The 69,275-nt window shown below is 40.4% G+C and overlaps 1 protein-coding gene and 1 long non-coding RNA gene across 2 annotated transcripts; both read left to right on the forward strand.

Annotated features, from left to right (window-relative positions):
* Positions 1–10,042: 10,042 nt before the first annotated feature.
* Positions 10,043–20,735, forward strand: LOC130549717 (uncharacterized). The gene is made up of 3 exons (XM_057327017.1): positions 10,043–11,103; positions 11,861–11,907; positions 20,622–20,735. Exons 1-2 carry the CDS (start codon positions 10,143–10,145, stop codon positions 11,890–11,892), a joined length of 993 nt encoding a protein of 330 aa, XP_057183000.1. The 5' UTR covers positions 10,043–10,142; the 3' UTR covers positions 11,893–11,907; positions 20,622–20,735.
* A 27,999-nt stretch (positions 20,736–48,734) lies between these two features.
* On the forward strand, positions 48,735–58,205 carry LOC130549718 (uncharacterized). The gene is made up of 3 exons (XR_008962249.1): positions 48,735–48,898; positions 54,738–54,813; positions 58,178–58,205. It is a non-coding gene; the product is annotated as an uncharacterized LOC130549718 (long non-coding RNA).
* Positions 58,206–69,275: the final 11,070 nt, after the last annotated feature.

Raw genomic sequence — 69,275 nt, forward strand, 5'->3', positions numbered from 1 at the left:
ATACGTCACACATGGAAACATGCAAGGCAGACACGTGTTATATTTTGGACAATCAGCACAGCCGTCTAGCAGAAAATCATTAAGCTTCGCAGACCTCACAGCAAGGTGAGAGTGATTCGAAAGCATACAGAGCTCTCTGCTCTCACAGTGCTTCAATGTCATACACCAATGGGTCTGTGCTGCGCTGAATGATGTCGAACACACCTCTTGTTTTAGACGCCAGACAAGATCATGATCCTTGCGATTCTGTTGAAAAGTGGATTGAGGACTCCTTCAAAATCGATCGCGATTTAAGATCATCAGATCGCTCACCCCTAATGTATACAGAGACAGAGGCCACATACACATGGGTCATTTATAGTTTTTTTTTTCAAACAAGCATGACCTTACATAAAACCCTAAATACTTATTTATTAGCAGGGCCGTCTTTTGGGCAGTGCAACTGGTGCGAGCGCACCAGGCCCCGCCCTTTAGGCCCCCCCGCGGCAAGGGGAAATGTTAAAAATATTAATAATAATAATTTAAAAAATGTAAAAATCTTCAATTGATTTTAGTGTTTAATTGTTTTTTTTTGAAGCATGAGTATTCTAAATAATTATCAGAGCTATGTAAGTTATACTGTTTTTTTCACACTGCTTTGCACAGCAGAGTAGAATGAGTACCTGTACTGTGTTGAAAGAGTGAGCTGCAAATGTGTCTGCTCCTTCACAGAAACGAGTAAGAGTATGTGTGATCTAAAACATCTACTCCGTATTTAGTTCTCTAATGCAGGATATTTTTACTCGCTATCACAAATCGGTATTGTTGCTTGCGCGTTTTCAAGAGAACCCATAAGAGGCAAGATCGCATGAAAAGCACAACGCATATCGGTGACTGCACATTATTTTAAACCGGGCTTTCCTGTATGGTGGAATATTGATTCAGGCACAGACTGGCGACTGATTTGGCAGCACTTGGAGTGTGCGCGCAATGCGCGGCTGAACCACAGCTGCCACAGACGTCTCAGTCATGCGCACCATGCGTTCGCATGGCTTCCAAAGCTGTGTACAACCATCACAAAAATCGCAAGTTTACATTATGTTATGTTATTATCACGTTTTCCCTTCACATATAAACGAACATGTAATAAATTAAGAGACCATTCCAAATGTTCCTTTAATCAGCATTTTGTTTTATGGCCATTCCAGTCCAGTGTCTGTTGAATTTCAACAAAATCATGCCTCAGGTGTGAAAAGTCATCTAACAGCAACGTGAAAAACTGACATCATGACAAGAAACATCAAAAACTTATCACATACATTTTTGTCCTAAATACATGTATAAATAGTATTGTTGTATTGCCTAAAAGTGAAGTGTTTGAGGTCTGTAAAATACAGAGCATCTCTTCTGTTATTTGACCTGTTTCTCAGGTACACATACCTAGGCTATAAATAGTAAATTCTGAAAAAATTAAAATTATTTTGAAATGGTCTGCTCCATATATTTTGTTATCATAATCATATACTTTATAATGCACACATTCATATATATTGTTAAACAATAAATCTATGCTAGAAGAAAATATATGAATGGAAGGCAGGTTAATCACGCTATGATTTGAAAGCATAATTGTGTAGTGATCTTCACACAGGGCACCTATTGTTTAGTATGCTGCACACAGGATGTTAAAGGTCGATAAAGTGAAACGAATGCCGGATGAAACAAGCTTGCATATCAAGAGCGAAGCAATTTATTGTCAAGAGCTATTTCACTCCGGTAAGCCAGGTGGCGCTGATGGACAATGAGTTCGCTGTTGTTTCTGTAAAACAAGACAGTGATGGGTTCCTGAGAAAGGCATCCGGAGGCATACTGTACAGACTGATGTAAAATGTTGTATAATCAGTATACAAATAAACATGACTTGAAATAATGTCCAGTATATGTTTTCATGCCTGTCTCATATTTCAACTAGAAAATAGTCTGAGTGGGTATGACTGTTTTGTTTATAGCACTTCATAAGCATATTTTCAAGTTATATAAAGATAATAATAATCTGGCATTACCTTAGAAAAGACTGATGTATGCATTTATGTAAAAAGATAATCACATGGATCATAGACATAGTACTGATGCATATTAATAACAATATTCATATTAATAGTTAATAATATTGTGAATAATGCTGTGCAATATGAATGACTTCATAGCAATCTAGTGGTTTTGTTTTAGTGTATTATCATGATGAACATTAGCTTCGCTTTTCTACCTTCAGTGTGCAAAGACCTTAAAGGTGTTGTGGGTTTGGTCACACGTCACCCCAAGTGCAGTGGCGGACTGGCCGTCTGGAGGACCGGGAGTTTTCCCGGTGGGCCGCTGCTCAATGTGGGCCGGCCCACTGTAAGGATATAAAGAAATAATAATAATATTTTCTTTTGCTCACTTATTATAGTTGTGATTTCTGTGTCCTAACCACAGCAGTAACAGTGCTCGTCAATGTCAAAAGGTTGGCCAATCAAACAGGGTTTAGAGAATTCTAGCCAATCAAATTACAGAGGCCAAGCAGAACTTACACCAAACAAACTGAAGAAGACAGATGTTTCAGCCAATTAAATTGAAGACTGGAAGACAGAAATTCGGTAGAATTTACAGAAACAGTAACAGAAACCATGTGCGAATTCAGTTTGATAACATTGAAGTATTGCGATATGGGAAGTCAAACACAACAAACCCAACTGTTTAACAATAAAAATGAAAAACAGTAAGATTTTAGAGATGCAAACAACTTAACTTTTATGAATTATGCTGTGGACTGTAACATAATGTAAGATGTTTAACGTGCATTCGACTTAACATGCCTAAAACATAACCGACAACATACCGTTTATAGCATTGGTTCTTAATCCTGGTCCTTCGCGACCCCCCGCTCTGCATATTTTTTAATATTTCTCTTATCCCTTCAGAGGTTTGTTCAATGCGACCTTATACGAAAAACACTGGATATTCTGCCATGATTCCAGTTCGAAATCAGCGTTTGTTCGATTCAAAAAGCATTAAAGTGCACAAGATGTATGTAAATCTCATGATTACGGCTAAATAACACTTGATATTTCTGTAGTAAGTTTTGTCTGTGTGTGAAGATGCTGCTGCAGGCAGTCGTGTAGTGCAAATCCGTGTTCTCAAACTTCAGCTGATTTCTTGTGTGCATGGAGAAGAGAGCAGTGAACACTGTCTAGGGACCATGTCAATCGTTACATAGTTCATTCATGAAGCACTCTTCTAATGAGCTGGTGATTTAAATCAGGTGTGTTAAACAGAGAGAGAATCTTTGACTCTGGTGTGTTGCATGTCATGGTCAGTAAAGTGTCATTTACAAACAGTTCAAATACATTACCCTACATTACACTGACATGTTTAGGCAGGATTTTATGTTTAACTCTATGTTCTTAACTCTTTAATGTTTGATGTTTTATTAGCTTTACAATGTGTCTTTAAAAGGTCCTTAAAAACATTTGATTCTAAATTGTGGTGTTATAAAATAATTTGTGCATCAATAAGATGGTGTATTATGTTGACAGCCTGGTGTTGTGGGCTGCTCCTGGTGAAGAAGTCCAGGGACACTTTTTAGTCCTAGTCCGCCCCTGTCCAAGTGTGTGTGTATCTGTGTGTGTTAGATGACCCCTTCCGCCTTTTACCTTGGGGCATCAGATGAGGAATTTCAACTTGGAAATTTAAAATGATCCATTTACATATAGTCATTAAGCAGACATTTCTTGCCCAAAGCGACTTACAAATTAAGCAATCAGTAAGGCAACAGAAGGGCAACAAAGCACAAGTTCTATGAAGCCGGTCTAACACAAATCACAAAGCTATATAAAAACATAGTTTTTTTGTGTGAAAGAAAGAGTAGACAAAAAAGAAACAAAAATGAGTGTCAGTATTACTGGCATCCTCGGATAAGAACTGTCTGATTTTCCTAATTTTGTACAGGACAAGTATACAGGACCTGGCCATGTTAACAACATGATCATTGAAGCTAAGTTGATTGCATTTGTTATCTGACGATTTTATTTTCAACACTTCTTAATGACCTTTTTTTGTACTCTCCATTATAGCTTGATTAGCTGCATCATCCGCTAGGGCAGGGGTGTCAAACTCGATTTCATCCCGGGCCACATCAGTATTATGGTTGCTCTCAAAGGGCCGGTTGTAACTGTAAGACTATATAAATGTATCCACTCTTTTATCACACTGCATAATTACATCTGCACTTAATTACTCCTTTTGGTAATAACTCAACTAATACCTAGTTTTGACAGTAAAAGACCAGTAAAATAAAGTGTATTCAAGTGTACAACTATTGTACAGTTTATTAAAAAAAAAAAAAGATATGTTTCTGTATGAACACATAGTCGGTCTGCATAGTGTTTCTTGACAAGCTAACATTTTTAAAGGCCTTTGTGGTCAGGGCACACTTGCTCACATATCTTCAGCATACACTGCTTTAAAAATGTACCTTCTGAAAAACACTTGGTAACTCGGGCGATTTCTTCAGCCACAATAAAGCTGGCTTTCACGGCTGCATCAAATTTTAAAAAAAAAATTAAAAAAAAAATAAAACAAAAAAAAAAAATTTTTTCAAGTCTTGTACCTTTTGTTACTTTTCTAGGTGGCTAAGGTTAGCATACTTTGCTCTGTGTTTGGTTTCGAAGTGCCAACGTAAATTGTACTGTATTCTTTGAGCACAGCCACCCCTGTTGAAAAAAACAGTATATGCTGGGTTAGGTATGTTTTGATGCTGGTTGGACCATCTTAAACCAGCTATGGACCGCACATGACCAGCTAAAGACCAACTAAACCAGCACAAACCAGCATCAAAACATACCAAACAAGCATATGCTGATTTTTTTAACAGGGATGGCCTCCTGGCAAAGACGACACACCGGCTTGTTTCCATTAAGCACAAACATGTATTTGCTTTCCCATCCCTCTTGAAATAGCCTCCCCTCTGCATCAATTTTTCTTTGTTTGACACGATGTGTCTAATTAATATATATATATCATATCACCAACTTATTACACCGCTCGTTGGAATGCTTGATTCTGATTGGCCAGTCGCGACATTTGCAGGTTCGTTATTCCCAGATAACCTCTCAAAACTAATAACACAGGGTAACCCTGACGCAACAAATCATTTTGACAGGTTTTTTTGACAAATTAAAAATAAATATGTCTTTTAATAACATATATGACATTATATTTACAAATTATTAAACCAAATTGAATATTCGTGACATTTGAACGTTGTTTCTTACCTTAAAACCGAAAGTAAACAGCTTTTCCTGTTAGGTCTGCATTCAGTAAAAATGAGCTAATAAAATATTACAAATTCACATTTCATGTCAAGTTTTTTTATCATGTGGCAAGTATCCCGCGTAATAAGCGGGATAATGTACAAGCAGCCGGCTGTTATCGCGAAATAAGGTTGTGAAACAAGAAACAACCTGATCGCACTGGAGGGGCTTATTTCTGCGATATATACGGACACTGCTACCTACTGGCTAGATGTCGTCATCGCGCAGGTAATAAAGTTGAGTTGCATTTTCAGGTCGTGGACATAAAATGTATAATAACAATACAATAATTTGTAAGCTCTCGCGGGCCACATAAAATGAGGGGGTGGGCCGGATTTGGCCCGCGGGCCTTGTATTTGACATATGTGCGCTAGGGCATCATCCTCTGCTTCTGTTCTTAAGGTTCTGTGTGCGCTTTTTCCTCAAATACTCCATCAGCTTTTTTATGTAATGCCACTTGCTGGTGCTGCAGACAGGGGTTCTTTAGTTTCCCTGAAGCTCAACAGCTTTAAATAGAGTCTGTTTTTGTTCTACTGTCAGCTGCTCCTATCCAAGGAGACTTCATCATTATTTTGGTCTTTACAAATCCAATGTCCTTCTTTGTTGCAACACCTGCACCGTCCACGTTGGTTTTTTGGGCTTGAGTGTCTATGATGTTCAACTCTCTTGCTGCTTGTTCCTTACAGATTTTGTTTGCAAGGCTCTTAGTTGGACATCCTGCGTTCATTCAATCTTCGCTGATCATTCAACAACCTGAAAAGCTGTGCCAATACTGTCCCAGTTAACATAGCAGATTTTCAGGGGTTTAGAGATCTGTAGTTTTAATCCATTTACAAATGCTATTTTTACGGGCATAGTGGTATCCTTGTCAAAATCCAGTGTTCCAACCAGGTGTTTTTGAAGCGATCTTCAAACACTGCAACACTTTTCCAAGGCTTCTGCATACATGAGGTCATTTTAGACCAATTGTCCGCTGCAAGTTTTAATGTAAACAAGAATGTTTGTATAGCCTGCCATTCAGCCTCTATGTTCTCTTGAGACTCACCTACTTTGATTTCACCAAATTCAGTTAGCCTCTTTTGGTCATTATCCCTCAAATTGACATTAAGAATCACTGCTCCATCTAATGGATGTTAATTGCAGATTTTCTTCAGTTGCTGAAGAACGTGCCAATCTTTCAGTGGTTGCTTGTACACTGGTAGCTCCCTTGACCATTTGCTGACCATTTTTTTTGCTCAGGTGTTGCTGGCTGGTAAGTTTTATATGGAACATATTTCTTGATCACCATTTTTACAATGCTAGTTTGTATTCTTTCTCCTCATACTCCTCCTCAATGTCAACCTCAACTTCAGTCCTTCTGTCCCTGACAATTACAGGAGCACATCTAACTTTAGCTTTAATTACATTTGGGACATTATAGTTGGTGTTAATGGGTGATTTAGCATAACTGTCGTCTGACATGTTGAAGCAACACACTTCATTGTTGATTCTTAGTGGCTTTGAGTTGTAACATCTACTTGTTGTGACTGGTAAATTCCTCAGTCTTTTTGAAACAGTCTTGTAATTCCATTTGTTTGGAAATACAATTTTGCAACATCTCATTTTCATTTATCAGTTGCTCTTCTCCCTTCCTTTAAGTTTGCAGTTGTTCAGCTAATGTTAAAACATTTGCCTTCTTAGCTTCAAGGTGGCATTGAAGTTTGTCAGTCTCACACTTCTACAGGTGCTTTCGAATTACACACCATCCATCCGTCATGGTGTTTGTCCTTAAGCATTGTGTCATTCCATAAGCCCTTTTGATGTGAGGCAAGGCCCATGTGATGCAAGGAAATGGCTCTCCATCATCTCATCAATGGTTACATGTGGTAGTTATGTTCTACGCTGTTTTGTTGTTGGCCTCAGGTTAGATCCAGAACCATTATTTTGCATTGACTCAGCCATGGCAATGCAGGAAGGGCCCTCAAAGTAGAAGCAAAACAATAAGCAACTCAAACATACATTTCCCAAATGATTTCCAACAGTTAATTAGTAACTTAAGTTCTTTCTGAATTCTAGTTTAGAGGACTCAATTACTTTATATCTAATGTCATTTAGACAATTCAGAACTTTCCACAAATTTCAATCAAAGACAAATCAGCAAAGTTTTTTAATGCTGATTCTAGACCACCTTGTTCTAACTGTGTTAGAACATTCATTTCCCAAATAAATGGTGGCTACTGATTCCTACATTCTTGCAGCAAATATCAGCACCAAACTATTGCTTATTCTGCAGCTTCTACAGTCTCTGGACGTATGACATTTAACAGTTCTTACAGGCATTTAGAGAAAGGACCAAGCCTCTGCGTCTACAATCTTAAGATGACAGACCAAATTGTGTCTTTAACAATTCCTACAGACACCAAGACACAATCCGGAGAAAGGACCAAGCTTAATTAGCAGTGTTGCACTATGAACATTGGTATGCTTCTTTTGAAAACAGTGAAGAGAGCTGATAAGTTTCACTCACCAAATGAAGATCTTTGAGACAAAGACCAGATGATACAAGGAAATTGTGTATGGATCTTTAATCAAAACTGTAGACGCTCCCAGATTCTCCTTTATACTTCTTTTTGCTGCGGCAAGACTTTTAACTAACACTAGAAAACAAGATCATATTACACTTGTGTTCGTATCGCTGCATTGGCTTCCTGTACAATATCGAATACAATACAATTTGTTGATGTTTGTGTATAAAGCTCTGCACGATCAGGCTCCTGAGTACATAAGAGATATGTTGGTCCCTTACCAATCGCATTGACTACTGCGCTCCTCTTAGAGCTTGCTGTTGACTGTCCCACGGTCTCGTCTGAGGAGGAGTTTTCTGTTGCGGCTGCAGCACTTTGGAATGCTCTGCATTTATCTGTAAAATCCAGGACAAGTATAAAAGGACTTACTTATATTTTCAGGCTTTCGGTATTTGATAGGTTTAGAACTCCTTGAGGGTGAGTAAATGATGACAGAATTTTCATTTTTGGGTGCATCCCTTTATGCCTCACTGCTTACAGTATAAGCCATGTTGCAAAGCATAGTTAGTTCACTGCCATTACCGAGCGTTTCCTTGTTTTTATTTCTTGAATGCTTCAACTGTATGATTTTATGCATGTTTTGACTGTGTTTTTGGATGGTCTTTTCTGTCTTGTTTGCCGTTTGGATTTAATATACTGTTATCGACAGTTTGACTACGCTACCTGGGGTGTATTTCCGAAAGGAGGGTAACTTAACATCAGCTAAACCCTAAACTCTTGGTTTATTAACCCAAACATTGCTAATGCAGGGTATATTGGCGCACCAACAACTCATTTGCCATCCACCATCTAACTAGAAGTGATCACGATGTGGGAGGTGTTTTCGTTGTTGGTTCTTGACCAAAGTCTTTGTATGCACTTTGTATGCATTGTGTAGCAACCCAGTCTCACGGGAATTCATGAAATCACGAAAAAAGGGGGAAATTCGTGTTGATGAACACAAATTAATAGATTATGGTTCGTGACAATTTCACGTATTCCTGTGAGACAGTGTTGTTGTGTTGTGTAGTGTCCATGCTGCTACAACAAGAAAGATGAAGGATGACAAGAAACCGTGTTGTGTAGTGTAGTGTAAGCGCCATAGCAATTAAAGTAGTCTCACAGTCCCGTAGTGTCTGCTCGGCTTTAAGCGATTGCACCACGACAACGACAAGCCATGATCAATGGACCTGTGCACAAGCGTAGCGACGAATTTCCGCTGTCACCAGAAGTCGTAATGTCAGTGTTTACAAGATGTCTTCAAGATCTGCCAAAAATAAGCATTAACGATGTACACCGCATCATTGATGCCTGGTCCCCTGCTCCAACAAGCAAGCGGGACAAAGGATTCAAGCTCTATATATTGAGTTATATCCACAACTATGAGGGTAAGTAGTTTAATCTAATGTGGTGTGCCGACAGCAAACCGGAAACTGACATCCCGACTTCTGGCAACAGCGGAAGTTCTTTGCTACGCTTGTGCACAGGGCAGAGAACAAAGTTCAGTATTCAGGGGAGGCCTACCTCTGGTGGTGGGGTGAACGAGTCTCTGACTGTGGTCTTATTCATGGGTGTTTTACCTCGACAAGACTCTACAGAGACTTTATATTGTCTTTACCAAAGCCGGTGCATGAAAACAAACTGTCACGATCCCAGTCCATGTTTCCCCTGTGTTTGTGAATTTTTATGTTACTTCCTGTTCTGTGCCATGTTTTGTAGTCCTTTGTAGTTTTTAGTGTTAATTAGTTCCTCCAGGTGTGTCTTGTTAACTTGTTAGTTTCTATGTATTTAAACCCCAGTGTTTCCTTTGTCTAGTGTGAGTCATTGTATGTTTGTTCCTGTTCCTAGTGTCATTACTCAGTACCCTATGGATTATTTTTGATCCTTGTTTCCTTGTTTTTATTGTTTTGTACTTTGTGGTGTTGTTTATTAAAATCTAACTGCATGTGGATCCGCTGCCTCCCTGCCTGGATTACTCAACGTTACAGAACGACTCACCAACAATGGATCCAGCAGTCCGTTTGGCCCATCTCAGCCAAGGTAAAAATTCTGTCGAGGACCATGTTCAAATACTGCATCTCCCGTTATGGTCCTCGAGGGTCCCTGGCTCAGTTTATTGACTTTGCTTTGTTGTCTTGTGGGTCCCCCTTCACCGTGGGAGAGGTGGAGGAAGAGGCTGCCCCTAAATGTTTTTGGGGAGAGCAGCAGGCCTCGGACTCCGGGGGCCATGGAATCAGGTCAGTGACGGAGGCTTGCATGCTCCAGGGTAATGGTGGCCACCCCAGTCATCATGGCCGCTTCACCACAGCTCGCTCGCAAGGTGGCCGCCAGTTCACAGCCCGCTCGCAAGATTGCCACCAGTCCACAGCATGCTCACAAGATGTCCACCAGTCCAGAGCCCGCACGCAAGATGGCTGCCAGTCCAAAGCCGCCTCGCAAGATGGCCGCCAGCCCAGAGCCCATTTACAAGAGGGCCACCAGCCCAGAACCTCTAGCCATCATGGTCGCTTCACCGGTGTTCCCAAGTCCGGTGGTTCCGGAGGCATCTGTTCCTGAGGTCCTGTCACTGGAGTCAGCTCTGTCGGTTGTGGCTGCAGCTTTGAGGTGTGTCTGGGCTGTGCACTGCTCTTCCACTCCAGAGGCCGTGGGCAGGATAGCTGCCACTACAAAGGTAATTTCTGAACCTGCTGAGCTTCCTGCCTGCACCAAGATGGCTGCTTCTGAGTCTCCCAAGCTCCCTGCCTCATCCAAGATTGACGCCTCTGAGCTCCCTGCCTCATCCAAGATGTTTGCCTCTGAGTTCCCTGCCTCGTCCAAGATGGGTGCCTCTGAGCTCCCTGCCTCATCCAAGATGGGTGCCTCTGAGCTCCCTGCCTCGTCTAAGATGGCCGCTTCTGAGCTCCCTGCCTCATCTAAGATGGGCGCTTCTGAGCTTCCTGCCTCATCTAAGATGAACGCGACTGAGTTCCCTACCTCTTGTAAGGTGTCCACCACTGGACTTCCAGCCCAGCCTGCGCCTCCCTGGCCACCTGATCCAACTCTGCACGACATCCCAGGCCCGCCTCTGCATGATGGCCCAGGCCCGCCTCTGCACGACGACCCAGGCCCGCCTCTGCACGACGACCCAGGCCCAGGCCCGCCTCTGCACCACGGCCCAGGCCCGCCTCTGCACCACGGCCCAGGTCCGCCTCTGCACCACGGCCCAGGTCCGCCTCTGCTCCACGGCCCAGGTCTGCCTCTGCTCCAAGGCTCAGGTCCTGTTCCCCTTCACGAGCCTGGCCCTCCATCCCTCCCCCTGTTCTGCCTCCACCTTACCACCCTCCTGGACTATTCTGAGTGTCTGGACGCCGCTCTTAAGGAGGGGGGATGTGTCATGATCCCAGTCCATGTTTCCCCTGTGTTTGTGAATTTTATGTTACTTCCTGTTCTGTGCCATGTTTTGTAGTCCTTTGTAGTTTTTAGTGTTAATTAGTTACTCCTGTTGTGTCTTGTTATCTTGTTAGTTTCTATGTATTTAAACCCCAGTGTTTCCTTTGTCTAGTGTGAGTTGTTGTATGTTTGTTCCTGTTCCCAGTGTCGTTACTCAGTACCCTTTGGATTATTTTAGTTCCTTGTTTCTTTGTTCTTTTATTGTTTTGTACTTTGTGGTGTTGTTCATTAAAATCTAACTGCATGTGGATCCGCTGCCTCCCTGCCTGGATTATTCAACGTTACACAAACTCTATGTCAGGGGTGTCAAACTCCTGGAGGGCTGCAGCTCTTCACAGTTGATTCGGCTAATCAAGATCATCAGATCTGTGCAGAGCTGCAACCCTCCAGGAACTGAGTTTGACACCTGTGCTCTATATTGGCATCATCCACCCATAAAACTCTTAAAACCCAAAGCTTTCTCCCACTCCAAGATGAAAGTTTATAATTTGGGAAGGTTATTATGATTTCTGACAGTCACTCTGTAGTTATGCTATTACTTTTTGCTTTGTTTCACAGACAGATCAACAGTATGCAAATGGTGTAGCTGACAACCTTAAGCACCTGTGAGTAAATTTCTTTTCCATTTTTGCTAGTTACACAATCTAGTGTTTTCTTTTATTTATTTATTGTGTGTGAGAGAGACTTGTTTGCTTCAGTCTGTTTGTCCCATATTAGTCATGTGATCAGGGCCCAAACACCAGTAAAAGTTTTTAGATAAGAGTTTCCCCTTAAAATCTATTCACAATGCTGCTTAGAGCAACTTTTACTAAGGAACAGAAAGAAATCCTAAACTAAGAGAAAGGGCGGGTTGACCTCGTTGCTATGGATGATGTCAGCAAGCTTAATGACTATGACCACAGTGATTGGCTGATTAGAGGATTGGTCTCTGTCAGTCATTTAATCATAGAAATATTATAGAATGAGGTATACTGTAATGGTGACATATTTAAATTAAGATCTTAAAATAAAAATGTAGTCATATTCAAATTAAATTATTTTAAAATATAATTGTTGCCAAATTCAAATTAAGATTAAAAAACATACGCTAAATTACTAATTAAACAAGTGAAGAGTTCATTTGTAAAAACAGATGACTTTTTTCTATTTTCAAAAATCACGTTTTGTATTGTGCATTCCAATTAATATCAATCAAATTGTATTTAGTTTTTTAGTGATAATAACAAAAAAATACAGCTAACAAACACAGTAAAACTCAATAAACACACGATAACACAATAAAAACATGATTTTTTCATAATTAAATATTATTATCTGTTTTTGCAAATAAACTGTCACGGTTCTCGTGGCTGAAGAACCCAAATGCAGGCAATGGCAGTGAAGGGGTTAACAAGGGTCTTTATTACAAATAGAAATACAAAACAAAACACCCACGAGGGGGTAAAACGGTACGGAGGATAACAAGAACATAAACTGACTAGACTAAACTGACAACTTAGAACAATACTAGACAACCAAAAAATGAACTAACACTAACTAGACTTACTTTAAAGATCACAAACTGGAACAAGAACACAAGCAAGGGTATAAACAGGAAATCGCTGGAGGTAACAAAACATGGAACTTAACTAGACACCATAAACACATGCACATCAAACGTAATACACGAGCACAAGACAAAGAAACAAGAGGGTATTTAAAGGAAAGACAAACGAGGGATAACGACACGGGGCAGGTGTGGGTAATCAAACACTCAGGGAAAGATAACAAGGAAACGAGAGGTGCGGGGCCAATGACAAGACACTGGAGAGAACCTATATTATTGTCAAAAGGACAATAATATGTTTCTCTCCACACATAACCAAAGGCTTTGTCATGACTCTGCTACAGGACCAAGAAAAACATGACTAAATGAAGCAGAGCCATGACAGAAGCCCCCCCTTTAATGAGCACCTCCAGGTGCTCACCAAGGGGTAGACGGACGAGACAAGACAGACTGGGAGACAGACAGGACAAGGCAAAACAAAGAAAACAAAATCAAGGACAGACAAGACACAATAACAACAGGACTAGGGTGGGACATCAAAAATAACAAACATGTTATTTTTGATGAAAGCATAAATGACTGTTCAGTATACGTCAATCCTATTGAAATTTGTCTACGTTATTTGATTTGTTGTAGGTATTAAATGTGTATCCATCAACAAACATACATTAGCTTAACTTTGTCTGTTTTACGCATTATAATTTTTAACGAACCACATTATAAATAAGTCGTCAGATTTAAGATGATAAAATTATAAAATCCAAGCGCATTCTACCGCGTGCCGAACCGTTGGTGAAGAACCGTGCGGTTCAATTTTTTACCGAGAACCGTTACACCACTAGTGTATATATATATGTATATATATGTATATATATACCGATATATATATATATACACCCATATGTATATAATAATATATACACCAATATGCATATATATATATATATATACACCCATGTATGCATCTTAATCGCTGCTAATCGCACCCTTTTTGTGTGATTAACTGCGATTAATCTCACACATATAGTGAAATTAAACATACTGTACACTTTATTTTGTTTAACATGTTTATTTTAGTGCTGTCAATCGATTAAAAAAATTAACTAACAAATCACACACAGCATTTATGTTTTTAAATATACTTTTACATTCTAATAATTTCACATTCTATCTCCAAATGAATGTAGAAACAACACATGAGATTTGAAATGGTTGTATTGACACATCCAGTATAGATTGACAGCTTCTGGCTGTGGAACACGCAACGCGACAGCGGTCCCATCTGATCATACATGGGCTAAAGGCTGTGTCAGAATCTGTCAGACAGCGCACCAGTATTAACTTCTCTTTGGTGCTTGAATGAACCAAAACACACAAGATTATGCCAGAAAGCACATTTTGTCTAGTATTTTCTCGTCTTCAACGAGTTAAATAAAGTCTTAAATGAATGCAAAGAGTAGTGAAAATAGGAAGCGCAATTAGACCTGTTTAGAACGGCAGCTCTTAAAGGGGCCGCATTCTTAAACGTGCTACTGTGACTCCTGTCACTTATGTTAATCAAAGAACAAAAGAAAAGAAGAAATCAATGCGATTTCATTGCTTTAATGAGGATTCTTCTGTATTTCATGTATTTAGAAGTTGAGACTGTAAAGTGTTTGAGAACTTTATTTATTTTCTGTATATTTCCTACCGGTTAGACGTTTAGGAGGGACACGCTTATTATAATGAGTTTGATTAGTAGAAAAACATAATATATTTAATAAAGACATCAGTTGCAAAGCCAACGATGTTAGAACGTTGGCTTTCATTCATAAAATGATGCTGTTAAAGAAATGTGTTGTTTCTACATTCATTTGGAGATAGAATGTGAAATTATTAGAATGTAAAAGTATATTTAAAAACATAAATGCTGTGTGTGATTTGTTAGTTAATTTTTTTAATCGATTGACAGCACTAAAATAAACATGTTAAACAAAATAAAGTGTACAGTATGTTTAATTTCACTATATGTGTGCGATTAATCGCAGTTAATCACACGAAAAGGGTGCGATTAGCAGCGATTAAGATGCATACATGGGTGTATATATGCATATTGGTGTATATATTATTATATACATATGGGTGTATATATATATATATATATCGGTATATATATATATATATATATATATATATATACAGTATATATATATATATATACACTAGTGGTGTAACGGTTCTCGGTAAAAAATTTAACCGCACGGTTCTTCACCAACGGTTCGGCACGCGGTAGAATGCGCTTGGATCTTATAATTTTATCATCTTAAATCTGACGACATATTTATAATGTGGTTCGTTAAAAATTATAATGCGTAAAACAGACAAAGTTAAGCTAATGTATGTTTGTTGATGGATACACATTTAATACCTACAACAAATCAAATAACGTAGACAAATTTCAATAGGATTGACGTATACTGAACAGTCATTTATGCTTTCATCACCCGGGAGCATTGTGTTGTGAGCGCGCGAGCGTGCAGGTGAGACCTGAACAGCACGTTGCTGTTTAAACTACACTCATTCAAGCCTTGCCAATTTAAACATTTAAGTGCAAGATGATGCAGAAGAAAACTCGCTTGCACGCTGTGCGATCTGAAGCGCGTATAAGGAAAATCTCAGACATGGCGCAAATATTGAGTTGTCTTTGAAGCGCTTAAACGGAAAAATTCACACACGAAGTAGGTCAACATGCCCCTCTTGTCGAGTATCTTAACAAACATAGTAGGTTATGTCTTAAATGAATGGACGAAACAGACGAAAAACAACACATGTGTACAGTATCAGTGTACTGGATCGGTTTCATTCCTCTTAAAGCGACAGCAGCATATTCCTGCTGTTTGTTAAAAGTCAAGGAAATCGCTCACTGCTTGTGACTCAATAGCTTCTGTAACTTAAATTATGATTCATCTTTATTTAATTTGTACATATGCAATGTTATGTTTTATTTGATTACTTTAATAAGCAACTAAATAATCCAGTTGTAAGCGGATTGATGGCTCAGTCCAATAAAAAAGCCTTCATGTCTTCATGTTAATCGATCCAATCGAGGTCGATCCGAATTAAATTTCGATCGGATTGACTGGTGGTGTAGACCTAAAGCAGTCCAATTCAGAGGAAAAATTAACCATGTAAACACTTGAATCAGAGTATTTTCTCAATCGGATTTAAAAATACCTGCGTATGTCTTTAACATCTTATGTACCGGTCTAGTATTGAAAATCGCACGAAACTCACCACAAAAACCTGTTTTATCCATGGCAATGCCACGAGCTGTACGTTCTGTATAGCTTGTGAGTTCTTCTTAGGGCTGTGAAGCGATTTAATTTTTTTAATCTAATTAATTACTTGATGTTGCGATTAATTAATCTAATTAATCACAACGTAATCACACATCACATTTGGGGCCAAAATATAATTTAAAGCCACAATAAGAAAATACAGAAAGTAAGTCGTTCTGTAACAATGGAGTAATTCAGGCAGGAAGCAGATCCATGTGCAGCATAGGATTTTCTTAAACAACAAGAAAACATTAACAAAACTAGGTTCACAAAAGAAGATCCAAGACAACAGGAAAACATGCAACACAGAACAACGACTGAAACACAAGGGCTTAAATACACTGGGATAACAAGCGGGCAAACAAGGAACACCTGACAATAATTAACACGAAAAACTACAAAGGACTACAAACATGGCACACAACGGGAAATAACATAAAATTCCACAGACTGGGATCGTGACAGAACCCCCCTTTAAGAGCAGCTTCCAGACGTTCACAATGGTCGAGGAGGGTGGTGAAGCGGAGGTGGAACAGGGGGAGGGATGGAGGGCCAGGGAGGCGCATGCTGGTCTGGAGACCTGAGCATGGCAGGCAGGGCTGGAAACCTGGTCATGGCAGACAGGGCTGGAAACCTGGTCGTGGCAGGCAGACAGGGATCTCAGGAAGATCATAGGCGGCCATCTTGACCGAGGCAGTGATCTCGAGAAAATCATTGGTAGCCATCTTGACTGAAACAGAGAACTTGAGAAGATCATAGGCGGCCATCTTGATTGAAACAGGGAACTTGAAAAGATCATCGGCGGCCATCTTGACTGAGGCAGGGATCTCGGGAAGATCATTGGCAGCCATCTTGACTGAGGCAGGGATCTCAAGAAGATCATCGGCACCGAGGCAGGGATCTCAAGAAGATCATAGGCGGCCGTCTTGATTGAAACAGGGAACTTGAGAAGATCATCGGTGGCCATCTTGACCGAAACAGGGAACTCCGGAAGACAGGGCTGCACGATTAATCGAAAAGAAATCGCACTCAATTTGGCGGTTGGCTGCGATGTTTTATGCGCAGTTTGTCAGTGAAATACTGTTAATTGCAGCTGCATCCGAAAGCCAGAGGGTGCTCTCGCACAGAAACTCCAATGCTCCATAGAAGAAATACCATACGTATAAACAGGAAATGCTGTCTTCCTATCTACATTTGGCATCTTTCTATCACTGTTTTTCAAGCCTCCTCAGGTATTTTCATTTTCAAGTATATCTATAATGATGATGTTTGACGGGTGATGCTTTTTTAAATGCACGTTTTAAGCGACTCAAACGCGCAATGCTTTCAGATGGAGCAGTATATCCCACATATCACAGAGCCATACTTTACGAACAAGCTGCGCATAAAACATAATCTCAGCCTTAATGATTTCACAATCGCGATAGCCACATCGATTCAATCGTGATTTGAATGGGAATCGCAATTTATCGTGCAGCCCTACCGGAAGATCATCGGCAGCCATCTTGACTGAAGTAGGGGGTTCAGATATGGCCATCTTGTCAGCAGTCTCTGGAGCGGTAACCATTTTGTCAATGGCCTCCAGAACAGAAGAGCAGTGCACAGCCCAGACACACCCCAATGTAGCAACCACCACCAGCAGAGCAGACTCAAAAGGAAGAGCTTCAGGACCAGCTACCTCCGGCACCACCATACTCTGGACCCTGGAGACACCAGCCCTCCGAACAGACATCAGATGGGCATCTGCCAGGCTTGAAACCAGACACCTGGACCTTGAACCCGCCATTTTACGAGCGAGCTCTGGACTGGCTGAAGGCTCTGGCTTGGCGGCCATGGCGGTTGAAGGCTCTGGTGTGGCGGCCATCTTGTGAGCGGGCGCTGGACTGGCGGCCATCTTGCGAGCGGGCTCTGGACTGGCGGCCCTCTTGCGAGCGGGCTCTGGACTGGCGGCCCTCTTGCGAGCGGGCTCTGGACTGGCGGCCCTCTTACGAGCGGGCTCTGGACTGGCGGCCATCTTTGGGCGGGCTCTGGACTGGCGACCCTCTTGCGAGCAGGCTCTGGACTGGCGGCCATCTTGCGAGCGGGCACTGGACTGGCAGCCATAATGACCGGGATGGCCACCCTCAACGTGGACTCAGATGGCTTACTGCCCCCCCAAAATATATTTAGGGGCGACCTCCTCTTCCACCTCAATGCCAGGGCCAACTCCACAAAATCCACAAATCTCCCTTGAGGATCAAACTGAGTGAGTTGTGTCTTGAGTAGATTATTTAGACTGGCTCGGTAAAAAACAATCAGTGACTTATCTGGCTAGTGGGTATCTGGAACAAGATCCAAAAAGTCCTAGGTGTGATCCTCAAGGGAGCGTGAGTTCTGGCGGAGCATGAGAAAGCGCATGGCCGGGTGCTATCCTACTGCTTGATCCATAGTTGGTCAGTCATTCTGTAACAATGGAGTAATCCAGGCAGGAAGCGGATCCATGTGCAGCATAGGATTTTATTAAACAACAAGAAAACATTAACAAAATTAGGTAATTCACAAAAGAAGATCCAAGACAACAGGAAAACATGCAACACAGAACAACGACTGACAACCAACAACTGAAACACAAGGGCTTAAATACACTGTGATAACAAGCGGGCAAACAAGGAACACCTGGACATTCAGGATTTTTTTAAATGGTTGTAGTGGTTGCTTTTCCCCCATGGTTAAAAGTGGAAGAATGTTGTTCATCAGATGTTGATATTTAGGCTATGCAAGGTAATTTTTGTTAGTTTTTGGATCGTTTTGAATGGACAGTGGACTGGACAACCCTAGCTGTGCAGTTGCGCAGAAATTCTGTTCGTAATATATTTCAGGTACATGTAAAAATGTTTTGATCATATTGCAACATTAAGGTGACATGTAAACAGCACTTTCATAATCTGCCATCAGATTGAATTAATTCGGATTGATGAAAATGGGTCCATGTAAACAAAGCCAATGTTTCTTCTCATCATTTAAATATTTGTTTGATTGGGGTAAATAAATAATTTGTAATGCCTGTTTTTATAAGAAAATTTTGATCTCATTTGATATTTAAACGTTTTATGTAACTTGATATAAGAAAACCAAAATTATTAAACGAAATGATTATTAATAACAAGTGATTATTAATAACAAGTACGCACATAACATCAAACTACTGCAAGAGTGTTTCGAAAGCATATACGCAGCAGTCTGAGTCTTGGCCGCGCGCACCTGTACTAACATGCAACGCGACACATGTCCCCTTCATATCTCCTTTACAGTCTTTGGCGTTGTTTTTCATCCCGAAAGATTATTATTTTGCTCGTTTTATATAAATTAGGCTACTGTGAAATACAAGTTTATGTCAAAAACACATGAAAACAGTCCGTTATGTATTAAGTGAGAGTAAAAGTAAAAAGTTGGATAAATATCACTATATTGGATCAGTGAATTGAAGTGACTGTTGTTATTGCGGAATAAACCCCTTCAGTGTGATAAGCCTACAAGAAGACCCTCCGCTGCGCGTCATGTCCTGATCACACTGCCGGGGCTTATATTCTCCGGCTGCATTACATTATCCCTTACGAATAGACTAAAGACCTGCTGCTGTTTTTGTCGTCAGTGTTAATAAAACAACAAAATACAAAATCATGAACTGCTCTTGACTAAAGAAGTTTTGAATCTTTATTTTTGAATCAGCGTGTTTATTTAATTCATACAGTGAAGAAGCAGTGTTTCATTTCTACATTATTCAGTTTCTTTGTTAAAATGCTACTGGACTGTTAAATAACCCACTGTACCTGATAATAAGATTTTGTCAACCTCTACTTTGACCTTAATAGTCCCTATACACTTGCCCACCAGCCAAGACAGGCAGCAAGAATAAATTATAGTCCATCAGTCCAGTCTCTGAATGTAGGCTATAAAGAGAATAAACACTTTTCTGCAGCTGACTGAATTTAACTCATTTATTTATGATGGTGCTTTTTTCCTGTTTTAAATAGGCCTATATACAAAAGAGTGGAAAAGTGATGGCTGTGTTACTGTAAAATAGTTGCAAAAAATAACTAAAAACTAAATCCCGGCTGCCCTAAAACTTAATTTAGTGCAATTTTAAATTGAAACAGACTTTTTAATAATATCATTAACTTGTTAAACTTGTTACATTTTTACAGTGTAATAAAATACTTTATTTATTCTAAAAGGTGAAGGGGATGGGGTTGCTGTGAGGGGCTTCCAAATTAAATTTTGCCTAGGGCCTCCAAATGTTTAGAACCGGCCCTGCAAGTACAGTGCATCAACAGCTATGCATTATGAAATACTTCTGTCAAAAACAAATAAAAAATAAAAAAATCATATAATACAATTTATAGGTCCACACAGACCTACTGCTTTAATATGGTGTTGTATACTGACTGTGAACCTATCCTCTCCCTCTATGGTTTAGCTTTCCAGGTGAGATTCAATCCGGGCTGCTCGAGATAATCTCTCCTTCCATCCATTTTTATCCAGACTTCTCTCACCTCAAAGAGTCATTTGGTGACCCTAAAGAACGAGTCAGGTAATACAAATGCTTCATACAAATGCTCCTCATCCCATAAATGTGTGTGTTTGTATTTGTAATGTGTGAATGCTGAGCTATCAAAGCAAGTACATTACCCCCAGTCAGCTTTAGGATTACAAATCGTGTATGTATGCCTTGTATGAGTTATAATACAGTATATACAGTACCAGTCATGAGATTGGAAACACTTACTCATTATTTATATTTTTCTGTCTTTTATAATAATAGTAAATTCATTCCTGTTTTTCTGTTCGTGCGTGTGTGGGAGAGTCCCTGAGGGTCAGACTTTGTTATGCTTTATTTATAATGTTGTACACACACAGCATCTCTGTTCTGTCAGCACAGTTTAAAGGGATAGTTAACCCCAAAATAAACATTCTGTCATCATTTACTCACCTTGGAGTTCTTCCAAATCTGTATAAATATCTTTGTTCTGATGAACACAGAGAAACATATTTGGAAGAATGATTATCACCAAACAGTTACTGGACCCCATTGACTACCATAGTAGGAAAAATTGCGTTGTCATTTTTTTGTTCTTATGAACACAGAAGATATTTTGAAGAATGTAGGCCAGCAAACAGTTATAGGGCACATTTGACTACCGTTGTAATCTTTCCTATTATGGTAGACAATGGGGTCTAAGAACTGTTTAGTTACAAGCATTCTCGGTGTTCAACTAAACAAAGACATTCATTCAGTTTGGAACAACTAGAGAGTGAGTAATTTATGACAGAATTTTAATTTTTGGGTAAACTATCCCTTTAATTAACACAAACCCACATAAACACATCACTAAACCTTAAGTTGACACTGCAGCACACACACTCAAAAACTACTTTGATAAGGCCTGTCACATCAGTTCTATTGCTGAGTCTAGCTTTGATGCACATACACATGTGCTTTCACAGCCACCATTGTGTGTCGTGAATGAAGAGGTGGCAAACACTCTTTAGTTACAATTTCAGCAAATGCAATTGGTTTTATAATGAATTTAACTCAAGCAACCAATCAATATCCCAGGATCTTCATGAAGCTATGAAGCCACGGACAAAGCAACAAAACAGATTTACTTAGCAACTGTTTAACAAGCAACCTAGCAACAGATCCCATAGACTCATATTTTTAAAAGGCCTAGATGATGGATATCTTTGCATCACAATGTCATAGAAACAAGGGGGTGGGCTCATTTTACTTAGTGAACCAATCGGTCTCCCAGAATCGTCATGAAGCTATGAAGCCAAAGCCATGGTAAAAAAACAGATCAACTTACACTTTGTTTCGATCAGCTCCCTTTCTCCCGAGATCGTGAATCAGTATATCATGTACATGGGTCCGGGCACTGGTAAGGACTCTGACTCCCTTCACTTTTTCCTGTGAAGTGACTGCTTAAGTGCGTTGTGATACTTCACAGCTGGTATTCATCAACAACCATCAAAACCGACATCTCTCTGACTTTATTTTTTAAATATTGGTTGAACTACACAGTGTTGGGGAAGCTACTTTGAAATTGTAGTTAGATAAGCAGCAAGCTACTCATTAATAAAAGTAGTTAAGTTACAGTTTAGCTACCCATCTGAAAAAGTAGTTAGCTACTACAAGTTACTATAAAAAAGTAGCTAGCTTCTTTGAAACTACTTTTTATTTTTTACAATCTCGCATTAATGTTTAATATTTATTATAGCAAACTGTACAGTAAATTTCCTAGCTACAGTACTGTTTTTTTACTTTGTATAAATTCTGTTTATATATAATTCTTTAATATTTACTAGTGTATGAATTTACTATAGCTAGGTACTACAGAATACTGTAGTATATGTTAATAGAGTGTGATAGTTACCATAATATTCGACAGCTGTAATATACTTCAATTTACTATAGTAAATACTAAAGTATACTCAGTGGCATGCTGTAGGGTTTTAGTAAGGTGCCTGCAGAATGATATAGTTTTTATAAATAACTGGAAGAGTTTTGAGGGCAGACCTGACCTGTTGAAACGAGATGGTCTCCATCCCTCCTGGGCTGGGGTTTCCATCCTGTCTAGAAATATGGCAAAAAGTCTTAATGCTAATGCTAAAACTTGACTCGCTGGGGCCCAGGTCAGGGAGCAGACAGTATGGCTTAACCAACTGTCTGCTTGCTGTCTCACGTCGCAGAATACACAAAATGTACAACATGTAGTAATCCGTTCTCCCAAACATCACAAAATAGAGACTGTGTCTGTCCCCCGGATTAGCAAACATAAAATAATGCGTAAACCTCTTGAAAGTAATTTAATAAACGTTAAACAAACTAAACATGAACAAAATACAGATAATCAACTGTTACGACTCGGATTGCTAAATATTAGATCTCTCTCTAATAAAGCACTTTTTGTTAACGATATGATAACAGATCATAAAATAGACATGCTCTGTTTGACAGAAACATGGCTAAAACCAGATGATTATATTGCTTTAAATGAATCTGTCCCCCAAGATTATTATTATAAACACGAGCCTCGTCTAAAAGGCAGAGGGGGAGGTGTCGCAGCACTTTACAATAACTCTCTTAGCATTTCCCAGAAGTCGAACTCTAAATATAATTCTTTTGAAGTCATGGTTCTTCATGTTTCAACACCTAATACTAAAGATAAAACTCTTTTTAAATTGATTCTAGCTATTGTATATAGGCCTCCAGGGCACCACACAGATTTTATTAAAGAATTTGGTGGGTTCTTATCAGAACTAGTACTGGCCGCAGATAGACTCCTTGTCGTTGGTGACTTTAACATCCACGTAGATAACGTTACAGATGCCTTAGGAATGGCTTTCAAAGACACTCTTAACTCCATGGGCATTAGTCAACATGTGTCAGGACCCACTCACCTTCGTAATCATACTTTAGATTTAATACTGTCTTACGGTATAAATGTGGACGACGTTAAAATCCTTCAGCAGAGTGAAGACATTTCGGATCATTATCTGGTATTATGTTTGCTTCACTGGCCTACGGCTGCAAATAAAACTCATTGTTACAAATATGGTAGAACAATAACTTCAACTACCAAAGATGCGTTTCTCGATAATCTGCCCGAATTGTCTCAAATCATGAGAAATAACGTTGAAGATCTTGACATTACCACTGAAAATTTTAATTCCACCTTCTCGGTAACGCTAGACAAAGTTGCTCCACTACGTTTAAAGAAGATTAAAAATGGCAGCCCCACACCGTGGTATAATGAACACACTCAGGCTCTAAAGAAAGCGGCCCGAAAAATGGAGCGCAACTTTAAGAAAACTAAATTAGAGGTATTTCGTACAGCATGGAAGGATAGTATTCGAAAATACAGGAAAGCCCTAATAACTTCTAGATCCGCCTACTTTTCATCACTAATAGAAGAAAACCAGCACAACCCTAGGTTTTTATTTAACACGGTGGCTAAATTAACAAAAAATAAATCGTCAGTGACTTCTGATCCTGTATATCAGCATAGCAGTGATGAATTTATGAACTACTTCACATATAAAATCCAAGATATTAGAGAAAAAATTATAACAATGCAATCAGAAGTGAAACCCGCTGAACAAACTAACTACAGCGCCCTTAAGGAGAAAATGCAATTATTTTATACCGTAGATCAAGATGAGCTGTCTAAAATTATTAGATCATCTAAATCAACAACATGCATACTAGACCCTATACCTACAAATCTACTGAAAGAGATGCTCCCAGAAATTATAGATCCTCTTCTTGGTATTATTAACTCATCTCTGACATTAGGACATGTGCCTAAAGCATATAAGGTGGCTGTTATAAGGCCCCTTGTCAAAAAACCCCAACTCGACCCTAGAGAACTAAGGAACTACAGGCCTATATCGAATCTACCTTTCATATCTAAAGTTCTGGAAAAAGTAGTTTCAACTCAATTATGCTCCTTCCTCCAAAGGAATGACATCAATGAAGAATTCCAGTCTGGATTTAGAGCATGTCACAGTACAGAGACTGCTTTGATCAGAGTTACAAATGATCTGCTATTGGCGTCTGACCGAGGTTGTATCTCGTTATTGGTGCTGCTAGACCTTAGTGCTGCATTCGATACCATTGACCACAGCACACTCCTACATAGACTCGAAAATTATGTCGGCATTAAGGGAATAGCTTTGAAATGGTTTAAATCTTATTTATCCGACCGTTTTCAATTTGTAGCAATAAACAATGAGGTGTCACGCAAATCGCAAGTCCAGTACGGTGTACCACAGGGCTCAGTCTTAGGGCCTCTGCTCTTCGCATTATACATGCTACCTCTAGGAGATATAATAAAGCGACACGGAGTTAGCTTTCACTGTTATGCTGATGATACTCAACTTTATATTTCCTCGAAGCCTCATGAAACACAGCAGTTCCATCGAATAATGGAATGCATAGTCGATATAAAAAACTGGATGAGTAACAACTTTTTATTACTGAACTCGGACAAAACGGAAGTGTTACTTATTGGACCGAAAACTGCTATAAGTAACAACCAAGAATACTGTTTAACTATTGACGGATGTTCCATAAAACCCTCGTCGTCAGCAAAGAATCTTGGCGTTCTATTCGATAGTAATCTGTCATTTGAGAGCCACGTCGCCAACACCTGTAAAATTGCGTTTTTCCATCTTAAGAATATATCTAAACTACGTCATATGCTGTCAATCTCAGATGCAGAGAAGTTAATTCATGCATTCATGACATCAAGACTAGATTACTGTAATGCACTGTTAGGTGGTTGCCCTGCAGGCTTATTACAAAAACTCCAATTGGTCCAAAACGCGGCAGCTCGAGTTCTTACACGTACAAAAAAGTATGAACATATTAGCCCGGTTCTGTCAACCTTGCACTGGTTACCTATAAAGCATCGCGTTAACTTTAAAATCTTGCTTATTACCTATAAAGCCTTACATGGTTTAGCTCCTCAGTACTTGAATGAACTCCTTTTGTATTACAGTCCTTCACGTGCATTACGCTCTCAGGCGTCCTGTCAGTTGGTAATACCTAGAATTTCAAAATCAAGTGCAGGTGGTAGATCCTTTTCCTATCTAGCGCCTAAACTTTGGAATAGTCTTCCCTGCACTGTCCGGGAGGCAGACACACTCTGTCAGTTTAAATCTAGACTAAAGACGCATCTTTTTAATCTTGCATACACTACTCTTCCATAATATAAATCTTCAGAGGGTTTAGGCTGCATTAGTTAGATCAACCGGAACCAAAAACACAACTGATGTACTTGTTGCATCAAAGAGTACAGAACAGTACTCTACTCTCAGCCAGTCTTGTCTCATTGTTCCAAGGTTACCACAGCGAGCAGGATGCAGTTCATGGCCTGACCTGATGGTAGAGCGGAGAATGGGAAGTGGGGACCTGACAAGAGCTGAGATGATAGAGCTGGATAAAGAAGGACGCGGTCTCTTGACATGTCTTCACCACAAAATTTCAAATGCTATTAGATTATTAATGATAATCTTAAACTATAATTTATTTTATTATTAAGTTTATTTATTTTATTTAGCCTTGTTGTGCAAGTTCTCTGGAGCTTGTGCAGAGGCAGCAGCTTTTGCCAGAGGGGAACTGGAATCCCCTGGTTGGGCCTGGGTTCTCCTGAGGTTTTTTTTCTCGATTAGAGTTTTGGGTTCCTCGCCACCGTTTGCATACTGTTTTTGCACTATCTGCCTGACCGGGGGGGCTGCTTTAGAATCTTAAAGTTTTACTTAATTAATATTGCATATAGGAATTTATTATCTGTTATATTTGACCTGTGCTTCTCTCTCCTTTATCCTAAATGTGTGCTCTCACTGAGCGTGTGTGTGTGTGCGTACTTGTCTGTGTACGTACGTGTGTGTGTGTGTGTGTGTGTGTGTGTCTGTGTGTGTTGGTGCGTGTGCGTGTTGTGTGTGTGGAGTGTTTTGTGTGTGGGTGTGTCTGTCTTCTGTGTTTTCAACCTTTTCTTGTTTTTGCAGGTACAACTTTGATTGTTTTGCTTGTAGTCAATGTGTCTCATGTACAGCTGCTTTGTAACAATGAAAATTGTAAAAGCGCTATATAAATAAAGTTGAGTTGAGAGTTGAGTTGAGTTGAGTAAGGGCCTTATGTGGGACGTGAAGCGGAGTGGCCGTTACACCTCGTGTGTTCATTAACTTTCATATAATTGAACGGACCGGAGTCAATTATTTCGCTTCTACCACAGAACATTGTTCAAATGTTTAATGTCAATGTTTGTCATGTTATCCTCTTTAAAATGCTGTTGATGGTAGGACTACTTTCGTGCGCATATCATTTCCGTTAGAGCGAATGGACTTGGAAGCTTGAGCCACGTGGTGGGTGTGTGTGTGTGTGTGTGTGTGTCTGTGAGTGAGAGATCGCGCACACACCTGCGTGTTTGCGTTAATGTGACAGAAAAGCCAGTGATAATAAATGATTTATTCCTCATATTGTTTCTAACTTCAACAGTAAAAAAATCACGCAAACTTTTGAAAGAGTAGATCTATCAAAAAATATATGTTATCAATTATAAGCAGCATGAAGAGGAAAACGAACCATTAGGCTATCAGTGTTTATTAATGCATTTTGTTTTTCTATTTAGTTATTTTATTTATTCGATTTCAGTAGGCCTATATGTATTTCTTGTTTTTTTATATGCTTTGTTTATTGAAACGAAACTGCACACGTTTCCATTAACAGTAAAGTTTGACATTATAAACGTCAGATCAAGAGCAGTGGTGTGTGTGGTGATGTCCTGTAGGCTACACTATAACCTTTCTGTTGTTTGAACTTGGCGAAGTGATATGGAGCTGTAAGGCCCGATTCACATTTCACATCTTTTCCGTGCGCATATTTGTTATTGTAAATGTGGACGCCTGGCAGGCGCCCGCTACGCAGTTGCGACGTGCATGTGGTCGAGATGGCAATAGTTCAACTTTTCGGAGAAAGAGGCGCGGCTCGCGTTTTCCGTGTGGTTTTAGTGCGAAATGTTTTTAGATGCGAAACCTAATGCGATCAGCAGACCTGGAACACCTTCATAGGTGTGCATTTACAAAAAAAGATTTTTGCAAAAAAGATTTGCATAAAAATCTTACATTATTTAATTTTTTATGTTCCCTGTGACATCACTAGGTTCAAAGTGTGTGCAAAACAATGCACGCAGAAGGCCTGGGGACTTTGTCTTTTATGCGATCCTGTATTCCATTTAGCCCTGAAGCCATTACAAGCACTCCATCATAGCACTGAGCCACTCCAGCATATCCAGAACCAACCCTGCTAGATCATGGGCTCGTTTTTTGTCCTTAACGTCCTCAAATTTAAAAAATCTCTCCTTTACCCCCATTTCAGTCACGTACCTTAGGAAATATGAGAGCTGAACTGCGTTACTTAAGTCAGTCGACCGTAACCGCCACAAACTTAGTTTGCTTAATCTCTTCTTTGATGTGATCATTTAGCACTTTGGCCACTGCACTTATTGCGGACATCCAGCAGATGTTTCATAGTTTCCTTGTAAAAGAGGATCATCGTGATTACCTCCGTTTTTTTGTGGTTCCGTAATCACCAACTAGACGGTGAGATCATAGAGTACCGCATGAGGGTCCATGTATTTGGAAACTGCCCATCACCTGCTTTGGCCATTTATTGTCTGATAAGAACAGCTATCGAGGGGGAAAGGGAGAACTGAAGTGAGGAAATTTATTGAGAGACACTTCTATGTTGACGATGGCCTCAAATCATTCCCCACAGTGGAGGATGCTGTTAGCTGAGAGCAGCTCAAGAGATGTTGGCTCAATCCAATCTCAAGTTGCATAAAATTGCATCTAATAAACTGGAGCTTATGAAAGCCTCTCCTGCTGTTGATCTAGCTAAGGGTTTACAGGACCTTGATGGTGGCCAAGACCTTTCTTTTGTGCAACAAAGCCTTTGGCCTCAGATGGGACCTATTTGCAGATACATTTACTTTTCAAGTGGCCTATGCTGACAAACCATATACCCAATGTGGTGTGTTATTTACAATTAATAGCCTGTTTGACCCGCTTGAATTTGCTGCTCCTGTGAATATTCAAGGTTGAAGAATTCTTAGAGATCTGAACAGTGATGTCTGTGATTAGGGATGCTCCACTCCCTGCTCACAAGTTTGAAGAATGGCAGAAATGGTTTACTTCTCTACAAGATCTGAAAGAGGTACGGATTTCAAGAATGTACACAACAATCCCTTGTTCTCAAGCTCAGAAAAAAGGAAGTCTGTATATTTTGTGATGCCTCAAGCAAAGCCATTGCTGCTTTTGCCTACTTGAAGGTTATGGATTTCCAAGGACAGTCTGAGGTTGACTTTATTTTTGGTAAGACAAAACTGGAACCGAAACCTGATATTACTATTCCCAGACTTGAACACTGCGTCAATAATAGAGTGCAACGAATTAGGTGATCAACTTAGAAACATCAGTGGCATTATGTTCAAACTGATTTTAATCCATCTGATTGTGGAACAAGAGCTGTTTCAGCAAATCAACTTGCCATCTCAACTTGGCTGACTGGTTCACCTTTTCACTCTCAGATGCCAATTTGTCAACCGGTTGAGGAAGCCTTTGAACTTATCCAGCCTGAATCAGATTCAGAGTTGCGATCTGAGGTAACTACATGTTTCACAAAACTTGAGGTTTTCAAGCTGGACATCATCTTTTCGAGCTGTAGCACGACTCTCACACAAAGCTCATTCCTTCTCAAAAGAACTCAAACAGGATTCTTGCCAAGGCTGGCATATGTGCAAGGACCCTTTAAGCACAGTTCGGTTGGAGGATGCAAAGTTCAAAATCCTACTTACTGTTCAAAGTGAGATATATGTTTATAGGAAATAAAGTGCATTAAGAAGGGAGGACCTATTCAAAAGCGAAGTCCCCTTGTTAAGCTCAATCACTTTATCAATTCTGTACTTAGAGTGGGAGGACTATTGTCGAAGACACTTCTATCGAATGAGTCCCATCCAATTATAATTCCTGGTAGACACCATGTCATTTCTCTGCTTATCAGATTACCATGAAAAGGTTTGCCACCAAGGTCACCATTTTACTGAAGGAGCTGTCAGGGCAGCTGGATTCTAGGTTGTCGGTGGTAAGAGATGTATCAGCAGTCTGATACACAACTGTGTGATATGTCGTAAGGTACGTGGAAGGTTGGAAGAGCAGAAAATGGCAGACCTACCTGCTGTTCGTTTGAGTACAGATCCTCCTTTCACCTATGTAGGTCTTGATGTGTTCGGTCCATGGACCATTACTACAAGAATAATACGAGGAGGACAAAGTAACAGCAAGCGTTGGGCAGTCATTTTCACGTGTATGAGTACACAAGCCATTCATATTGAGATAATTGAATCACTGGATACATCTAGCTTCATGTTTCTCAAACTCTGATCTAGAATTCGGGCCCGGTAGTTCTCACGTTATCCTGAGACCCCGGCCCAGTTACATGCCCAAGATTCCCACCACTCCCTTCCGGGACCAGGTGGTGAACCTGCAGGCGCTCCCCCCTGGGGAGGAAGACCGAACCTCCAACGTGTTGTGTCCAGTACGCGCATTGCATCTCTACTTGGACCGCACGCAGAGCTTTAGAAGCTCTGAGCAGCTCTTTGTCTGTTATGGGGGACAGCACCAGGGGAGGGCTGTCTCCAAACAGAGATTGGCGCACTGGATTGTGGATGCCATTACGTTGGCATACCGGTCCCAAGATAGGCCGTGCCCGCTTGCAGTGAGAGCCCACTCCACTCGGAGTATGGCCTCCTCGTGGGCACTGGCTCAGGGCGCCTCACTGGCAGACATATATAGTGATTGGGCTACGCCCAGTACCTTCACGGGGTTTTACAACCTCCGCGTGGAACCAGTGTCAGCCCATGTCTTACACCCTGCCGGCGTATAAGGCTGGCAACTGGTTTGGGCGTACGCCTGCGAAAGCACCTTCTCCCCTCTCCAGGCGAGTCTAGTGCGCTATCTTAGCCTCCCTACTTCCCCCCTTAGGGCGAAGTATAGGCATTCCATTCATCACTAAGCATTGGCATTATGGTAACAGACCGGGCGGAGCGGTCTGTTAGAACCAAGCCCAGTACTGGTAGAGTCGCCCCTGCTCAGGTGGACCCCTATACTAGGACTGTTGCCCCATACATAGTGACTCCCCTGCAGGGTCGTCCCGTATGTTGAATTCCTCACTCTTGGTTCCCCTGTCGGGGAACCTGTGACTTCCCCTCCAGTGGATTACACCACCTGGGTTCTGTCCCCCATTCGGGCTGACACAATTTCTCACATGTTGTTCTCCCCACTGGTGAGACCATGTTGGTGTCTCCACATGTAACCTCCCCTTGTGGTAGGATGTGGCCTCCGTAACACACGCTTCAGCGAGGAGAGCAGTGTTTCCCCAGTGTTCTTACGGCACCAGACGACGTCTCGTTAATAGAGACGAACGCCACCACCCATGATGGCCGCCGGTACAAGCCTCTCAGTATGCTACTAGTACTGATCCCACTGGAAAATTACGTCTCGCAGTAGCTCTCACTTGTGACTCGCTAGTCCAGTCGGTGTCGCTCCGCTGGAGGTCACGCGCAAATGGCGTGTAAAGATAGGTCCCAAGTATGTCTCTCAACACAACGTCGAGATACCGACTGAAGGGGAAAGTCTCGGTTACGACTGTAACCTCTGTTCCCTAATGGAGGGAACAAGACGTTGTGTCTTCATGCCACAATGCTTCACGGATCCGCTGCAGCGACCGGGAGATGTCTCTCAGGTTCCTCAGCCCAAAGGGTGAGTGAATGGCCGTTGCCACCTCCCTTTTATACCCGTATGCACGGGGCGGGGACTGGCGTGCGTGTTCGCCACAGCCCATTGGCGTTTTAAACTCCTCTCGGCGATAGAAGGCAAGGCTCGGACTGTGATAAAATTTTGCCCATTTCGCGAAAATTAAAGAAAATTCCACTCAGGTATTTGCAGTATTGCGTGAAGTGAATTCTTGTTCCTCTTCTTATGTAATCTTATAGCAACAGACAGGAAACAGAAAGAGGGGGAATCTCTACAGGAATTTTCTCATGCATTGATGGCTCTTATGGATAGTGTATGAAAAGCTAACCCTAATGTTGTGTCTGATTATCAGGTGATTCTGCGAGATCAGTTTTGCGAAAATGTTCAGGACCATGCACTTTGTAGGGAACTAAAGAAGTTGGTGAGGCAGGAGTCGTCTTTGACTCTCCTTGAATTACGTAAAGAGGCAATGCGTTGGGTGGAGGAAGGACAGCCCCAAAGAATTAGACCGGGAAGGGTAGTTCCGCACTTTGAAACGCAAGCTGTTGCTATGTGTGAAGAGAACCGTCTTGTAAGTTCCGAAGTTATGGAATTGAAAGACATGGTCTTCATGACTGCGCATGGTTGGTATTAAAAGCTGCTAATGGCATGGATATTCCTTGCGTGGGTTATGTAGAACTCGATGTTACTTTATTTGGGGTTACATTACCCAGAAAAGGGATTTTGATTGTTAAAGATACCTGTTCTCCTAGTATGTATGCTCAGAAGGAGAAAATTCCTGCTGTGTTGGGTATGAATATTATCCGAGAATGTTACGCTAACCTGTTTAACGAACAAGGTGCTGAGCTTTTTAAGATCCCCAAATACAATCAGCTACTTTAGTGTGGAAACAGGCACTTCGCTGCTGTCAGAAAATTGAAGCTACAGTATGTCAAATTCTTCCTCTTCTTTTAAGGTGAGAGTGCAGGGTAAAACCCCAGTTCGTGTGGCGCGAGCACACTGACCATGGTTCCCGTTACCTGCCCCCAAGTTTCAGGTGCAATGGCCGAGTTTCTCCTGGATCTGTTGGGGCCAGAAGAATGTGCCCTTCCTGAAGGTTTGCTAATGTCCCCCTCCCTGGTATATGCAGAGAGAGGGTTACAATATGCACCCATTGTTAATGTAGGTAGTATGGAGGTATGGGTAGAACCACGTCAGATTATAGGCACTGTTCAGGTAGTGAAAGTGATAAGTGCCCCAGAGCCTAGGTTCGAATTATGCCTGGAAGATTTTATTGTGCCCAAGTGTCTGTTCAGGTGGGGGAGCAGTTGCCAAGCTGCCACATTGACCTGCCCTTATTTGAAGGGCTGACTGAGCACGAAGCTGTAACGGTTTCAGCACCACCGGCCACGCCCCCCATGTCGTCACCACCAGCTCGCTTTACCCGTTCCCTCTCCCCGGAGTTCTGAACTCAGTTCCCCAGCATGCACCGCACATCCACCATTTTTGATTAGTCCACACCTGCATCACATCATCAGGATTCTATTTAAGTTTGCACCTTTTTGTTCTTCCCTGTTCAGTCTTGTTGTCTTCACTGCAATTCTATACCCCGATAAGTATACTTACCTGTTTTTTTGGATATTCCTGTTTTTGAATACTTACCTGTTTTTGGATATTCCTGTTTTTGAATACTTACCTGTTTTTGGATATTCCTGTTTTTGAATACTTACCTGTTTTTGGATATACCTGTTTTTGAATACTTACCTGTTTTTGGATATTCCTGTTTTTTGAATACTTACCTGTTTTTGGATATTCCTGTTTTTGAATACTTACCTGTTTTTGGATATACCTGTTTTTGAATATTTACCTGTTTTTGGATATTCCTGTTTTTTGAATACTTACCTGTTTTTGGATATTCCTGTTTTTGAAATAAACTCCTTTTTCTTATCTACCTCTGTGGTGTGCTCTCCGTCTACCAGAACCCTGACAGAAGCAGAGCAGGCAAGGGGGCTTTTGAATAAATATCAGGTAGTTTTTTCTACTACCGAGGGGGATATAGGCTGTACTGCCTTGATTAGACATGAGATTCCATTAATGGATGATAAACCAGTCCAACAACCATGTAGACGAATTCCCCCTGCCCAGTATGAGTGTGTACGCTCTCATATCCAACAGCTTTTGGACAGTAAGGTAATAAGGGAAAGTAGTAGTCCTTACTCGTCTCCGATTGTCCTACTACAGAAGAAGGATGGAACGGTTAAGATGTGTGTCGATTATCGTCAATTGAATGCAAAGACTCGCAAGGACGCTTATCCACTGCCAAGAATAGAGGAGTCTCTGGATGCACTTACGGGGGCAAGATGGTTTTCTACCCTAGATTAAACTAGTGGCTACAACCAGGTTGAGGTAGCTGAGGTAGATAAAGCAAAGTCTGCTTTTTCTACCCTGTTTGGGTTGTTTGAGTTTAACCGTATGCCCTTTGGGCTGTGTAATGCACCAGGTACATTCCAGAGACTCATGGAATGGCTGTTTGGGGATAAGCGGTTCTCCTCGTTGGTGTTGTATTTAGATGATATATAATTGTGTTCTCCTCTTCTGTACAGGAACATTTGTTGCGGTTGGGAGATGTTTTTAAGCGGCTACAGCAGGAGGGTCTGAAGATTAAGCCGAGTAAATGCAATTTCTTTCTTTCAGAAGCAAGTGAAGTATTTGGGACACCTAGTGTCTGAGCAGGGAGTTTCAGCTGACCCTGATAAAGTGGCGGTAGTAAAAGACTGGAATCGTCCTGTACACCTGGCAGAACTTTGTTCATTTTTAGGTTTTTCCAGCTATTATCGTCGGTTTATCGATGGATTTGCAAAGCTGGCTAAACCTCTTCATGAATTGGTAACTAGATTGAGTGGCGCCGTAAAGAAGGGCAAGACTCCACGGTTACCCTTAGTTTCGGTATGGGACGAAGAGTGTGAGAACAGCTTCCAAACCCTGAAGACAAAGTTGGTGACAGCGCCTGTACGCAGATTTCCAGAAGCCTTTTGTTCTGGAAATAGATGCAAGTCATCAGGGTTTGGGGGCAGTTTTGTCCCAAGAGCAGGATGTTAGGCGTCGTCCCATTGCTTATGCTGGCTAAATGTGCTGGCTAAGGCTAATCGTAAATTCAGTAAGATTGTCATTCACGTCGGCACAAATGATGTTCGACTCCGTCAATCGGAGATCACAAAAGATAACATTAAAGAGGTGTGTGAGCTCGCAAGTACGATGTCAGACACTGTAATATTCTCTGGCCCCCTCACTGCTTATCGTGGTGATGAGATTCATAGCAGATTATCATCACTAAATGGCTGGTTGTCTGAGTGGTGCCTGCAGAATGATATAGTTTTTATAAATAACTGGAAGAGTTTTGAGGGCAGACCTGACCTGTTGAAACGAGATGGTCTCCATCCCTCCTGGGCTGGGACTTCCATCCTGTCTAGAAATATGGCAAAAAGTCTTAATGCTAATGCTAAAACTTGACTCGCTGGGGCCCAGGTCAGGGAGCAGACAGTATGGCTTAACCAACTGTCTGCTTGCCGTCTCACGTCGCAGAATACACAAAATGTACAACATGTAGTAATCCGTTCTCCCAAACATCACAAAATAGAGACTGTGTCTGTCCCCCGGATTAGCAAACATAAAATAATGCGTAAACCTCTTGAAAGTAATTTAATAAACGTTAAACAAACTAAACATGAACAAAATACAGATAATCAACTGTTACGACTCGGATTGCTAAATATTAGATCTCTCTCTAATAAAGCACTTTTTGTTAACGATATGATAACAGATCATAAAATAGACATGCTCTGTTTGACAGAAACATGGCTAAAACCAGATGATTATATTGCTTTAAATGAATCTGTCCCCCAAGATTATTATTATAAACACGAGCCTCGTCTAAAAGGCAGAGGGGGAGGTGTCGCAGCACTTTACAATAACTCTCTTAGCATTTCCCAGAAGTCGAACTCTAAATATAATTCTTTTGAAGTCATGGTTCTTCATGTTTCAACACCTAATACTAAAGATAAAACACTTTTTAAATTGATTCTAGCTATTGTATATAGGCCTCCAGGGCACCACACAGATTTTATTAAAGAATTTGGTGGGTTCTTATCAGAACTAGTACTGGCCGCAGATAGACTCCTTGTCGTTGGTGACTTTAACATCCACGTAGATAATGTTACAGATGCCTTAGGAATGGCTTTCAAAGACACTCTTAACTCCATGGGCATTAGTCAACATGTGTCAGGACCCACTCACCTTCGTAATCATACTTTAGATTTAATACTGTCTTACGGTATAAATGTGGACGACGTTAAAATCCTTCAGCAGAGTGAAGACATTTCGGATCATTATCTGGTATTATGTTTGCTTCACTGGCCTACGGCTGCAAATAAAACTCATTGTTACAAATATGGTAGAACAATAACTTCAACTACCAAAGATGCGTTTCTCGATAATCTGCCCGAATTGTCTCAAATCATGAGAAATAACGTTGAAGATCTTGACATTACCACTGAAAATTTTAATTCCACCTTCTCGGTAACGCTAGACAAAGTTGCTCCACTACGTTTAAAGAAGATTAAAAATGGCAGCCCCACACCGTGGTATAATGAACACACTCAGGCTCTAAAGAAAGCGGCCCGAAAAATGGAGCGCAACTTTAAGAAAACTAAATTAGAGGTATTTCGTACAGCATGGAAGGATAGTATTCGAAAATACAGGAAAGCCCTAATAACTTCTAGATCCGCCTACTTTTCATCACTAATAGAAGAAAACCAGCACAACCCTAGGTTTTTATTTAACACGGTGGCTAAATTAACAAAAAATAAATCGTCAGTGACTTCTGATCCTGTATATCAGCATAGCAGTGATGAATTTATGAACTACTTCACATATAAAATCCAAGATATTAGAGAAAAAATTATAACAATGCAATCAGAAGTGAAACCCGCTGAACAAACTAACTACAGCGCCCTTAAGGAGAAAATGCAATTATTTTATACCGTAGATCAAGATGAGCTGTCTAAAATTATTAGATCATCTAAATCAACAACATGCATACTAGACCCTATACCTACAAATCTACTGAAAGAGATGCTCCCAGAAATTATAGATCCTCTTCTTGGTATTATTAACTCATCTCTGACATTAGGACATGTGCCTAAAGCATATAAGGTGGCTGTTATAAGGCCCCTTGTCAAAAAACCCCAACTCGACCCTAGAGAACTAAGGAACTACAGGCCTATATCGAATCTACCTTTCATATCTAAAGTTCTGGAAAAAGTAGTTTCAACTCAATTATGCTCCTTCCTCCAAAGGAATGACATCAATGAAGAATTCCAGTCTGGATTTAGAGCATGTCACAGTACAGAGACTGCTTTGATCAGAGTTACAAATGATCTGCTATTGGCGTCTGACCGAGGTTGTATCTCGTTATTGGTGCTGCTAGACCTTAGTGCTGCATTCGATACCATTGACCACAGCACACTCCTACATAGACTCGAAAATTATGTCGGCATTAAGGGAATAGCTTTGAAATGGTTTAAATCTTATTTATCCGACCGTTTTCAATTTGTAGCAATAAACAATGAGGTGTCACGCAAATCGCAAGTCCAGTACGGTGTACCACAGGGCTCAGTCTTAGGGCCTCTGCTCTTCGCATTATACATGCTACCTCTAGGAGATATAATAAAGCGACACGGAGTTAGCTTTCACTGTTATGCTGATGATACTCAACTTTATATTTCCTCGAAGCCTCATGAAACACAGCAGTTCCATCGAATAATGGAATGCATAGTCGATATAAAAAACTGGATGAGTAACAACTTTTTATTACTGAACTCGGACAAAACGGAAGTGTTACTTATTGGACCGAAAACTGCTATAAGTAACAACCAAGAATACTGTTTAACTATTGACGGATGTTCCATAAAACCCTCGTCGTCAGCAAAGAATCTTGGCGTTCTATTCGATAGTAATCTGTCATTTGAGAGCCACGTCGCCAACACCTGTAAAATTGCGTTTTTCCATCTTAAGAATATATCTAAACTACGTCATATGCTGTCAATCTCAGATGCAGAGAAGTTAATTCATGCATTCATGACATCAAGACTAGATTACTGTAATGCACTGTTAGGTGGTTGCCCTGCAGGCTTATTACAAAAACTCCAATTGGTCCAAAACGCGGCAGCTCGAGTTCTTACACGTACAAAAAAGTATGAACATATTAGCCCGGTTCTGTCAACCTTGCACTGGTTACCTATAAAGCATCGCGTTAACTTTAAAATCTTGCTTATTACCTATAAAGCCTTACATGGTTTAGCTCCTCAGTACTTGAATGAACTCCTTTTGTATTACAGTCCTTCACGTGCATTACGCTCTCAGGCGTCCTGTCAGTTGGTAATACCTAGAATTTCAAAATCAAGTGCAGGTGGTAGATCCTTTTCCTATCTAGCGCCTAAACTTTGGAATAGTCTTCCCTGCACTGTCCGGGAGGCAGACACACTCTGTCAGTTTAAATCTAGACTAAAGACGCATCTTTTTAATCTTGCATACACTACTCTTCCATAATATAAATCTTCAGAGGGTTTAGGCTGCATTAGTTAGATCAACCGGAACCAAAAACACAACTGATGTACTTGTTGCATCAAAGAGTACAGAACAGTACTCTACTCTCAGCCAGTCTTGTCTCATTGTTCCAAGGTTACCACAGCGAGCAGGATGCAGTTCATGGCCTGACCTGATGGTAGAGCGGAGAATGGGAAGTGGGGACCTGACAAGAGCTGAGATGATAGAGCTGGATAAAGAAGGACGCGGTCTCTTGACATGTCTTCACCACAAAATTTCAAATGCTATTAGATTATTAATGATAATCTTAAACTATAATTTATTTTATTTAGCCTTGTTGTGCAAGCTCTCTGGAGCTTGTGCAGAGGCAGCAGCTTTTGCCAGAGGGGAACTGGAATCCCCTGGTTTGGCCTGGGTTCTCCTGAGGTTTTTTTTCTCGATTAGAGTTTTGGGTTCCTCGCCACCGTTTGCATACTGTTTTTGCACTATCTGCCTGGCCGGGGGGGCTGCTTTAGAATTTAAAAGTTTTACTTAATTAATATTGCATATAAGAATTTATAGTCTGTTATATTTGACCTGTGCTTCTCTCTCCTTTATCCTAAATGAGTGCTCTCACTGAGCGTGTGTGTGTGTGTGCGTACTTGTCTGTGTACGTACGTGTGTGTGTGTGTGTGTGTGTTGTGTGTGTGTGTGTGTGTGTGCGTGCGCATCCGTGTGTGTGTGTGTGTCTCTATGTCTATGTGTGTTAGTACGTGTGCATATTGTGTGTGTGGAGTGTTTTGTATGTGGGTATGTCTGTCTTCTGTGTTTTCAACCTTTTCTTGTTTTTGCAGGTACAACTTTAATTATTTGCTTATAGTCAATATGTCTCATGTACAGCTGCTTTGTAACAATGAAAATTGTAAAAGCGCTATATAAATAAAGTTGAGTTGAGTTATGCCAGTAGGGGTCTGCGGAGGACACACTCTCTCGACAGGCCATGAATAATGTGTTCCCAGGAACAGATATTCCGCAAGTTTTAGAGCAGCAGTTGAGGGGGGGGATCTCCGGTATGTGTAGTGGTGAGTGCCAATGAGGTTGCTGCATTGCCTGGATGTTCACAGGTAGATTTAGCTTGTTTGCAGATGGCGGACCCAGTCATTGGTCCTATTATAAATGCCTGGGCCACAGGTAGTGGTTTACTGTACAGAATTGGTTTGTAGGGATAGAGTGGTGAGAGATGGCTAGGCAGTGGGACCGTTTGCGTGAGAGAGAGGGATGCCTTTATCGTTTAGTGTATACTCCGGATGGTCATCAAGAAATTTATCAGTTGTTGTTGCCTCAAAAACTTCACAGGGAGGTATTTAGTCACTTGCATGACAGTCATGGGCATCAAGGGAGAGATCGAACCGTAGAATTAGTGAAGCGTCGTTGTTATTGGCCAGGAATGGTGAGAGACGTGGAACGTTGGTGTCAGGAATGTCAGCAGTGCATCCTCGCTAAAGCAGTTCAACCAAAGGTTAGGTAATTTATGGGAACGCTATAGGCATCCCGGCCTCATGAAATCTTGGCCATGGATTTTACGGTGTTGGAGCCTGTGAGCGATGGTAGGGAGAGTGTCTTGGCACTTACAGATGTTTTTTCCAAGTTTACCCAAGCTATCCCTACTCGGGATCAGCGAGCGAGTACTGTGGCAGAGGTGTTGGTTTGACATTGTTTTCACCTATTTGGTGTCCCTTGTCGTCTGCATTCAGACCAAGGGAGAAATTTTGAGTTACCTTATTAGCCAGTTATGTAAAGTATATGGGGTACAGAAGAGTCGCACTACTCCTTACCATCCGCAGGGTAATGGGCAGTACGAACGCTTTAATCGCACTCTCCATGACCTGTTGCGGACTCTGCCCCCAGAGAGAAAGAGGAGGTGGCCTCAACATCTGCCACAGCTGGTCTATGCTTACAATACCACAGTGCATTATTCCACTGGCATGAGTCCATATTTCTTAATGTTTGGATGTGAACCTAAGTTACCAGTTGATTTTTTGTTAAATCAGTGGGAAGGAACTGTAGAGACCACAGAACATTGGATTGTGGAACATCAAGGTAGGCTTCAGGCAGCGTACGGTGAAGTACAGGAAAGATTGAGGGAAAAGGTTGTTTGCCGTAATAGGCGCTATGAGAGTGAACGATCAGGGTTTTAGGGAAGGTGAGTTGGTTTACCTTAGGAGCCATCATCGTGGACGAAGTAAAATTCAGGATGTATATGATTTGTGTCTGTATTAGGTGGTGCGTGAGCCAGGGGAGCAGGGTGTGGTGTACTCTGTTGCTCCTGTGTCTCAGGCAGGGCCAGTGAAACAGGTCCATCAGATGGAAATGCGTAAGGCATTTATTGACGTTGGTCCAAGTAATGGCGACACTGCGTCTGAGAAAGAAGTTAGTTCGAGTAGTATCTCTTCTACGGATTCAGATAGCGATTCTCCTTCATGTGTAGTATTGCAAGGTGATTGTGACATGCAACCTTTTAGGTCAGCTGAGGATGGCACCTTGGAGGTCCCCCCTGTGTTAGAAGCTCAACCCTTAGGACTACGGCGCTCTAGTAGGTGTACCGCGGGCCAGCATTCCAACCCGTTGGAATGGTTGCCTATGACTACAGTCATTGGGCAGGAATTGTAGCCTTGGAAAAGTGTGTGTTTCTAAGTTTATTTTTTGTATGGGTATATCGACAGGTCGCTGATAAAAGTCTCGGGGGAAGAATGTAGCCGGCGAGCTGGCTCCTTTTGCTTGGAGGGCGTGGCCGAGTACATGGTTGGAGGGTTTATAAGCAGGCATTTGAGAGGACGCCAAAATATGAGGTCCGGTGTCACGAACGGGGGTGAGACACGGATACAAGGACAGAGGACCCAGGCACAGACAGCGGGAAGGGGTTAACAAAAGATAGTTTTAATAACATAGACAAAACAAAAACACACGAGGGGGTAAAATACAAAGAACAAGGGTAGAAACATGGTGGAGGGACAGGGACACGGACTAACTACACTAGACAAGACTAAAGATAACAATTGACATAAACTACAAATAACTAGACTAGACTACACTGAACTAGACACAGGGACTCAGGGCATATAAAGGGATCAAATCAAGAGGTGGACAGCTGTGGGGCATGAAACAATAAACGAGCAATAATGAGGAGACGAGAGGGCGGGAACAGAGACGAGATCGGAGAGGGTGTATGGAAGGCAATATGGACAAAAATGCCCCTCTCCACATAAAACATGAGGTTCTGTCATGTTCCTGCCACTAGACCACGAGAAACATGACATGATGCGGCAGAATCATGATATCCGGTCCTTTTGTTTGATAGCAGGCACGTGGAAGCCTTCGGGTATGTTCTGGCTGTCGTTTGTGCACGGCTATGGCCCAGAGCAGGTAGACTAAGTGGATGTAGTTTTTATGGTTACAAAGCCTTGTTTGAAATCGCGTATCCTATTTAATGCAGATGCGAACATCGTGCTGTTTGGTAGTACTTCCTTGTTCGTATGTGTGGACGCCGTTTGAGTGAGCAGGTACGTGCATGAATAGCGTGGGGGTTTTCCCAGCGTTCACAAAACATTGCTTTACTCAACTAAGGTATTATGTTTTTAATGCAGACACGGACTTATAGACCATCAGTAATGTCGGGTGGTTTGATCATGGAAATAGGTCCAGTGTTGATGGCAGTGCTGCAGGTAATTGCAACTGTGTTTTTATATAGGGTTTGGAGGGTTTTAAAGTGTAATAAGATTACATTTTACATTTACGCATTTGGCAGACGCTATTATCCAAAGCGACTTACATTGCATTATCCTATACACTTATACATAGGTATGTGCAATCCCCTGGGATCGAACCCACAACCAATGCTCTTACCACTGAGCTACATGAAAGCTAATTAAAGGAAACTTAAAAGAAGATTAAAGGAAACATTTGTATTGTTATTTAAATGATAAAGTGTTTTTTGTGTTTTTTGTATTAGGTGTAGTTGTTCGCTGTTCCTCCTGTTTGTTTTGGTTTGTTTTCCTTCGCTGGCCGGTCCCTGTATGTATGCGCCGTACGTTTCCAATCTAGCAGTCGGCTATGGTTATGGTGTATCGGACTGGCTAGCAAGGTGGTTCAAGGTGGTTTCTTTTTCTTTTCTTATTTTTGATTTTGTGTGTATGTCCCTTCCCAGCCTCTCAATGTCCAGCCATTATAACACCCTCCATATTACATTGAAGCTTACTGCGCGTGGACTATTCTCTTTCGCGCGGTTTGGTGTAGAATTGATTTTGGCATGAATTATGTTTTTTTTTTGTTTGTTTGAAGTGTATTATGAGTTTGGGACCTATATATGATTTATTTTGGGATTTTGGGTTTTGAGTTACTCTGTGTTTAGGCCGACATTGTACCTGGGGGTTGGCTGACGATGAATCAGACCTGTTGAGAGAGGGGGGAATAAATTTGTTATATATGTTGTTTTTTGTTGGATAATTTATTTGCTTGTCCTAATAAATTCTTATTTTGGGGAAAACCTTGTCCCTTTGTGCGTACTTTAAAGTTCAGGGGTTGCTACCTGTGCCAAGAGTAAAAGTCTCGGAGTTACATACTGTACATATCCTATTGAGAATTGAGCAGTGTCTCACCTAATCCAAGTTCTTCCACTCAAATTCCGTAAGGTGGCGAAGGAAGGATGATACCCTGGTGTTAATAGCTGTTGTTTTTCTCTTCACAATTTCGCCTGTCTTTTGACTCACTCCAGTCTTTGCGGTGCACTTTGTTCCATCCTCTGGATTTTTTCTCACTAAAAATCTTAAATTAACAGGGAAATACTGAAATACTACTCACCCTCTTGTCATTTCAGACCTGCATGACTTATTTCTTTTGCAGAACACAAAAGAATATATTCTGAAGAATGTTGGTAACTGAACAGCAGTGGTCACCCATTTACTTCTATTGTATGAACACAAAACCAATGCAATGAATGGGTGCCAGTTACCAACATTCTTCAAAATATCTTCTTTCGTGTTCTGTGGAAGAATCAAAGTCATACAGTTTTGAAATGACAAGAGGGTAAATGATGACAGAAGTTTCATTTTTGGGTAAACATTATCAGCCACATAATCACATCCTTGAACACTGCATTTGTGGTTACCACTACACTGAAACGTGCTTGGTTTCTGTGACAGAGCAGGTGTGTGATTTCTGAACATGTGAGACTTCAATGCAGAAAAAGTTCTGAAATTCCCAAAGTTCTATGCCACATGAAAATCTGTAATTAGCTAGGTTTATATAACTTTTTGCATGCTCACAAAACGTTTTTAAAACGGGCAGTAGGTATGGTGGTTGCAAACCTTACAGATATTGCTAGCAGTCTTTCACAGAAAATGGTTAAACAAAGTAGTAATAATACTTTACCTTGCTTTTTGCTCTCATGGGAATAAAAATATTCGTTGGAAATGTACGGTTCTCTCAGCTCCGCCGGGAAAGTCCTCTCAGCTCTGTTGGGAAAGCGCGGTTCTTTCGGCTCTGTCGGGAAAGTTCTCTCAGCTCCGTCGGAAATGTGTGGTTCTCTCAGGTATTAATGGAATTAATGGAGGGCAAAGTCCCTCTCAGCTCCGCCGAAAACACACCGTTACATCTTCAGCTCAGGTGTTTTCCAGAACTGTGTCTCTCAAATATACTTCCTCGGTAAAAACCTCCTTCGTGCTGCTGTGGGGTTCGTTTTTCAAAAAGCAGGGCAAAGTCTATATGCTATCCCTCAGAAATGAGCAAAATAATTACTTTCTGTTTAAAGACCGGGGAAATACAGTAAAATACATCAATTTTTAAAAATACAGTAAATCACTGTATTTAGTGTTTGACGTCACACAAAATTCCCATAATGCAATGGAAATTACAGTTATTTACTGCATAGAGAAATTGCTGTATTATACTGGGAGATATAAAGTAAATAACTGTAAAAATTACAGAAATGTCTAACAGTGTTGTTAACAATTATGTAATGTATTAGCTAACATGAACTAACAATGAACAATTCTTTACAGCATGTATTAATATTAATTCATGTTAATTTCAGCATTTACTAATACATTATTAAAATCAAACATTGTCACTGTTAACATTCGTTAATGTACCATGAACTAACATGAATAACTGCATTGACATGAACTGACATTAACAAGGATTAATAAATGCTAATGTTAGCTAATGCATTCACTAATGTTAACTAATAGCACCTTATTGTGAAGTGTAACATAGAAAACTCATGCATAGGCTAAAAAATTCTGATATTTAGACTCTCTCAGCAAGGGTTTAGTAAAACATAAACAGATATTTCAGTATATTGGTAACAAATACATTCTCTGAGTGTTTATATGTCACATCCATAACTGTCACATCCGTCAGTTGGAGTGCCCTTGTGCTACACCAGAGAGGACTCCCCACATCACCCAGACTGCCATATTACACTACATTACCCATAACCCTTTGCTGGACTCATCCATGATTGCATTCACCTGTTTTCTGATAGCTTTGTTGTCTAGTGCATATTTATCTCAGTGTGTTCGGTTTTCGTTTGTCTGGCATTGTTGTTTAAATGTTGATGTGTTCCCAGTGTTCTTGAGTTCCTTGTGTTCTGTGTTCTGTTGGACTTTAGAGGCAGTCCTGCATGTTCAAAATTCGAAGAGAAACTTTTAAGTTCAAAACTGAAGTTTATTAATCAGATTTCAAAGAATAACAAAGCTTTGGGTTGTCAGTTGCTCTCCACACTCTCTCCAACAGCCAACCACCAAAATATTCAAATACACCCATATTTATAAAGTATGTGACGTCGCTCTATCTTCTGACTCCTCCTCTGCTTTTTGCTCCCTTTCCACCAATCACCGTGAAGTCCTTTTTCTTAGTTCCTGTAAAATAACATTTCAAAACGTATATCCTGTGGTCAATCGCCAGTCCTGAGGAATGTTCTCCAGGACAGTTTCTTTTTGGGGAGCGGTCTCCTAGAAACAGTCCATTGTGGCCGGACAACATACCAACATTCTTAACATTCTTTTAGTAAAAAGAAAACACTCAATCATCTAATGTTTTTAATTATATAGCGTTGTTTCTTAATCCTATGATTCATTAAAACACATCACAACTCATGATTATACTTAAAACATATGTAGTGGATTAATTCATATTATTTCTTTTCTTTATAACTCTTTGTGTGTGTGTGTTTATCTAGATAATTTATGACTCCAACCCCCAACTTTCTCTGTTCTCCCTGCCTGCCACAGCAACCCCCCACCGAGCGAAACAGAAAGCACACGACAAAAACACACAGCCCAATGAAACAAATGAAAGAAAACACTTATTGATTATATTGATATTTAAATCATACTTTTATCTGAAAAATATTCCCACAGTTCATCTGTGTTTTTGGATTAATAAAGACTCTTATCTGCATTTGGATCCTGCTCTCCTGTCTCATCTTAACAATAACGCTGGAATCGGGGAGATAAAAGATGTTTGTTGAGATTTATTTTGTGTTTAATGCCACCTTAGAGCATATATAGTAGGTTTTTCTTGAAAGGCTAACATATTATTGCTAGAATAAATGTGATTTCACTTTTGGAAGCATGCTTTTATGCTCTATATTGTGCTCCAAATTCAGCCAGTTGCATACTCAGAACTGACGTCAAGAACAAAACACATTCCCAAATAAAAAATGCTACACAACCCAATTTTAGCCTGTTTTACAATCGCAGATTTCTCCAAACTGATACTAAATTGCTTTGTTACAGACTGACAAATGAATCCGTCATTACCTGGTTCAGATCATGGGTGTAGCTTCCGGGGGGGCCTCAATCGGCTAAAAGATGTTTGATGAGTATGTTTGGTTAGTAACGTAACAAACAGAGATTGTGAATGATATGATTAAAAACATAATATTAACGTTACAAATTACTAAGATCAATTTTTATGAAATTCGAAATTAGTTCTTATTTTTTGTTATAATACTTTTGTTATATATTTGTTCGCAATGTTATTTGAGTTTATTTTAAATGTTTAATTGAAATGTTTGAACTAGTTGGAGTTTTTGTTAAATGTTACATTTTGATTATAGATGCTGTAGTGAGCTTCAGTCAGCAAAACATAGAATATTTCTTAATTTGGCAACATTTTTAAGGTGGAAGAAGGCTGTTTTTGTGACGTTTGAGATGTGATTTCCAGATGACAGGTTACGGTCTAATGTAACGCCTAGGTCTTTAACTGTATTTGTTGGAGTAACAGTGCTGCCTTCGATTTGCAGGTTATAATCCGAAATATTCAGATCACGTGTCTTTTGTCCGATAAGTAATATTTTTGTTTTATTAGACTTTAAAAGAAGGAAATTACTAGTCATCCAATGTTTTATATCTTCGATGCACTCTGCCAATTTGGATAGCTGGAAGGAATCATCTGGTCTTGATGAGATATACAGTATAGCTGAGTATAATCTGCATAACAGTGGAAGCTAATTCCATGTTTTCTCATAATGTTGCCAAGGGGCAGCATGTATATGGAAAATAGCAAGGGTCCTAAAACCGATCCCTGAGGTAATCCATAATTTACTTGAGTTAGATTTGACGATTCCCCATTTAAATGGACAAATTAATATCTGTCTGACAAGTAAGATCTGAACCATTGTAGTGCCTGTCCCTGAATACCAGTATAATTGTGTAAGCGATCTACAAGTATGTTATGGTCTACAGTATCGAATGCAGTGAGATGTTACCTTTATCTGATGCTATAAGCAGGTCGATTGTAATTTTAATGAGCGCAGTTTCAGTGCTATGATGCGGTCTAAAGCCTGACTGGAATTTTTCGTGTATGTCATTATTTTGTAAGAAAGAGCACAACTGAGTGGAAACTACTTTTTCTAGTATTTTAGACATGTAAGGGAGATTTGAAATCGGTCTATTGCTTCCTAGTTCATTGGGGTCTAAGTTTGGTTTCTTGATAAGAGGCTTAATGACGGCCAGCTTAAACGGACGTGGGACATGGCCTACATTAATTGACAAGTTGATAATGTTATAAATGGGTTCAATTGCAACAGGTAGTAACTCTTTTAATAATTTAGTTGGTATGGGGTCTTATAATCATGTTGTAGGTTATATGTTGCAATAAGTTTAATTAAATGTTCCTGTTTTATAGGTGAAACACTAGGTTTTCTTTTGGGGCGATGGTTGGTACTAATTCATAGGACAGACTTGGAGGTTAAGTTTTTACTATTTTGTCTCGTATGTTTTCGATTTTCTCTGTAAAAAATGTCATGAATTCATTGCTACCAAGGTGCGGCGGAATAACCAGGTCAGGTGATTTCTGTTTATTTGTTAATTTAGCAAATGTACTAAATAAAAACCGTGGAAAGGTTTTGTTAGGTTCTAGACCTTATTTTCAAATAACAAATAATTTAATAATTATCTGTTAAACATGTTATAACCAGCAATGTAATATCCAAGACAACTAAGATACAAATAAATTAAGATACACAGTAAAGGTTTGTTCCCCTGAACTCAACCTTGTTGCAGACGTTTGTGCTGCTATACTAGACGGTAGACTCTGAACTTGGTTGATCTGTTACAGTCTCTAGGGGCATGGGCTGGAGACCCAGAACTTTGTGTTACTGTTACAGTGTCTCTGATGGGAAGATTCAGAATAAGGCCACGTTTACACAATGAAAAACGGAAAAGTTTTTCCTTTGCGTTTTTGAAAAGTTTCACGTACACATGATAGCGTTATCAAAACTGTCTGCATTTACACGGATCCAGGAAAACGGATAAAAACGCTGTAGTATGCACGTCAGGCCAGTGAATGGCGTTGTTGTGGCCTAATGGTTAGAGAGTCAGACTCATGACCAGAAGGTTTCCAGTTCGATTCTCAGGGCAGGCGGGTAACGACTGAGGTGCCCTTGAGCAAGGCACATTACCCCTACTTGCTCCCCGGGCACTGCAGTGATAGCTGCCCACTGCTCCGGGTGTACGTGTGTTCACGACTTGCTGTGCATGTGTTCACTACTCTCTGGATGGGTTTAAATGCAAAGGTCACATTTTGGGTATGGGTCACCATATCTGAGAAATAGGTCACTTTCACTTAAAGAAACAGGGCGTGCCTTGGCACATACACATGCACAGTTATAAGGCAAAAGTGCTTTTTAATACCGTTGGTCAACGTATATGTGTGTTTAAAGTCTGGCGAATGTAAATAGTGTGTCTCCGCTGGTCTTATTGGTGCAGAAAATCCACATTTTTGGGGGGAAACGTTAATACATAGTCGAGCAGCGAGAGCTCACAGTACGGAAAGCCGCCATATTGTTTTGGCTATACTCGCGTGACCGAGCGCGTTATACGCATGCGCATGACGTCATCATCATCGGAAAGTTCCGTCTTGCAGTTTACATAGAAACTAAAAAGGCGGCATTTTTCAAAAAGTTGCACTTTGAGACCTGTTATCAAAAGTTTGCGTTTTCAGTCCCCCAAGACGCTGTTTCCGTCCAAGATGCATACATTTTTTGTGTTTTCAGTTGAAAACGGTTTTGTGTAAACGGCCCCTAAATAGTTTCTGCTAAAAAGGTACTTTTAACCCTTTTCAGGTAAGGAGATTCCATTTGGTGCTTCTCCATTCCAATGCCGTGATTGGCTGCTGATGTCAGAGGGCTCACTCCAGTGGCGTAACTTTGTTTTGAAAAGTGGTGGGGACAAAGACGACACAAACAATACTGTAATAAATTGTTTCTGCAAGAACTCATCAGGAATATTCATGGACGTCACAAGCGCGAAACATGTAGGTGACTCCTCTAGAAAACAGTATAAAAACTGCACCGCTTTATCGACTGCTTCAGTGGTGTAACGTTAGTGCTAAAGACGCATAACAAGTAATATTGACACCGCCGTGAAGCAGGTTCGAATCTGCTGATCTCACTGTTCTAATTTTTCACATATCAGATCTGCTTCCATTTGTTTTTAAACTATATCATGTTTTCATCAGTAGATCATTTAAAGCATGTTGTGCTTTATTATATGTAAGGATGGCTGTTGCCGTACGTAATTAAACGTATTAATTCGTGATGAAACAAAAACTACTTAAACGAATGTGTGTTTTCCCCGTGTTAAAAATTTGGTGTTTGACAACCCCCTGCTAATAAGGACAAACATTCAAGTATACAGGGGAAACAGATGGAAAATAATATCTTAAAAAAATCTTATTTTCACTAATTACTACGGGCATTGCCTGATAGGCTACAAATATACAACAAACTTTCTAAATTTTGTTTTGAACTCATGAAACTACAAAGTTGTGACTTATTCCATTTATTGGAGTTTTCTATCAAGTATCAAAATGTAATTAATTTAGCAATAGGCGATAGCAACCGCATGTCGAGAACAATAAGGACGAATATATAGCATCAAAGTGCAATTAAGCGCAAAATGTTTGGTACATGTATGACTTGAACAGCCATTTTCAAATATTTTCATCATTTTATTAAAAATAAATACCTTTACAATCTGATATGTGATAGGGAAAAAGTTCAGCAAACTGCAGTCGCGAACCCACGACGACATGAAGCAGGTAACACTTGCTTTACGCTCTACGCCACGGGAGCAGTGAAGCTTCGTGTGCCTTTCTTACATTTTGTCTATTCCAATCTGAAACTGATGGGCGAAGTTAGTATAAATAGCCTCTGCTTACAAAGCGGGCTACTTGCACGGTAAATAGACACTCCGTATTTTTTATTTCTTACAATAAGTGGTGGGGACAAAATTGACTTTGGCAAAAAGTGGTGGGGACATGACCCACCCATCCACCCGCAAATTACGCCTATGGCTCACTCACCAGTCCTTCTCTGTATGGAACTGTCACGGTTCTGTTATGTTTTGTTTTCGTTTATTTCTGTGTTCTAGTTCACCTGTGTTCATAGTTGCCCACACCTGTTCTGTTCTCAATGATTGCATTCTCCCTTGTATTTAAGACCTGTGTTTACTTTAGTTCCTTTGTCTGGCATTGTGTTTATGCTTACGTGTTTCTTCAGTCCCTGTGTTTTCTGTTGGATTTATTAAAAGATACCTCTTGGATTTACGTCTCCTTGTCGTGCGCATTATCTATATAGGGTACACGTTACAGAATATCGGACCGGAAAAGAAGATTTGAAAGTTTTTCCATTATTGTTTTTTGTTAATATTGTCACCTCTCCCGGGATGGATCTCCCAGCAGTTCAGCTCCTTTGCTTGGAGCAGGAAGACCGTCCACTGGAAAGTCATACTGTGGACTTTTTAGACCCGGCGTGTCTTACAAACTTCCCGGATCGCTCACTCTGTATTTTTTACTACACCAACCTGAGTGAGCAATCGAAGGCACGCCCTTCCAGTGGTCGGTCCCAAGGATAATTTCGCCCCTTTTGAGGTGTGGGTGCTGGAGAGAAATGGACTGTTTTTCTCCGTCTGTCCTGTGGAGGATATCTCCAGCCCCACTTCTGAACCAGAGACCAGCCAGCCATTATCCCGCTGCACGGAGCTGGTCCTGTCCAGCTCTCCAGCCTCCAAGCAGGTCCCGCCCAGCTTCCCACTCCCGCCTCCTCTGCTTCACCTGGAGACACCTCAGCTCACCCTCTGCATGCCAGCGCTATTGGGTTGGATGAGCTTCGGGATCTCCAGCCACCAGCTACCTCGGGAGTTGAGTTTCCCATGTCTCCGCCTCCAGCCTCCGAGACCCAGACTCCACCTTGGCCCTCCAACTCATTGGCTACACCTTAGCTCCTGCCTCCCTCATCTCCACTGTGGCCTGTCATCCACCAGCTTCACCAGGCTCCCTCGTCCCTCTGGCTCCGCCTTGGTCAGTCGTCAACCATCTTCCGCCTCGGGACTCCAATCCTCAGGCTACGCTACGTCATTCCACCCCTATGGCTCTGTCAGGCTCCTCCTTCCCTCCGGCTCCACCTTCATCCTAATCAAATCACTTTCTGCCGCAGTCATCCGTATCACCACCTCCCCTTTGGTCGCCTGAGCCGCCGGTTCCCCCTTGGCCCTCCGAATCCTCAGTGTCACCATGGCTCTCTGTCTGCTTGTCTCCACACTGGGCTCCTCCTCCAATGGCTCCGTCTCGGTCAGTCGGCCTCCAGGTGTCGTCAACCCTTCCTCCACCATGGCTCCTCCCTACGGCAACTCCACCATGGACCACGGTCCTGGCTGGTCTCTGGACATCCACCAAGCTCCTCCTGCTCCGGGCTCCTCCCTGGCTCCTCCCACCGTCATCAACACCCTGGCCCAATGGACTGTTTCCTTTCCCTTTTGCCTGCTCCCTGTCTGCACCTCCTAAGCCCCGTCCTACCTTCTCTGTTGGACTTTGCGCTGTTCTGGGAGGGGGCGAACTGTTCTCCCTGATGCGTTCTCCCTTGTATTTAAGACCTGTGTTTTCTTTAGTTCCTTTGTTCGGTATTGTGTTTATGCTTTCATGTTGCTTCAGTCCCTGTGTTTTCTGTTAGAATTATTAAAAGATACCTTTTGGATTTACGTCTCCTTGTATTGTGCATTATCTATATAGGCTACACGTTACATGACCATATTTGCATAGGACAGAGTACAGTAAACTGTGGATTTGAAGTTTAACTTATGCACATTTCCCTTCCCAAACCGCCTCCAAACTATCGTTGGCATTATCCTAATTGTATAGGGTCAGTTTTTTGGGGGGTTTTAAGATTAAGCTACGATTAGGCCTGATGTTAAATGGGGATATTTTAGTTGTTTTTACATACATGTCTACAAAAAAAAAACATTTCTTGTGTGCATTGTGAGACAATGGCACCGATGCATTTTAAGTTGTGAGTGCAAGCTGTTTTCAGTTTAGACAGCTCTAGCATTTATTTAAGTCTAGGACTAGTCCTAAACTCTGTACTGGAAACCACCCCATAGAGTACAAACATGACATCAAAATGTTAAACTATCATGCATGCATTCATTCACATGTTATTAACTGACCAATGTTGTGAACAGTTCAATAACACATACTGTAGCTTTGATTGAGATTCCTTCTGAAGAAGGAATTAAAAATAAATTTATTTTTTATTTTTATCAGGCTTTGTTGATTATATCAAAAAGTAATTTCACTTTAATGGCAAAGAGGACGTATTCATTGCAATTAAAGTGAAATCACTAAACATAAACACTGGAGCGTCTGAACTCCTCATATGTCTGTAACATGTGATAGATTGTCCACGTTGTGTATAAGAGAATGCAAAGATTTGTTGTTTGTTTCAGTGAATGCTGTTGCATGGCAAGTAAATTACATGCCACATCTGGAGGTACTGAGAAGTTTTACGGGTGCCCTGGCTTGAACCTTAGGGTGAGAGTTGAGGTTGTCTGGTAATCAGGCAAAATCCTGTGGAACAATGGAAATGTCTTACTAGTGTGGTACTGAGGTCTTCCAACCTGCCCTGTATGCCCTGAATGCATTGTCAATTGCTGTTCACTACAATGCTATGACAAGTCGTACTCTGGTCCCCTGCCCAGCTCAAATGTCAAGCTGCGCATATGGTTCAGATGTGTTTGATTTGATATGGAGCTTTACATGAATGTTTTTCAAAAAGAAGTTTTGGAAACCTACAAGATGAATTCTCAATTTCAATAAATTCTCTGTTTTTGATTAATTATTGGCTGAATTTCTTTGTGTCTGTGAGAAGAATACGAAGAGACACTCCATCTGTTGGACACACCTGATACAGTCACTATCATAGCTAGCCTAAATACTTTATAAAATTACAAACCCGATTCCAAAAAAGTTGGGACACTGTACAAATTGTGAATAAAAACAGAATGCAATGATGTGGAAGTTTCAAATTTCAATATTTTATTCAGAATACAACATAGATGACATATCAAATGTTTAAACTGAGAGAATGTATCATTTTAAGGGAAAAATAAGTTGATTTTAAATTTCATGGCATCAACACATCTCAAAAAAGTTGGGACAAGGCCATGTTTACCACTGTGTGGCATCCCCTCTTCTTTTTATAACAGTCTGCAAACGTCTGGGGACTGAGGAGAAAAGTTGCTCAAGTTTAGGAATAGGAATGTTGTCCCATTCTTGTCTAATACAGGCTTCTAGTTGCTCGACTGTCTTCTTTGTCGCATCTTCCTCTTTATGATGCGCCAAATGTTTTCTATGGGTGAAAGATCTGGACTGCAGGCTGGCCATTTCAGTACCCGGATCCTTCTTCTACGCAGCCATGATGTTGTAATTGATGCAGTATGTGGTCTGGCATTGTCATGTTGGAAAATGCAAGGTCTTCCCTGAAAGAGACGACGTCTGGATGGGAGCATATGTTGTTCTAGAACTTGGATATACCTTTCAGCATTGATGGTGCCTTTCCAGATGTGTAAGCTGCCCATGCCACACGCACTCATGCAACCCCATACCATCAGAGATGCAGGTTTCTGAACTGAGCGCTGATAACAACTTGGGTTGTCCTTGTCCTCTTTAGTCCGGATGACATGGCGTCCCAGTTTTCCAAAAAGAACTTCAAATTTTGATTCGTCTGAGCACAGAACAGTTTTCCACTTTGCCACAGTCCATTTTAAATGAGCCTTGGCCCAGAGAAAACGCCTGCGCTTCTGGATCATGTTTAGATATGGCTTCTTTTTTGACCTATAGAGTTTAAGCCGGCAACGGCGAATGGCACGGTGGATTGTGTTCACCGACAATGTTTTCTGGAAGTATTCCTGAGCCCATGTTGTGATTTCCATTACAGTAGCATTCCTGTATGTGATGCAGTGCCGTCTAAGGGCCCGAAGATCACGGGCATCCAGTATGGTTTTCCGGCCTTGACCCTTACGCACAGAGATTGTTCCAGATTCTCTGAATCTTTGGATGATATTATGCACTGTAGATGATGATAACTTCAAACTCTTTGCAATTTTTCTCTGAGAAACTCCTTTCTGATATTGCTCCACTATTTTTCGCCGCAGCATTGGGGGAATTGGGTATCCTCTGCCCATCTTGACTTCTGAGAGACACTGCCACTCTGAGAGGCTCTTTTTATACCCAATCATGTTGCCAATTGACCTAACAAGTTGCAAATTGGTCTCCAGCTGTTCCTTATATGTACATTTAACTTTTCCGGCCTCTTATTGCTACCTGTCCCAACTTTTTTGGAATGTGTAGCTCTCATGAAATCCAAAATGAGCCAATATTTGGCATGACATTTCAAAATGTCTCACTTTCAACATTTGATATGTTATCTATATTCTATTGTGAATAAAATATAAGTTTATGAGATTCGTAAATTATTGCATTCCTTTTTTATTCACAATTTGTACAGTGTCCTAACTTTTTTGGAATTGGGTTTGTAGTTAAACTAGGAAATGTTTAAAGTAAATGTGTTAATTTGAAATTAAATGGTCTTGTCTTAATAGCATTGCATAGACTTCCGTTGTAAGTGCACCACTAAAACATGATTTTTTTTAGAAACAGGTCAAAGTTGATTTCTGTTGTCACTGTCCCCTCGTTTGTAAGCAGCAGATATCTTTTTTATCTTATCTCTTATTTTTATCTTAAATCTGTGGATTTGTGTGTGTTTTTGTGTCAAATTTGTGGCTTTTGCTTCTTTATTAACCAAACGCTGTTTTTGCAGGTGGCGGACAAAGCAAAATTTGGATTACAGCTTTCTGATGATGTATGCCCAGACCAAAGGGACATATTATGTACAGGTAAACAAAAATTCAGATCAAATGTATTTTGATTGCAGTGTAATTCACTTTAAAAATTTGAATTAAAGGATAGTTCACCTGAAAATAAAAATCAGCTCATAATTTACTCACCATCATGCCATTCTAGGCATAGGTTATAGACCATTTTGCAAGATTTAAACAACAGTGTTAGTGTCTAGCTGGTATTGATGGTCAAACACACACAGCAATACTGTAAAAAGCACTAGTGTTTAAGCTCATCAGAAAGTTACATTTACATTTAGTCATTTAGCAGATGCTTTTATCCAAAGCGACTTACAGAGAGTTCAGGGAGCAATAAAGCGATATGTCATATAGGAGCAATAATACAATAGGTGCTAATACCAAGTTACTAGTTTCAACAAAAGCCAGAACAATACCTGTTGGGAGAAAGAGAGAGGGTTAGTTTTTTTCTTCTCATTTGTCTGTCAAGTATTCACAGAATAGATGGGTTTTAAGTAGTTTTTTGAATGTTGTGAGAGATGTGGTTGACCGGACTGAGTTAGGAAGAATGTTCCACAAGGAAGGAGTTGTGAAGGAGAATGAGCGGGAAAGCCATTTACTGCCCTTTTGAGAATTCAATACAAGACACCGCTCGTTTGCTGAATGCAGGGTTCTTGATGGGGTGTAGGAGTGTAGGACGGTGTGAAAGTATGCCGGTGCAGATCCAGTGATAGTCCTGTAGGCAAGCATTAGTGACTTGAATCTGATACGGGCTTCAACCGGTAGCCAGTGGAGAGAGATGAAAAGGGGTGTCACATAAGCCCTTTTGGGCTGTTGGAAGATGAGACGTGCTGCTGCATTCTGAACCAGCTGGAGTAGTTTGATAACTTTTGCAGGAAGACCAGCAAGGAGAGCATTGCAGTAGTCCAACCTTGAGATTACCAGGGCTTGGACAAGGAGTTGTGCTGCAATCTCAGTGAGATAGGGTCTAACCTTTTTTATTTTAAATAAAGCATATCGGCATGACCGCGTTGTCTTTGCAATGTGATCATAAAATGCTGTTCATAAAATATAACTCAGAGGTTCCTGGCTGCTTTTGAAGGAGGGATTGTGGTATTGCCAATTTGGATGGTGAGATCGTGTTGCCATGCTTCTGTGACCGATAGCGGTGCAGTCTCAGTGGAGTGGTTTGTTTTGAAGCCACCTGGAAGCCACCTGGTTGAAAACCGCCCTTTCAAGTGTTTTCGCAATAAATGGGAGGAGATAGAGGGGTCCAATGTGGGTTTCTTAAGTAGGGGCATGACCTGGACCTGTTTGAATGTGGATGGAAAAGTGCCAGTGAGCAGGAAGGTGTTGATGATGTGTGTGAGTGCTGGTGTTAGTGTGCTGGATATGGCCTTGAGGAGATGGGAGGGGATAGGGTCAAGCGACAGGTGGTGGGGTGGCTGCAGAGAAGTCTGGTGACTTCAGTGTCAGTCAGTGGGGCGAAAGAGGATAGTTCAATGTTTGAAGTGAGGGTATTGTGTACCGAGGTCTGAGGTGCTGAGAATTGTTTGCTGATGGATGATGTTTTTTCAGTAAAAAAGACAGCGAAGTCCTCTGCAGTCAAAGATGAATTGGGTGGGGGAGGAGGGGAGCAAAGAAGAGAGTTAAATGTCTTGAAAAGCTGCCGAGTGTTAGGTGCAGTGCTCACCTTAGTGGTGTAGAAAGATGTTTTAGCTGTGGTAACACTAGCAGAAAAAGAGGAGAATAGTGAGTGGTAAGCAGGATTCTTGGTCTTGTGCCATTTCATTTCTGCAGCCCTGAGTGTACTCCGTTGTTCACAGAGGATGTCAGACAGTCAAGGGCAGGAGGTGGTGGCGCAAGCTGGTCTGGAGGACAGAGGACAAAGGTTATCTAGGCAGGATGTAAGTGTTGAGCATAAGGTGTCTGTGGCAGTGTCAACATCTAGAGATGCAAAGTTGGAGGGAAGAGAATGTCACTTTAGCAGAGAGGGTGCTAGGAGAGAGAGAGTGAAGGTTCCATCTAAAATAAACTGGTGGTGGTGTAGGTGTAGTGCATATAGGAAAGAGTATGTTGAAAGCTGTGGCGAGGCACGTGAGGTCGAACGAGGCGGTGAGGGTATAGAAGTCAGAAGCATAGGGTGGATGTTGAAGGTGGATGTTGAAGTCCCCAAAGGCTACAAGAGGGCCGCCATCCCCCGAGAATGATGAGAGCAGCACATCTAACTCTTCAATGAAGTTGTGAAGAGGACTTGTGGGCGGTAAACTACAACAACATTGAGCTGAGTAGGAGAAGTGATATTAACAGCATGGTATTCAAATGAATAGTTGTTGCATAGAGAAGATAGTGGGAAATATTTCCAATTATTGTTAATAAGCAAACCTGTGCCTCCTCCTCTTCCAGTTTGGCAGGGAGAGTGAGAGAAGGAGTAGTTTGTGGAGAGAGCAGCGGGTGTGGCTGAGTCCTCAGAACGAATACATGTCTCAGTAAGACCTAGAATGTGAATGTCAGACTGGCTAGCAAAAGCATGGATGAAGTCAGTCTTGTTCACAGCTGACTGGCAGTTCCAGAGACCCACAGAGAGAGACAGAGGAGTAGAAGGGGAGGTGTGAATGGGATGCATGTGAGAGTGAACGCATCATGCCTTGCGTCTTGGGTGAGAGCACTGTCTGCGGTGGAGTACAGGGATAAACTGGAAACAGATGTTGTTAGTATACAAGGAAAGTGAAAGCAAAGGTATATTAAATATACTAAAGTGCCTTGCCGGTGTCTTTGCTCTGTGGAGTCGCGCAGGTAAAGTCGCAGGTCTTTAAACTCGTCGGTCTTCACACGACGAGGGCTGCATACGAGGGCTGACGCTTACAGCGCCAGCGCAGAGGCACCACTTAAGTATGTATTGAGATTAGCGCGAACTGAATACAGCTGAACACGCCTTCTCGATTAGCAAAACAAAGCCTGAACGACTTGAATGGGCCATGGATCAAACAGCGATCAACTAGCTCCGTGCTTTTAAGTGCAAAACTATAATGTGTAGCCGTAACGAGCGACTAAAGGTAACTTAATATGACTTCAGTAACACAGTACCCAACGGAAGAAAAACACTAACACCTTAGCACTCAGTCAACAAGTAGATTAAATAAACAAGCACAAGCACAAATAATCTTAACTAACAACAGGCAACAGTCTAGTCAACAGTTAAAACAAGGTAAACAGGGTAAATAGCAGACTTATGCACTTCTGCTGACTAATTGCTTCTCCTTAGTCTGCTGATTCTTCTCATAACTCGCTCTCTCTGTATAATAAATCAGGACGGGTCATTTAGCCCCGTCTAAAGGAGATGCATTGCACATTGCTCTTTATAGTAGCTTCAGTATCCCTTAACATTTCCTCTCTTCCACAGCTAGAGGATGACATTGTCGCACGCCCAAATTACTTCACAACAATGAAGAACTTTGCCCTGCAGCAGCCATCAGAGGAGTGGATGATTCTTGAGTTCTCCCAGCTGGGCTTCATCGGTGAGTCTTAGAAAAGTCTGTTTTTGGAAGTCGTGCCACTCGGCGTCCATGTTTGCAACGTTATTTACATTATAGCAAGTCCATGGTCCTATCCACTTGAATGGGGGAAGGCAAAATCACAATTAAACAGCTTATTTCTCAGGGGCGTTGCTAGACCTAAAGCTCCACTGGGGCACAGGCCCCATTACTTTTTATATCACTTTTTTTCTTAAAAACCTGCTGTGTGCTAGAAGTATGCAACACAATGCAATATACAAACTTCCCTTGCTTAAACCAGTATTCCTACAGTGCAACAATACTGGGTAAACATATGATTAAAAAATATTTAAGTATCTTCAACATACTTGACATAAACGTTATTAACATGGTTGCATGCACTGTATGAAAATAATGATCAATATTATTTAGAAACTTACTTTAGTTTCGTCATGTTTTCATAGCCTACATCAGTCGCGTATCGTCATCTATGCGTGCCTGTGTGTGCACTGCTATGTGCTGTTTGTACGTGGCCACTAAATGTCCTAAGACCTTCCATTGCCACCATAAAGTCTTGGTTTGCCTGCCAATCTAATACTAAGAGAAAGGTTGTAAAGGTTATGACACAGTCTTTCGTAACAACAAAAACGCAAAGTACAAATACAAAATGTGTAGCTTGTCCTAAAAAAATGGGGATCTGGATTTGGAGACCCAGTGCAAGACATGATGCCATGGGGGCATGAGCAAAGCATTCAGAGAAAATACGAATTTTGTTTTTATGACTTACTGTTCAGAAGTTATGAGCAAAAACGTGTGTAAAACTTAGAACTGGTGCTGGGTTAGAGACTGTGATAGTGTTGATAATGTCCTCTATTTGCCAAATTTCACAACTTTCCTATGTACGGTTCTATGTGCTGCCATAGTTGGGGATTGCCCCACTGAAACTGGTGTCTATATTATCGACAGCTGCAGTACTCTGGTCAGAGAGTTTGAGTCATCATACTGAGTTTAGCCGTTTATTGTGACCACACACATAGTAGTGTACGTGAGGTAGGCAGTTTCTGAAATAAATAAACAACAATAGAAATACTTAGTCTAAATATGATAACAAACTTAAATGCACACTCAATAATAAATAATATGTACATTATCTAAGTATATAAATATGAACTAAGGATCATCAATCTGCAATAATAAGTTGGTTATTGCAATACAATTTACAAAGTAAGGAAATATATGTCAAAAATGCAGTATATATAATTATTACAGACAGTATTAATGACGATTACAGCAAGGCATTATAGCACTGAGAATGCTAAATAACGAATTAAAACTTTGTAAACATTATCACCACAAACAGCGATGCTAGCGGGCTAATGGTCTGTACAACAGGTGCAAAAACACTCGAAAAGTTCCATAAACATCAACATGATCACGTAATCAACATCAGGATTACTCAAATGGCAATTACTGTCAACAATCTGTGCCATCATTAACCAACATGAATGTAAAATTACTCTTGCATTCCCACAGGCTTTCCATAGGGGAGGTCCTATCGGTATTGTAATGTTTGTGACACAGGTATAATGTCTGGTCACACAAACTGTAACATGGGTTAAGATCTAGGTTAAGAATGTAGAAGGTTGGCACGAGAACAGAAGAACCATGCTACACTACCGCTATTTTTTTCCCACAAACATGTAGGCTACTAGAAACTTCTAGTACATTGGCGAGCCACCCCAACGACTGCTTGACTGAGGCCGTTTTCAGATTGTGCTAGTTTGCTGTGGTCCGAACATGTCCAGCGCCCCCCACAGCATTGGTTTGGTTTCACACTCAAATTTATTCTGTCGAACCCTGGTGCATTTTCGTTCATCTTACGTCATCAAAAATGTGCACGGTGCATGACAGAAAACATAACACGGATCAATATATTCTGTTTTTATTAGGGCTGGGGAAGTTAATGCATTATTATCGCGTTTAATGCATTCATTAATTAATGCCGACAATTATTTTATTGTGTAGTAACACAGTTTTTATACAGTCAAGTATAATTTTTTTTAGAAAGTCTGTTGCTCAGTAGCTCTGAAACGTACAGACAAACCATAGGTCACAGAAGGGGTGGGATGTTGATCGCAGAGGTGGACGAAGTACACAACTTCCTTACTTGAGTGAAAGTACAGATACTACTGGTCAAATATTACTCCACTACAAGTAAAAGTTGTAAAGACAGATTCTTACTTAAGTAAACGTACAGAAGTATGTGCTTTTAAAAGTACTCAAGTATTAAAAGTAAATTTCCTTTATGTTGGTTGTGCATTGTTTTATTGTCGTATAACTTATGCCTCTGAAGCAACCTACTGAATACACTGAGTAGCTCACGGTATCAGTTGTATTAAATTAGTAATTCACTTCAAAATTTGCCCCCATTGACTTTCCATAGTAATTTTTGTTCCTACTATGGAAAGTCAGTGGGGGCAAATTTTGTAGTGAGCAACTCCTTTAAGAGCTTTATATGTTTAGCACATATATGTTTAATTTAGATATAATCCTGTATGATCATTTAGCCTAATTATCCTCATTAGCCCCCTGGGCCTATATGTATTTATGAGCAGTGTTCTTTTATTTTGTATATTCCCTTTACCAGTTTTAGCAGCAATTTACCAGTAAGTAGTAAGGTTCTTAGTAAAGTGTAGAAGCCATGTGTTTGTTGGATTTATTACCATTTGTATTACCATAATTTAACTACAAACATAAACTATAGCTACTGTAATGAAACTATGGCAATTTTTTGTTACTGTGGCTTTACTAAAAATAGCTTAATTTGAGTATGGTTACTATAGAGAAAATGGTAAATTTGTGGATACAGTGAAAGTGACCTATTTGTCAGGTATGGTGACCCATACCCGAAATGTGACCTCTGCATTTAACCCATCCAGAGAGTAGTGAACACATGCACAGCAAGTGGTGAACACACATACACCCGGAGCAGTGGGCAGCTATCACTGCAGCCCCGGGGAGCAAGTAGGGGTAAGGTGCCTTGCTCAAGAGCACCTCAGTCGTTACCCACCGGCCCTGAGAATCGAACTGGCAACCTTCTGGTCACGAGTCCAACTCTCTAACCATTAGGCCACAACTGCCCCCCTTTTGACCTTTTTATACATGTAGTGGAGTAAAAAGTATGATATTTGTCTTTCAAATGTAGCGAAGTTAAAGTACAAATACTCAGAAAAAATAATACTAAAGTAAAGTACAGATACTCAAAAAGTGTACTTAAGTACAGTACTCAGGTAAATTTACTTCGTTACTGTCCACCTCTGGTTGATCGGTACTGGCTGGGGAATGGCGTCACCATGCGTTTCAACCAATGAGCGCATTTGGGGTTGGCCTAAGACTGCTGAAGCGTGCACATCAACCAGGAACACCAGAATTGAATGGAAAGGTACCGAACTCTTACATAGACATTTCGTTTTAAATCTCTTCATAATGGCGTAGTTGATTGAACAAACCACTCCATTTTGTCTCCCCTCCTTCAGCCATGCTCTTATCTATCAGTGCCCTCTCCCCACAAAGACGAAATATGCGCGGGTGTAAGAGGCTTTTTTAATGCTATTAATGATAATGCGGAAGGAAATCAATAGCCTGCAGAATACCAACATTTCCCTGGCTAAGGTACAAAACAGCAACGATAGAGAATTGTGTTGCGTGTACTGTATGCAGTGTAAGGCTAATGCAGAAAACATGTTTACCTAGACAGTCAGAGCGCAAACTACTAAACTGAGTTCTCTTTTACATCTTCTTACTCTGAAACGGACAAATAAACACAAAATTACATCAGTAATATTGGTATATTAGATCCGTATATCTGTATAGAGCGCTCTTAAAGGGGCAGCAGCATAATAAAGATCTCTGTTTATAATGTTCATTACACAATAAAGGACGGGCCCAAAACACTCACTCATATTAAAGGAATTGTGTTCTCCTTATATGAATTGTTAAGATAAAGAAAAACGTAGCATGCAATAATTTAGTTCTTTAAATATGTGATTTAAATACACTTTAAATACAGTACACTTTACACTTTGTGTTGAAAGATAGTTTATGTATAAGCAATAAAATCAATAATCATTTTAACTTGTTATTCTATATCAAACTAGACAGAATGTTAATGCCCTGGCTGTGACACTCCCATTGGTCCCTAGTCCTGTTTTCCCCATTTTGCCCCAAAGATGTTCTTTTGCCACGCTCCCTCACCTGTCACCTGTCCCTGCACCTGTCCCTCATCAGAGATCATTGACTTTCACACCTGCACCCCATCATCCGGACACTATATGTACTTTGTTCTGAACCCATTGTTCTTTGTCTAGTATTAATGTAATGTTGGTGTATGTTTCCGTGGATGTTTTGCTCTTTGTGTTTTCTTGTTCCGTGGATGTTTTGCTCTTTGTGTTTTCTTGTTCCGTGGATGTATTGTTGCTCATTGGATTACCCTTTTTTTGGATGTTTGTTGGATTACTCTGTTGTTTGCTCCGGTTGCACTTTATATTAAACCATACTAAAACTCACCATTCACCTACTTCACCCTTGGCTTTGTTTATCGTCAGTGGACACGTTACACTGGCAGTGGCACATAGCTTTGTTTTTATATTTAATTTGATTCCATTAATGTTTAAATTCAGATTTACAAGAAATAATTTAAGTTAAAATTGTTAATGCTACTATGTAAAGGAAATACTGTTGTAAAAAGGAAACTTATTTGTTTAAAGTGTTTGCAAACCAAATCTAATTGCACTTTTGTTCATATAGCATTACTTTTAAAATAAAACTGCACAATACACTACTTTTGAATTCATTATTGAATTTTACACTTAATGCGATTAATCGCAATTAATCACAGAAAAGTCATGCAATTAACAAGATAAAAAATTTTTATCGTTGCCCTGCTCTAGTTTTTATTAATTTGTTGCTATTTTTCTCAGCAGAGTAAATGACATTTGGGTTTACTCTATGAGCGTTACATGCAGACGGATTTCTGCTGCTTGCAAACAGACTATTTTGAGGAAACTGTGGATTACCATTGACCTAACGCTCTGATTCCACTCGCAACGCAGAAATACGATGCAGACTCACTCTTGCTCGAATCCCAGGTAAATCATAAACGCTATCATCGCTTACATGTGTTTTATTGAAGGAAATACATTGTAATCGGCTTAAACGCATGCGCAGGTCACTTCACTTCCTCATCAAGTGCGCACCCGTGTCCGTGTTGCTTTCATATTCATGCAAACTGCACCACAGTTCGAGAGCAACCGAACTCAGACCACCTCCTTCAGGTAGTCTCAGGTTCGGTAGCCAGGTGCGCGCCTGGGTTCACTTGACAGCTTTCACATTTTTCATGCGAACTGTGCCCCGTTCCGAACTAAACTTAAAGCCACCTGAGCATTATGTCCACCAGATACAATGGTCAAATCCATAAAGCGAGATATTCAAAACATCAGTTTAAATTATCGGTTTCAGTCAGGGAATCATTGGTTAAGCTTAGAGGAAAATAGATACTGTCAGGGCCGGACTTAGGAGGGTGGGGCCCCTGGGCTTGAGTTGTTTTCGGGGCCCCCGTACTATTTAAAATCATGTGTTTGTTAGCATTAGTAAATGTTTTTTCTCTCCAATGACTAACAATAACACGTGTTCATTGGTTTACACGTTTATAATGCTTGTTTAGACAGTGGGAGCCACAAGTGGTGCGTTTATAGCGTGTAGGAAGTTTCAAACATACTTAAATGTAAAATCCAATCAACATTAATAATCAACATTATTAGTCCCCTTGATATTGTATAGTTTTTGACATAATCATACAGCCCTACCATTATGTATTTTAAAATTAAATTTATTGATCCATAATAAGAAAACTACTAAAAAGGAACAAATGTGTGTGTTCTCCCTGTATTTCTCGAGGATGTTGAGAGATTATACGTCTTGGATCTAAAATTTGAGAACACCTGCATTAACATGAAACCAACAATGAGCAATACAGTTGTCAGCATTTATTAATCTTGTTTATTGTTAGTTAATGCCAAATACAATTGTTCATGTTAGTTCAGGTGCATGTTTTTAAAAATATTAGTAAATACTGAAAATAAAGATTAACAAATGCAGACATGTAATCTAATGCTTAACTAATGTTAACAAATGCAACGGTGTAAAGTGTTAAAAATATATTAGTATTCTATTGCAATTCCATCAGTAAAGCATATGACAGATCTATGAGTTTGAAATGCACATTAAAATTGTATTCATATAATGAGATGAAACGTCTTATTATGGCTTAAATAGTTTCATAATAATGAGATGGGTCCATAGTTTTGTAAAGTCTAGTTAACTGAGGTTGTGCAGGGCAAATAGGGCACCCCTCTGTTATAAATCGTTTTAATTACTTTATGACTAACATAACATCATTTTAATGTCAAATTCTTAAATGTAAATCTAAGAGACAGTTTAATGCAGCTCACAGGCCATGAATCCATGAATGGTATATCTGCAAGGTATCATCTTAATTTAGCATTTACATTTTGCCAGAGATCTCAACGTCAGAAATGAAATAACTATCTAAACGCAGTTTGTCCCTTCACGCGTCCCGTAGTTCGGTTGTTTTAACTTTGTTTATTAGTTAGCAGAATGTTTTCATTTTTTATTTACATGGATGGATTTAACAGTGTTTGCGTATTATTTACAAGAACCGCTTATGGCCACAGAACGGGAAATATTAGAAATAAACTCTATATTACCTGTTTTTATTCAGAGATGTCTGCAGAACACAACACTTTTCATAACACGTTTTTTGTAAAAGCAAAGAAAGTGTAACAACAACAACAGCTAGTAGACTCTACTGCATCTACCTGTCGATGAAACAATCTGTCGTCTTCAGTGAGCGGACACAGACTGTGAGGCGCGAGCGTCAAATGGAAAACGCGGAGTGGAATCATATAGCGGTGTAATAAGAGAAAGTTTTTCGCGGGGATGTGAATCCTCTCTACTCTACTTCGGCTACCGTTCAACTTCGCCTACCAAAGGCGGGCGCCAGCCACGTCGGTCCGCGAGTTTCAAAGGAGAAATAACTGAAATAAAACCGGAGGGTGGCGGCCTGGCGGGAGATGGTGACAGGTATGCTCTGGATTCTCTGCCTAAAGATCAAGGTGTGGTGCCATGGGTGTAAAGAATCATTATTTCCTAAATGCTGTTCTTTCGCGTTCTTGTCTCTCAGTTTTTGGTTTTCTTTAAGCGCGGCACTGCGATTGCGCTTGTCAGCCATTAGAACAAGCGTCTTAATGAGCAGACAGGTTTCAACTGCGGTAAACGTAACGGATAGAATCCACATATGACCAATCAGGAAACGCCAACATGACTGACGGAACGATTAGCCAATTAAACGACATCGTTCCTTACATAAGGCAGTGCTATTGAACATTGGTAGGCCAATGCACAAAGTTTAAATGAAAAATAAAATGACTGGCATATAACTAAACAAATCAAATTAACGACAGCAGGCGGGCCCCCTGAAGGGCGGGGCCCCTGGGCTGGAGCCCAGTCAAGGCCAATGGTAAGTCCGGCCTTGCACATAACACATATTTCAGTATTATGCATATCCGAATCACTACGGACAGTACATGAAGATTAAAATCATGTTAAAAACACGAAAAATGTCAGAAAACCAGTAAACGAGGAAGCTGCATTTTTTATTTTTTGTATGAAGCATAAATCATGTTTCATTAACAAAGTTCGGGAGAAGCCGGAGCACATAATCATCTCGGCTGGTTCGCTATCAGCAATCAGCTCAAGCGAGACTCCTTATAAATAAGACCAGAAATCTCACCTGCGCCATCTCTACAAGTAATTCAACACCCCTCCACCTCCCCGTCTCATCTCCCCGTTTCCTAGCTCAGCGCACTCGCCCACATCAGGGGGAGAGTGTTCCGGGTTCGGAAGGAACCGGCGAGCTCGGAGCCCGCTCCCTGGACAGCAATCCACACGCATATCTTACCTACCCCTGCTATCAGCATTATCCCTGCCATCATTATTATTTGCATTGGCGAACTCGTTAATAACGTTTACATTTCTCAACTAATTTCAATGGGTTACAGTATTGTGGACCCACATTAAAATATGTAAAGGAAAAACTGCTGCTACTGGAGCATTTAACTTGTTCAATTAAATTCTATGTAGTGCTTTTTTTGCAATGTTCCAAGTGTTTCAATGCCGTTTTACAGGAAAAATCACAGGAGGAAAATAATTGTAATTTAAGAAAAGGCACACTGATGCGCACAGGCTTCTGCAATCTTGAACATAATTACTATATAGGGAATGGCAGATTTTTAAATATTATTTTCGAAGATTTAAGCTCATGAAACTATTCCAATATTTGTTTATGTAAATGTAGTTTATGAGGACACAGAATTTAAATTATTATGGTTTTATCGCGCTCGCGTTTGCTTTTCCTGGGCAGCAACGCCGGGCATGCATTTCTGGATTAAGTGTAAATAAGATAACGGACTTGGAACGTTATTAACATGACAAATTACAAAAACTCTAACCACCGTAGGCTACACCACATATAAATCCATTGATGTCGTTTTCTATGTCATTTCTATCTCCATGTCTGTTTGGTTTTGATCTGTAGCTTATTATATAAATAAAAACTAGTAGCATAAAAGCACGTTGTGTTGAACAAATCAATAGAAAACTCTTTAGACTTTAACACCAGAACAAGAAGCAAAACCTGTAGCGCAGAAAATGTTATTTATTTATGATGCGCTCTGGAAAAAATAACAGAAAATAATAATTATTCATGAAAATTGTATGGGCTACATATTGTTCGGATTTTATTGCTAAACTGTTTCTGATTTTTAAGATTAATTATTATATCAGTATTAATGATGATTAATACTAGGCCATTTAGGGGATGCATTGTGTATTTCTCGTTATTTTAATATGAAAAACTGGAAATTTGACACCCGTTGTTTTGGAGAGTTATACGATATTGCAACAGCGCGTGTTATTTATACGCATTTCATTCATGAGAATGGGCTTGTTTTACAGTGGTTGATTAAACATTTCATTTACAAGTTAATTGAATATAACGGGCACACAAGGAATCTAAGAATGCGTTATCCCAGGTCCGCAAAAGCCAAACGCGGGACTGGTTATAACCCAGACATCCCTACCTGCAAACTAATTTCAGGGATGTAGTAGTAGCCCCTAACCCCACCCGTGATGTGTCATGCGGCGCGGATCAAGCGCATAGTCGTCTCTTTTTTTATTATAAATGCCATGAACATAAATGCACATCAGAAGTTATGTTTAAATTGCACGTCTTACTGAAATATAGTCCGTATGTCAATCAGTTAGAAATCTAGAGAGCAGCATTAGCTAAAAGATGTTTATTGTATTACATACAGTATAACAATTTCATTCCAGAAACCACCTAAATAGGTTTATTTCGCCACCAAAATGCTTTTAAATGGAATATGGGGAAAATGCACATTCATTCTTTCTGGTAAAGGGTACCCCTAAAACTTGATTTTTCAATATATGAATGAAACGTAAGATTAATTCAATTACCAAAATAGGCCTACACTGTTTTTGAAGCAAAATTATTTGAGTAAGTAACGTTATAAGTTAACAGTTAACGTTACTATGTGTGGAAAGGTTTAATGTTAACGTTACACAAAATCATAATTTCATTTTTGACTAAGGTGGCTTTTAGGGGGGTTGCACTCTTAAAATGCAATAGAACGCACTAAAACCACAAAACTAAGTTATAAAGTAGGACTTGGTTAAAATCACGCAAAAAGAAAATAATACACATTAACGTTACCATCAACCGAGGCCTACTTTTTAAAATAAACATTTTAAAGATTACCGTTAAATGATTACCGGTCTGCTCCCAAATGTGGTCAATATTAATACATTAAAAAATGTAACTAGAACTTACACATATTAATATTTTATATAAATAAATATGCATCTTACCTGCTTCGCCTCTCCAAAACTGGCGGTTAGGCTGAGGTGAGGCGATGTCCTATCACGTGCGCAGCTGCTCTACTTTGTGCTTAGAAGGTGTATCCTTGCGCGAATTCTAAAATTTCAAAGATATAAAATCTTCATAACTGTCATGTAAATATGTGCGTAGGCTACTAAAAGAAAGAATGTATTATATGATGTTATCATACTATATTATGAGAATAAATGCGTAACAAAACACTGAATGCAGCAGAACTACTTTAACAAGCGGAACTAGATTGGTCAGTCACAGTAGTGATGTCTGATTCTGATGCACGAACTGATTCTTCGGATAGAAAACTAACTCACCAGCTCTTTTACGCCAACACTCAGTCGAAGTACTTTTAAAACATATCGCGTCGTGGACGCATTTCTATTTGAACAGCAGAGCATTCATTTCGTTCGTTTGTGTTTAATAAGAGACATCCTTGTGTTTTTTTTTTTAATCATGCTGCTTTTATCAGTGGCGCTGGCTCCTGGGCACAATCTTCACGAGTGCCTCAATCTATCACGCTATCATAGAAACTATTCGTTCCAGTGAAACAACAAAACAAAATGCACAGGAACATGTCTCTGCTCTTGATGTAAAATCACACGAATATTTTCATTTTTTCCTGTCTAAAGGACTTTATACTTTATATTCAATTATATACAGATACCTTTTTAAATAAACAATGTAACTTTTCTGTCTATTTCTGTAATTTGACTATTTTTATCATTTTTAACCATATTTTAAATATACGGAAAAAATCTGTAAAATAAAACAAATTCGCAGTCTATTTCTGTAATTTGACATTTTTTCCCCGTATTTCCAAAATACAGGGAAAATCCGTAAAATAAATCAAATTCACAGTTTATTTCTGTAATTAGACATTTTTTCCTGTTTTTCAAAAATACAGAAAAAAACTGTCAAATAAAACAGGAAAATTCTGTAAAATTACGTTTTTTTTT

This window comes from Triplophysa rosa, unplaced genomic scaffold (genome assembly GCF_024868665.1).
Source record: "Triplophysa rosa unplaced genomic scaffold, Trosa_1v2 scaffold159_ERROPOS166867, whole genome shotgun sequence".
In the NCBI taxonomy this organism is placed as follows: Eukaryota; Metazoa; Chordata; class Actinopteri; order Cypriniformes; family Nemacheilidae; genus Triplophysa; species Triplophysa rosa.

What these genes read in the sequence shown, in the direction of transcription:
- LOC130549717 (XM_057327017.1), top strand. Translation starts at nt 10,143, where the DNA reads ATGGTGGCCACCCCAGTCATCATGGCCGCTTCACCACAGCTCGCTCGC. An exon ending in GCCTCTGCTCCACGGCCCAG is followed by an intron (nt 11,104 to 11,860) that starts GTCTGCCTCTGC and finishes TTTGTTTCACAG; the next exon opens with ACAGATCAACAGTATGCAAA.